Source organism: Arvicanthis niloticus, chromosome 2 (genome assembly GCF_011762505.2).
Source record: "Arvicanthis niloticus isolate mArvNil1 chromosome 2, mArvNil1.pat.X, whole genome shotgun sequence".
Lineage (NCBI taxonomy): Eukaryota > Metazoa > Chordata > Mammalia > Rodentia > Muridae > Arvicanthis > Arvicanthis niloticus.
The window spans coordinates 55671014-55731961 of NC_047659.1; the positions used below are offsets into that span (position 1 = coordinate 55671014).

Here is a 60948-nt window from a genome sequence, read left to right on the forward strand (position 1 = left end):
AGTTGACCAATTTAAGTTTGTCAAGTTGACCAAAAAGACAAAGCATACGAAAGAAAACTACCAGGACAGAACAGCATGTAGGCAGCACGAGACAGCTCCCTCTGTGAGTGCTAAGAAAACAGATATTTCCCTCTCTGCAGAGGAAGATCACTGTAATGAATGATGCCCTATGCTCCCAACAGAGGATGAGCTTTCAGCTCCAGTGATGCCTTACCTTAAAGACTGATGCTCTCCAATGTTCCCTTGCTAAAGTCCACTCAAGAAACCTCAGATAGTCAGCACAGTACCTATGGTGACTCTTGATACACAGATAAAGATGCTAATTGCTTTCCCAATAACAGGGCTTTGTTCTCTACCTTAATAACTCAGAACCTCTTACTAAGCGGACTTGTGTTGTAATCAGCATTGATGGGAATGCCAAAAGCCAAGGAATTATGGTCAGCCTCAGCTTTTGGAGTTGCCCTATGCATGGCCTAGTAACATCTGGAGTGTATGCCCAACAGCTGAGAATAATCCTGGACCTATATTCTCCAGCTAAAATATGCAACATGTGAATATCTAGGACAGGCATTAGTTATAACATCTAAAGTAATGCTGGTGAATGAGTTGTTTAAAGGACATACTTTGCTGTTCCTTCTCAGGATGACCTCAAAGCTAAACTCTAATATAGACCTTGACCCTTCTGAGTTCCTGAAGCCTTGAAAATTTGAAGCCTTAATGGGTTAGAGAGTTGGCTCCAAGTTTAAGAGCAATTGTTGCTCTTCCAGAGAATTCAAGTTCTGTTCCCAGCACTCACCTATATGATAACTCAGAACCATCCATCTGTATCTTCAGTCCCAGGGGATTTGACACCATCTTCTAGCCTCTGTGGGTAGCAAGCATGTTTGTGGTGCATATACATAGCTGTAAACCTTCATACAAATAAACTAATATTTTTAAAAGGCCATTGCAAATATGCCATTTATTCATTAAAGACTGTTAATAGGCAAAAATAACAACAACAACAAAATCCTTCAAACTTCTCTTCAAAGAAGAAAAATGTAGAAAACATCTTAAATACAGGAATAAGCCCTATCCTAAATCTATGAGTAGTTGTAACCTTACTCTGTTAGTACTTAATGATTACAACCTCATATTATTTTTTAAATCTATTCTATTATTTGATTCCTACCTAAAACTTTATTTCTGCATTTTGTCACATTCTCAATATGTATGTAATCATCAGTCTGCTTTGGGATTTTGTTTTGTTGTTGCTAGGCTTGTTTGTTTGTTTTTCACTATCGAATAGATCAAACCCCTGCGAACAGCTTTACATAGGATGATTCTGCTGGGAAAAGCATGGCCACGACTCTCCTGTCTCCTGGCATTTCTGATCCATTGGTTCCATAATTATGTTAATCTCATTTAGACCTTATATTTTGAATATCTAAAATTTGTATCTTCTAGAATATATGAGTACTTCAAGCTAAACTCTTTATGATCTAGGGATTCCAGCCAATTACTTATACAGGGAATTCAAAGTCTCCTCTTCAACCTACAGCTAACATAGGAGAGAGTTTTGTGGTCTCTTTTAGGCCAGGTCTGTACCCTTCATCAGCATGGAAGACATTATAGAAGACTGATCATTGTCCTTCCACTCACCAGGCATAGTTGTGGCAGAAGAATAAGGCAGAAGGTACCAAAATCACCTCATGAAGGCAACCAATAACAGAAAAAGACTAGAGACACCCATGCAGTGACTGTGTGGAAGGGAGAGTGATTGATTACATGAGGAGAGCCTGTGATATCCACATGTGAAGAAGCCAGGTACTGTGAAAAGATGCATAAACGGCCAGGACTCTCGTGATCCAGAGCCATCCAGCTTTCAACCTTCCTCAGCTCTCAGACCCATTCCCATTCTCAGCCGTGCTCACTTACCAAACTCGGTGTGTATCATTACCCATGTGGCCCTGGTCCAACTCTTTGTCTCAGTAGCAGAAGAACCCAGAGACGTGTTCCAGACTTTGATTCATGCCTGTGATATTTTGTGCTCACAAAAAGATCACTTTTAAAACATTCTTTACCTATTATATTCAAAAATTAAAATTCACAGGTTACAGGAGACATTAGAAAAACACAAAGTATAGGAGGAGAATGAGGGCTCGGTGTGCAAAAGGTGAGGAGCCCAGTGGCCTGAGATAGGAATCAGGGAACCCACATAGTTGAAAAAGAGAAGTAATGCCTGTAAGTTGTCTCTGACCTTTGCACATATGTGTCTTAGCATGCATATAAAACTACATATGTATAATATTACATAATATGCAATCATACATTACATAATAATAATAACACCAATAATGAAAAAATTTAAACACAAAGTATAGACATTGTAGAAGATAAAAATGGGTGACTATTGAGTTTTCAGTCATTGACAAATGGGGTGTTCTGTGTTTTCTAAGCCTTACCTTGGTTGCTTGTGTAATAGTTCCTCTCAAAAGGTCATTACTCCTACTTTGTAGATAAGGAAGTTGAAAGCAGCAGATTTATGGCGGGCTCCTGAGTTTAGCCTCCAGACCACGCAGTGATTATACAGCCTTGTCTTAATTGCCCTCACCAGAGATAACACAGATGTTCAACATCCCCAGGAATGCTTTTCAGACGTGCACCGAGGGAATTACTTTCTTGGCACAAACTGTGAAAATGAAGGTGTGGGGTCTCAGGCCCCTCTTTTTGTGGGCACTTTATTTACCTTTTATTCTGGTTTTAATACATTTTAATACACTTCCTCCCTATGACTTTCCCATATCATATTCAGATGGCTAAATGCAATTCTTGAACCAACATGTGGATTAACAGAAGTGTATGTGTGTGTGTGTGCATATGTTCTATAGGACTTTAAAGCTGGAATCATTGTACATCCAGGTTTGAACCATGTTTTGTTCCTTTCTATTCTATCAAAAACTTTTCTTATTCTATTAAAAACTCTTCACACATATATTTTCATAAAAATTTAAAAGTTGATACTTTTCTGTCAAGTGGCTAAATCACAGGTCTTTTTTACCAAGCGTCTGTGATGTAGGATAAAGCAAAATTTTAAATATGTGGGTCAATCCTGCCTTCGAAATCTATAAACTAATCAGTAGATGTACTCTGAGCTGGTACCTAAGGGCCATTGCAATCAGTAAATTATATAGCGTGTCACACTTCATCAATTTTTACCATATTAACGGTGATTACATGAGTCTTAAGTTTCATGGGGAAATCAAATAATTGACCACAGCTGGCAATATTTTATTTTACATGGAATGCCACTGCTGGGGAATTTCAGCCTAACCTTTAACAGGGCTTTAATTGATGACAAACATCCAGAGGCAATGCCTTGGGCTGGCTGATTCTCTCTCCTCTGCTAACTTCATTTTTTTCTCTGAATTTTTTTCAGACGTACTTGCAAGTATTACACAGCCTTCACTGAGGTCTAAGGGGAACCCAGGAACACAAATACTTTGCTCTGACATGAAAAGCAAACCTTTGACCATGTACGGTATAACCCGGGCATTTTCCATGCCAGGGATGCTTTGAAATGAATTTGATCTTTCAGCTTTTATGGCTACTCCAAATCATGAAGTGGAGACAGTAACATCAAAGAGTAAGTTTTGAATGCCATGTGATCTTCCCACAATGTTTTTATAAGGAAGGATGAAATCCAAATGATTTGTGTAAAAGAGAAGTAAAAATGTTTTTTACTAGTTAAGCTTATAATCTCCTACTGAGTCACTGCGTTTTCCCCGAGATCAAATAACTACATACACAAGTGCTCCGCTGAGTGTAAGTCGTGGTGCAGTTTTGGTTACTATGTTTATCCATTCTGCGGGAATAAAAAGATGTGGTTGCAATCATTTTGGGGTTGGAAAGAAAACTCCAATCCATTTTGCTGGCACAGTCTCCCAATTCAAATCAACATCTTGTATGATATAGACTTTAATAAGGCTAAAAAAATAATTCCTTTTCACTGAACATTGTAAGAAGAAGAAAATAGATAGCCAGATATATTCATGATTTGCCTAAAACAGAGACTCGGAAGCTCTCATTAGCGCTGCATTTTCCTTGGCAGAACAAAGACTGTTGCTGTCTACGGCAAAGGCACTGAAGGTCGAGGTCTTCAAACCTTAGATAACTATACCACGTCATTCCACGTTCTGAAAATACAATTGAGCTAAAGTCAAATGAATAAAAATATTTTCACTTCTAAGAAATAACATATATACATGTGCATATATATATACACTCTCCACAAATTCTAGCTTCTATAAAATAATGTTATTTTTAAAACTCTGATCAAACAAGGCTACAGTTTGTGCTTATCTCCATATATGTGATATGATAAAAATCATAGCAAATTATTTTCAAGGTTACAATGTCCATTTTTGTGAGGAATAACTTTTTAAATTACTGTTCTATTTTTAGCAGCCTTCTAGTTTTTACTTTAAGTATTTCCCATATCTTGTTTTCAAGAAAATATTGACTGGCAACTTTAAATAAACTTTTCTTTTTTTTTTTTTTTTTTTTTTTTTTTTTTTTTTTTTGTAGGCAATTTTTCACGATCTGTCCTGAGTTAACCCAGACTCTGTGACACACACGAAATCACCAGTGATCAATGTTAAGAGTGTAAGAAATCTCATAGGTAAGTTATCCTCTGAATTATTTCAATGACACTTAAAAGTGAGCCTAGAATAGCCTATAATTTTGTAAAGTAATAAAGTACAGGTCAAAATTATAAGCTATTATGAACAACAGAATCATTTCATCTTCAGAACCAGTAACTTAAGTTTCTGTAGTGACGGCACATGCAATTGTGAGCCAGTGTAGATTTTACTTTATTATTTTTTTTTTAACCTAGTTTAAATGTAGGCAGTCTGGCAGTCCTTCCCATCATCGGGTGTCCCACAGGAGCTGTAACATTAGCAAAGTATCTTTTGTGCCCTCACATGTGGGAACTTAGTAACCTTTCCGCCACCACAATCAGAACAAAGACCTATGTATCCATTCAGTATAGCTCTTCATTAACAGTTGGCCCAGGACTGGAGGAGTCATTAGGCTTGTTCCTATCTGGTTCATTGTGTTTCTGCCTCGGTAAATAAGCCTGCAGCCAGAGCTCTCAAGCTTAAGGCTAGACACCAGTTTATAGAGCAAAAGGCAACAGGGACATTTAACTTTTGGCTAAGTGCTTTTCTATTAGCTGGGTCACACATTCTTAATAAGCACCACTACACAGAGTTTGGTCCTGAGAAGATCTGCGAGCCTTTTGTGTGTCTTTTGTGAGTTCCAACATACAGCTTACCATTGATTTAGCTTACCATTGATTTTCTTTCTCCTTTCTTTCTCCTTTCTACGAGACCTCTCTTAATTGCTTTTCATGCTTAGTTGGGAGAAACAGCAGGCGGCCTTGAAGGGAAAGTTTGGGGGCCCCAAAAGGTAGCTTTAAGTGCCTCTTTTCCTGTGTTTACTGTTGACAATTCAATTAGCAGACCAAAGCAAATATGCACTGCAGGGCAGGTCAACAAGACTTCACATGCAATTAATTTCATTAACAGACAAGCAGAAATTAGCTGTGATGCATTTATCTTTATACACTCACTAAAGAACACAAAGGACAGAGAAATCTGAATCGGTTTTTCCCAAATTTCAGTTCATCTTGTGGCAAGTCACAAGCTAATGAAAATTTGTTAATTTTCTCACTCTTACAAGCTTTAACAATAGCTGAAATGGCAACAATGAGTTTAAAGACCTTGGGCTGGTTAGATGGCTCAGTGAGTAGAGATACCGCCAAGCCTGGGAAGTTTGAGCTGGATCCCTGGTAGCCAGGCACAGGATAGAAGGAGAAAATGGATTTCAAGTTGGAGTTCTTAGCATTTTTGATTTCCAAGGTACAAATATGTACTTTTAATTGACTTAGAAATTTGGACAATATAGAAGATGCATACAGGTTGGAGGCAGAGACAATATAGAATGTAACAATATAGTAGTTGACAGAGATGCGGCTATCTATCTGCCTGCCCTGTGTAGCTCACACATCTAAGAGTCTAAATTCTAAGACATCTAAATTCAGGCCCAACTTCAAAGCTGTGTTGCTGTTCTTTCCAATGCTGTTAATGTCTCCTGGACCACTTTATGTTAATGTTATCACAGTGATAACTTTCCTTTGTCTTTCCCTACATTTCTTTCTTACCATTAACACGTAGTTCTAATATTAAACAATGTTAAAGTGGGTTTGCTTCTGTAGCTGACATCAATTTCCCTGCTCTGCTTGTATGTTTTATCTCCTTTTTTTCTCCATTTCTCATTCTTATCTTTTTTTTTCCTGGACTAGACATCAAGTCAAATACTGCTAGGTTTCAAAATAAACATGTCAGGAGTTTCAGGGAGTGGGGGAGGGAGGGGCAGGGATTGTACAAAGACAAGATAGAAAAAGATGGAACCGGAGAGATGGCTCAATGGGCGAAGGAGCTTGCTGGTGACTCAAGTTCAATACCTATGGGAAAAGGAAAGAGGGAACCAACACAGACACTGTCCTCAGATCTCTAAAACTGTGCCATGGCATGCATGCATTACACACACACACACACACCACATATCATGCACACACGATAGCTTTTTTTTTTTTAATTCATAGATGACTACATCATCAAAGAATAGAAAAGAATCAGAAGAAAGGAGTTTTAAACTATAACATAATATAATCTGGGGGTAGAAATTTTGTAATATCGAATGTCAAGCTGAACCCAGCACCTCTTGTTGCAGTTACAGGTGGCATCCCCAGATCCTTGAACACTGCAACCTCAATTTCCTTCGCTATCCTAATTCTTCAATAAAAGTCCAGCATAGACATTGTTTTCAAATATACACTGTTTTATTACATTTGCAAATAGAGGCTGTGTACATTGATCTGTGTTTCCCAGGGGAAACCTACACAAAGCTTTTGTTTTTAGATTCTGGAGTACAGCATAGTAAACTTCTCTTTCCTGATCTATAACGTTTTTATTTTCTGGCACATTGGAGCCATCGCTAACACTCTATTCACTTCCCCAAGAGTGTCAGAGTTCTTTACCCCCAGATGTTGCTTGATCACACATGATTCTTAACTTTCAGTCGGACTTGAAAGAAATTAGACTGATAGCTTAGTCAATATATCTCTTACTTGTTTATCTACAATAACAATAATAAGACTTTAACTCCAGGGAAACATTTCCCAGCTGGAACCTTGGAAAGTTAAAGCATTAACCTGGACACACAGGTTAGTCACATCTCATGTGTGCTTGACAAACCAATCCCTTTGTTGACTGGAATGATTCAGTGTTAGCTACATATTTGTTTCTTCAGGCCACCCAGCTCATAAAGGTGAAGTCTGTTGGTTAAGATAGCTATGCATCCACATGTCTCATACCTAACTCATTCCTACACACTCAAGTGGGATTAAATGATGCAGAATCGTGTCTAAACTCTTAATCCTCTTGTGTATCACTTTCAAAGAGATGTCACGGATACATGTACATATAAATCCACATCAATATAATATTAGTGAATGCCCTCCTAGATGTTCCCAGATCAACTTCATCCTGTGTGATTGGCCCTGATGATGCCCAACCCCTATCATCTTTCAAGAATCCCATAGTTCCACTGAAAGTCCTTTCCAGTTCAGTTTTGCTCTCTCCAGTTTGTAGGCATTGTTCCGACTCAGACTATCAGGTGAGACTCTGAGAGTAAGATAAGCAAAACCTGTACATGTTTTACAAATGCCGACTGCTTGGCTTCTGAAGTTTTGCAGTTTCCAAGTTGTAGATTTGTGTATCTGATTGCCTACACCTATCCCTGCAGAATAACTACATCTTTCAAAGTTATCACAACCACATCAGAATTTTTCAGTTAAACGTGAAGGAAAATAGGAAGGCAAAGGTTTCCCCTCCCCAGCTCAGGGCTCAAGTTTTTTCTTTCTCTAGGTCTTTCTTCCTACTGTCAGCCCAATGCCTCACAGCTGATCACTCGAAACTTCTTTGACTTCTCACTTCCCAACAGGTTACACAGCCCATCAGCTAGTCTTCCTATCCCAGTCTACTCCCTGACTTACATTTGTCCATCTCCCTCCACACCACCGCTGCTAGGCAAGCCAGCCACCAGCACCTCTCCCTTAAAATACCACAACAGACTCTTTTATCTAACCATGCCTTCACCCCACAGTGAGGCTCCCTGTAAAAGTCTAGATAAGCTTGTAAAAGCATAAACCTGAACATATCTTTCTGCAGCTGAGATCACTGTACCTCATTTTGACATAAAAAGCAACATCCTACCTAACACAGCTAGTATGGCCCTTTATGCATGTCACTGCATCTCTCCCCCATGTCCCATCTACTCTATAGCTCTAGAGCCTGACATTTTTTTGAGGAGACAAGAATAAATGTCTTTTCAACCCAGACAGGGCAACAGTGACAGACCAAAGGAACAGTTTCACTAAAGTCAAGTTTGATGAACCATTGAGATTCGTGGAGTTACTGACGCGGGCATGGATCTGAGGGTTAGCCTCATGGTTGTCTTTGCTGGGTTTAGAGTCCTCATGGAGACACACCTCTTACCATGTCTTTGAGGGTATTTTCAGAAAGGTATAACTGAGGAGAGAAAGTCTACCTTAGACATCTCTACCTGCTTTCGCACAAACTGTTACTAGGCTAATCTAACCTACCGCTTCTCCCTGTAAACTTCTCACATTTACCACAACCAAATCAGAATTTTCTGTTAGCTGTGAAAGAAATTTGAGGCAGAATACACTTGTACTAGCACCAGCCCATTGGCTAAGGTCTTAGACAAAACAAAAAGAGAGAAGAGGAGGAAGAGAACAGAACACCAGAATTCACCTCCTCTGATTCTTGAATGAGATACCCTGTAACCAGTCACCTCACATTCCTTCCTCATGCCTTCCGCACGTGAGAGATTGCAGCCTCTTAAAACTGTGAAGCAAGGGAAATCTTCTTCCTTAAATTTTATCTTGTCTGGTATCTGTCACAGGATTTAAAAAGTAACTAATACAATTGGAGATGGGTCCTTGTGGAGCCTACAGCTCAAATGCAGCTGCATGGTCAAAGCCATACCAGCATCCAGGACAACTCCTGAAAGGGGCTGGACTGGGATCACCTGAATTGCATACAGTTTTCCCCAGGAGAGCCCTCATCCTAGTAATTATTCTCAAGTTGTAACACCTTGGGAACGGGCCTCATGGGCCATAAGTCGGAGCTCCTCAAGTCTCATGAGCCTCATACTCCAACTAAGAGGAAACATTTCAATCAAGAGGAAACAGCTCCATAGAACATCCCCTACTCTACTTCTAGCATTTTCTCTGTCCTCTCTCTCATATTTTCTGAGCATTGGAAGAAGAAATACAAATATCTAATTATTTTCCATTTGTGGTTGATCTTGGGCCACAGCAAGAATCACTCACTCTCAGCTGTTTGGACAGTTTAAATCTCCACAGTAACTGGCACCCAATTTAATAAGTTTCCCGCTAAGACCATAGCATCTATGGGTGTTTAGAAGGCAACGTGTCAACATTTTAAGATGTTACAATGTAAGCATGTGACATGCTACAATGTAAGCTTGTGACATGTTACAATGTAAACAACTCTTTAGCAAAATGAAGATAATTGCTTCTCCACTAAGGCCTGAGATGGTCCCAGTCATAGGTCTCTGCCTTGACTTACAGCACAAGACACAATAATTTCCTCCTGTGGAGCAAGTCTTAAAGTCAATCAGAAAGCAACCCATCACACTCATAATAATTATGACGATACTGTGTCAACAGGCACATCTTGTCAGACATGTCAGTAGTGTGCGGCAGGTAGGGTAAAAAATGATGATGTAAAGTTCTCATCAGTTGCATCCGTTGTACCATCACCAAAGCAATGTTGGGCTCAGTGGCAGCAGCAGGATGTACCCACCTTACTGTAATCCATAGTCATTCCCACGAGTCACCCTGCTCCCTCCATCCTTGTAGGATGTGGCACTGGGCTCTCTTATCTTATCCCCACCCCTGACAGGCTTGGTGGGCCCAGCTCATCGTGCTCAGAGCGTTTCAGGGATGGCAGAGTGTGGGGCTGTTCTCTACTTTTATTCTCACTGTTCAAATTGGTTCCTCGGTTCTGACAGGTTCTGGGGCAGACCACACCTTCTGCAAGTAATCTCAACTTCCAACACCTCCATGTAACTAATACAATAATAAACCTCTGTGCCCCACCACCGTACTCAGCAAATCCATGAAAGGCCCATACCAGTCCTGAGGCCCCTGCTAAATTAACCTCTTTCTTAATCCAGTCTAGCTGACGAGCTGGTTTGAAACATGCCTGTTTATGTAGGAATTCTTAGTAGAAGAGTAGAAGTTCAATGTCGGTCTCAAGTTTGAGGCCAGCACAAGCTGCATGAGCCCCTATCTCAAAAAGAAGAAGAAGAAGAAGAAGAAGAAGAAGAAGAAGAAGAAGAAGAAGAAGAAGAAGAAGAAGAAGAAGAAGAGGAGGAGGAGGAGGAGGAGGAGGAGGAGGAGGAGGAGGAGGAGGAGGAAGAGGAGGAGGAGGAGGAGGGGGAGGAGGGGGAAGAGCAAGAGGAAGAGGAAGAGGAAGAGGAAGAGGAAACAGATAGACAAAAGGAAACTCAAATAGGAACAATAATTTTTTTTTTCTCCCAGCACTTACGAAGTTGAGACAGAGGGATCACAAGTTTGAGCTCAACTTGAGCTACACAGTGAGCATCTGTCTCAAAAACAACAAAAGCAACAACAAAAAATTTAACTTAAAACTTCAGTATTCTTTCATGTAATTTCATATTTTCTTGTGCTAAAAACTGCTATATTGCTCATAGCAGGGATTGTTATTACATTCTAGAATTAGCTACAAGTGATAATCATTATTTCCATCATGTCCTTTCCAAGTGGGACGGATAGTTCTAGTTCGGTATTCTGTGTATTTGGTTAACTTGAAAGAGAAGAGTTAGTAGTGTTTCAGACCAAGTATGCTACAAAAATGTTTGTTTCCCACTGACTGTTAAAATCCTTAACAAAAACAATTATAAACTCAGGTTCCTTTGTATTTGTCTGCACAGAACATTTCATTATAGAGTGGTTCAGGATTTCTACCATTTATTTATTTGTGACAAGGTAAACATTCCACCCAAGTGTGTATTTTATGGTTAAGTTAACCTGAGCTAGGTGAATTAGAGCAGCTATTGAACCTCAGTCCTACCCCTGACAGAATAAAGCTTAGAATGACCATATTTAACTCGGAGCTACAGTATATCAAACACAAACTTCTGATTGGAAGCTGTTTCAGGATCAATTTACATCCAAATAAAAGGGCACTCCAGCGAGAGCAAATTAAGATGTTTAAATTACAGGGCATGTGGGATCCATCAAGTAAGAAAGGCAGTTGTAAATCAAGCTCATGGTGAATGGGTTAAACATACAGAGGGGTGTAGAGCTCCCGGGACTTCCTAAGTTCTCTTTTAAACTTCAGCAACTTAAATAGGGGCGGAGAGGAAAAAGGTTTTAAAAACCGACAACTCCCAGAATGTCTAAGGACCTGGGTTTGATCCCAGCACTACAAAAACAAAACAAAATAATGAAAAAAAAAAAAAAAAACCTGACATAATCATTATCATTTTTTCACCATCCCTGACAAGTCAGCTTTAAGAATGAGTGGTGGGGGCTAGACAGATGGTTCTGTGGATAAGAGTGCAGGAGGACCAAACTCAGATAGTATGGCAGGATATCCTGGAAGATAGAGATAAGAGCTTGCAGACCAACAGCCTAGCTTCAGGCTGAGCGAGAGACCCTGTCTTATAGAAATAAAGCAGACAGTGACAACGCAGGTTAGCTAATGTCCTCCTCTGGCTTCTGTGAGCACCGATGTGCACACCGGTATATACACATGCATTCATACACAAACACCAATACATCAACATAAGACACTGGGTGAAACTAGAGCAAATGGGAGGGAGAACATGAATGAAAGGAGAGCGGGAACTTCAGGGATTTACAAAAACAGCTTTATCCACTGTTCCTGGCTCTTGTGTAGACTCCAGCATCTGCTACCCTATGTGGAACTTGGGACATGAGTCTTTATGCAACACAACTTTATCCCTAAAGAATGTGCTTTCTGTCTGGGTTGTGGCTTAATGGCTAGCTCTTGCCTAGCTTTGCAACTAGCCTAGATGGTTTCATCCCCAAGCACTGCAAACAAACAAAAGCAAAGAAATATTTTTTTTTTCTACAGGAACAAAATACAATTGGGTGGCAAATGGTTATTAGGAATAATTGCTTAAGCAGATGGAGGACTAAGCCTGTCCCATTTTCTTTCCTTCAGTCTCAGTTTTTTTCTCTTCCAGGAACTGTGTACTCTAGGAAAACCTCTATTCTTTCAGCTGCTTCCTTAATAAGACAATAGATACAAACGAAACAATGACTTGGTACATCCACAGGCCCTCCATCTGGAAGTGAACCCCAAACTGAATCTATAATGCTAAGACTTTAGGCAGACCCTCACTTAAGTCTAATCTAACTTTCTTTTCAGTAGCAATGGTTCTCTTTTCTTTTTTCTTTTTTTTTTTTTTTTATGTCATCCAAACCACTGATTTCATCAAATCCAGAGAACAATAAAATAATGCACAGAACATTTGACTAGACCCACAAAAAGAACAAATCAAAACTAATCTGCTAAATCCTGGCCCCTGACATTTTTTGAAAATAAGTTTTATTGGACCACAGTCTTGCTTGCTCATGCTTTAGTAACCAGTGTGTCTGGTTTTGAACATTGGTGGTAGAACTGAGTTCTTGCAACAGCAGACACAATGACCTACAAAAACTCTTTATAGAAAAATTTGCCACCTCCTGGATTAGATTGCTCCTTTTTCGGCTCACTGTTCAGTTGTCATCTGTTTTTCCAATATATACTAGTTCAACTTCTTTATGAGTTAGTTTTATTTTCCAATGCAGTAAAAGCTTCCTGTGTTTTGAGACCCTTCTTCAAGTGTGTAGCCCGGAATGCAGAGTCTGTGCTTTTTTGGGACATAAACACTTTGTCTCAACATACTTTTAGTACTTTTGCAACTGCCTAGAAAATGAAAAACATCTAGAAGCAACTCTAACAAAAGTTCAGCTCTTGTTAGAAATGTGTATCTTTCTTTCTAAATGATTTCTGCTGGTTGCCCCAGGGTATAAACCTGGACTCTCCAGGAAAGCCAAACTTTTACAATAACATTGAGAAAGTGGTTTTGCTGATTGTCTTATTAGGGTTTCTATTGTGGTGCAACACCATGACCAAAAGGAATTTGGAGAGGAAAAAGTTTAATTGACTTATATCTCTGAGTCATAGTCCATTCAGGGAAATGAAGGCAGGGACTCAAACCTAGAAGCAGGAGCTGACACAGATGCTATGGCTGAATGTTTCTCACTGACTTACTCTCTTGCTTTCTTATAGAACCCAGGACAACCTGCCGGAGGTGGTACTACTTTCCCTTTGGTAAGTGATGGGTTTGCTGCTCCATCACTGATTAAGAAAACGCCTTACAGGCTTGCCCAGAACCCAATTTTATGGAGGTAATTTATCAACTGAAGGTCCCTCTCCTCATGACTTGTGTTGACAATGCAAACTAGCTAGCACACTTGGTTTTTTTTCTTTTTGACATTTTTTAAAAAATGTATACAAATGTATGTGAGTCTTTATGAGTTTCTGTGCACCCTGTGCAAACAGGAATCTCCCAAGTCCAGAAGAGAATGTCAGACACACTGGGACTGGAGTTCTGGAGATTGTGAGCTGCCTTGTGGGTGCTAGGAACTGAACCTGGGTCCTCTGAAAGAGCAGTAAGGACCCTTACCCCACAGGACCATCTCTCCAGCTCCATGTATTCACACACTCCTCCTGTAGCTTTTTGGTTTGGTAGGGTTTTTTGTTGTTGTTGTTGGTTTTGTTTTGTTTTGTTTTGTTTTGTTGTTTTTGAGACAAAGTTTCTCCGTGGAGCCCAGGCTGCTGGATCTCCCTATGTAGACCAGAGTGGCCTCGAACTCAGAACTGGCCTCCACCTGCCTCTACCTCCTTGGATTAAAGCATGCACTACCATCATCAGACTTACTGTTCCTTTGTAATCTTCCTGGCAGAGAGAAAAGGAAAATACATTCGGTAATCAGCTAGAGAGTGAATTGAGAAGAATTTTGTTTTCAGTCTGGCATCTAAAGATGTAGCAGAGGATTTAGGGTAACTGGATAATCTCTCCCAGAGAATTTTATTCTCTTCCAGATGTAGTAAACATTTGCTAGAGCCCTGTTCAGGCATTGTGAACCTCTCAGAGTATTTGGGGACCACAGATAATGTAATCTCAATACTTACTAAGCATCTACAATGTTCTGCTCAGCCTCCTCCACTCCTGATTCACAAGCACTCGATGTGGCTTGACAGTAACAAACTAGGAACTTCCTCATTCCTTTTCAACTGTCCCCTCAAGAAGTCTGGTTACAGTGACACCTATCCACAGAGATGCAACCTCCAAGAAGCTATGATTTCCATAGAAACACCCAAATGATGTAGACATGGGCATTAGAATGAATCCAATCAGCTTTATTTCTGAGCTTTATCTACCATTCAGTGTGATGGACTGCTCTGCTCCCTGTCTCACAGACTAACATCACTGAGATATCCCATGCTTCCCACTCCACTCATCTTGCAGAAAAGTACAAAGCCCAGACCTAAGTGATAATATCCACCCCTCGTCTATACAAACTTCTGACTACACTGCCACTGTATAGTGGGTGATAATATCCACCCCTCGTCTATACAAACTTCTGACTACACTGCCACTGTATAGTGGGTGATGTCTCACCCTCCTGTCCCTGGGATTAGTGTAAAGTCCTTATCCTCACGCCCCTTCATTTCTGCATCAGCCTCCTCAACAGTCTCCTCCTGTCCCTGGGATTAGTGTAAAGTCCTTATCCTCACGCCCCTTCATTTCTGCATCAGCCTCCTCAACAGTCTACATTTCCTTCCCTTTTAGACAGCTTGGCCTGAAGTATCACACCCTTTCCTTTGTGGGCCAACAGTTCAAGCTTGTGGTGCCCACCAAGCAGAAATGTGATGTTTGCATTTTATCCAGAGGAAAACATCTTTGTTTTACAATGACATGGTTGCCTCTGTCATAATAAAAAATACTTCAGGAATGACAAGCTGGGAAAGCCGGCCATATGGAACAGCTTCTTTTTAGATTATGAGGGCCTGGCTGTTCAAGGGATAGAGGTAATGATCTCCCTAGGATATGACAGTCCCTCCCTTTTGGAAAACAGCCATTGAGTTTTCTATGTAGCAACCATTGTCCTTGATTTCAGCCTTCCTCCAAGCCTTGCCAAAGGCTTGGAACTTCAGACCTTTTCCAAATTCAAGAAAAGACAGAAAAATAACCATTTCCCAACTCAAAATCACATATCTTTAAGCTATCAATGTCAAAGGAATCACTTGACTTATTTACCTGACTAGAACAATTCTACTAAAATTTTGACTTCAGGTTGGGGTGTGGGGGACACCTAAATAGGCACAATAACAATATTTTGGGGCAACTTTGGGACGACATGGTATAGACTTTCTGACAGAGTCGGTGATCTTCCATTTGCTTTTCACTGTGCTTTTGGAAACAATATTAAGGTACATTTACATTTTTATTACCACAGAAAACGTCCAACTTGGGAAATAAGATGAAGAGATTCTAAAGCCCCTCTCTGCCACTTACAATGTCTGAAGTGCTGAATCTTCAATTCAACTATGAAGTGGGAATCACACCATAAACTTTTAAGGCACCAACAGGACATGTGTAAGTATTTTGTATAACTTCTAGCCACTGCTAGACAGGACCCCAAGGAGATTCCCATCAAAGGTATGAGTACATTATTTTTGTTATTTGGTAACGTGAATGCAGCTGGGAGCCATATACTTTAATTCTCTAGGCTGCATTTCAGTGACACACTACTAAACGTCTGGGCTTCGTTTTTTACCTTCTTCCTTAGTGCTTTTTTTTTTTTATTCTGTATTAAAACGTTAAAATCCATAGGGCTAAACAATTACCAGCCTTGAAATGCTTTTTAAGAAGTCATTTTACTGTTGAAATGTAATAGCAAATAATTTCTTGCAGAAGGCAATAAGCAGAGCTATTGACTCACAGTGATTGTAACTCTTGTATTTGACTTTGTAATAGGTTCCAGATGTGGAAGGACACGGGATTGTCCCACCCCACCCCCACGCTCAGTGGAACATATGGCACCGGGTCAGATTACACTACACACAACACAGTCACATACCCATGGACCCATGAAAAAGAGAATACATGTTTGCTGCTCTTTTGTTGTTGTTTGTTTGTTTTTGTTTTTGTTTTCTGGTTCATTCGGCATGCATATGACTGTTTTTGCTGTTGTGATGGGTGAGAAAACTAAAATCCCGAAGGTGAGCAAAATTTTAAGAAAATTTCAATCGACTTTAAAGACGTCAAGGTTTACTAACAAGCATGTATGCTCAATGTGTAGTGGCTTTCGTTTTGTTTGTTTGTTTGTTTGTTTGTTATTTTTCAACACGGGGTTTCTCAGTGCTGCCCTGGCTGTCTTGGAACTCATTCTGTAGAGCAGATTACCCTCAGACTCAGAGATCTGCCCGCCTCCCCTTCCCCAGTGCCGAGATTATAGGAGTGCGCCACTACCTCCCAGCTTTTAGTGGCTTTCAAGGTGAGCATAAAGGACCTGCAGAGAGGCACTAGTGAGACGCATATGACAATGGCGGAGTGGAATTGGTTTTGCACTCTGCATGGAAACCTTCCTGTCATGATAAAATCATGCATCCCTCCAAGATGTCTGCACAGTTTGTTAGTGAAGATGGTGCAGCTACCAAACTGAAAAACGGCCATGTACTTAGTTCACAGGTGTTGTCCCATTCAAAATGTTCAAATAAATGACGAGTCTCATACAGACAAACAAGACCAAACAAGATGATTGAAATGGAAGGTAGTAGAAACTGTGCTTGATCTCAGAGACCGGCCCCTTTATCTATGAGTGCAATTGTGCATAAATTACATCTATTGTATGGGAAATTCCTACACTGAAAACAAATGTTTTCCCATCTACTCACCTAAACAAAACACCTACATATAGGTTTTCATTTCTATAAAGATATTTTATCACTGGCTGAGGATTAATGTAGGTAGATATAGAAGGCAATGTAGACAGAACCTGTCTAGCATCCATAGGGTCTGCTTCTATCTTCAGGACCATAAAAAAGGAAATAAATAAACTGTAAAATTTTCATCACTTAAAATAGCTTCAAGTATGCCCTGGAAACACTGATGGCACGTTAGGGATTCCAGATGCCAGATCTCTTAAGTCTTCTGTTACCAAGTCCTGCCCTTTCTACAGGGTCGCTGTGGAAGCGCTGAGGAAACAGAATAGGATGGGAGTGTTCATTCTGGGAGCCCAAGACCAAGACAGATGCCCTGGGAGAGACTGAAGGCCTGCATTCTTAATGTTGCACTTCCCTCCCCCCACCCCTTACCTCAGCATCCCCAGTGCAGCACTCCTCAATACCCAGTAACACAAAACTCACCTTGAAGGGATAACAGCAACACCTAGGAAAAGACACCCCTCTCCCAGCATCAGAGGACACAGTACAAGGTACCTGAAAGCAACCACATAGTAGATCCAAGCCTGTGCTGTCCTCCTAGAAACAAACATGGGAGTCTGGTTCTAGAGTTGGAGGAAATATTGGTGTTTAGGTCTCATTGGAATGTGAGGGTGTTTTTTTTTTTTTTTTTTTGTTTATTTGTTTGTTTTTGTTTTTGGTTTGTGTATGTGTGTGTGCTTCTAAAAGAAAGAATGAAGATGAGTTATTAATTACCGACACAGGAAACCTCCGCTCAGGAATGAATTTCATCCTTGCGTGGTTGTTCTTACAGAAGGAAACACAGCATTGTTGCTTCATACATGTTTTATTTTCAGCACACTGTAGCTTAGGGATCTGGATCTACTACTACCACATGTGTGAAACTGCAGGAAATGAGACTTTCGGGTGACAGGCACATGCTCTAAAGATCCCTGCTACAGGAAGGAAGAAAAGGCATCATGGGTTCCCCATGGGCTGTTGAGGGTCTCACTGCAGCTTGAATAAGAAAATCATTTTTGTTGTTGTTGTTGTCTCTCCTGACAACCATGATTCCTTTTATTCATTAAACAGCCCAAATTCAAATCATAATGTCTAGACCAGTGAGCCTAGTCGACTCTGATCTAGTTCCACTCGGATGTGCAGTGGCTTAAACCCACTCCCCCAAAATACAGACATACACACAACAAAAACCAAAATCACAAGCCCAAAACAAAAAGAAAACAAATGTGCACATTTCACTGTCCTGTAAAGTACAGTCTTTTATAGAGTTACATACCTCTCTAAAATAATACCCTGGTGCACACACATGAATACTTTAATATACTTTCTTTTCTAGGTCAATACAGCGAGTCAAATTTATTTATGAATGGAGAGGGAGCGTCCAGCAATGGGTTTGATTCAGATGGAAGCAGAGCTATCGTGATAACAACGGAAGTCCAGCTATACGTTTTTCTCTAACGTCCATTAATACATTTATGAACAAATCAAAAACTTTGCCAGAAGAACACTGCTGTTAATGGCTCGAGGGCTACCGGTTCCAGGGTGCCCCTTGACCAGGCAAAATATTCTTTGCTTGGCTCCCAACACTATTTATTTTGCTGCCTGCCAATCTTGAAAATAATTCATGCTGTGTGGCATTTCCTCATAAATGCTTCCTGGTGTTGCGCTGCTCTGCTTGTGCAGTGTCTGATTTCAAACTGCCATTCTACCTTTATAAACATTTAGAACTTTCACAGCATGAGGGAAATGCCCAAAGGCATACAAACACAGGGCTGCAAGTAGAGCAGCAGAGTCTGGTTTACAGCAATATCTAGTTCTTGAGATATTACTAGGGATCTCCCTTTACATCAAATATTGCATTCTCAGTTGGGGCACAGAACACTAAATTAAAACTCGGGGAATCCAGTACAGAGACTTTAGCATCAACAAATTTAATTTATTATTCTGGTTGTGAAAGAACAGTTCCCACATGATTGGTGAAACAGAATATATAGCATATTTAAGGATCTAACCCCAGGCCATTAAGAAGCAGGAGAAAAGGAACCGGAAGTAACATCAGTCGCCACGCGGAATCTGTGGTAAACAACAGGTCGTGAGGGCAACCACGCAGTTTTCCTTTGCTAGTCCAGCAACGCCAGTCTTAGAAGGGAGTCCTTGGGTGTGGCCTTTTACATTTCAGGACTTAGCTGCGTGCTGGCCGGGGATTAGAGTTCCTGCCAGACTTCTGATTCTGCGTGGAATCGCTAGCATCAGCTTTACCCAGTCCAAGATGACGGAGTTTCATATCCCAGCGCTGTGAAATGTAAAAGAGAGAACAGTCACATGGATGGACACAGCACATAGGGAGTTATTTCTATGATGCTGTCAACCGAGGGAGAATCTAGAGTTAGAGCTCTAAAGTGTTGCTACTTTTCCAAAAGTACAAAATCTCTATCCAAGGATAACAATGATGCTGCATAAACACAATGCTCTGATTTCAAAAACCACAAGGGAGACCATCTCATCCATAAGATATTCAAGGATGCCATCGTACCAAAACATAGAACTAAAATTCCATGTCTGTAAAGGAAACAAAAGTCAACAGTATCTGTACATTCCGAATTTATATTCAAGTGGAAGATTTATGTTGACAGTTTGAAAGAAGGACTATGTCTCATCATTTTCTTAAGACTAAATCAACATAACCTTTTCAAAACTAGTTGAGTGGTTGGGGAGATGGCACATGTGCAAGAACCTAATGTTTGGTACTCAGCATCTGGGTGTACATCTACAGTCTCAGTGCTGAGAGAGCAGCAAGCCAGGGGGCAAAGACAGGCAGGTCCTGCAGTTCTGTAGTCAGTGAGTCTAGCTTATCAGTGAGTGTCAGTTTCAGGGAAAGACCTTGTCTGGAAAAGTGTGGTAGAGAGAAATTGAGGAAGCCCCCTACCAGTGACAGCCAGACACCATATGCACATTGACCAGCGTACACAAGTGCATATGTATGAATACATATGCACACATACACAACACCTACCAGTGACTTCTAGCCACCATGTGCACATTCACCAGCATGCACAAGCACATATGTATGAACATATATACACACATGAACAATATCTATCAGTGACGTCCAGCCACCCGTATGAACATTCACCAGCATGCACAAGCACGCATGTATGAACATGTACACGCACACACACACACACACACACAACACACACACAAATACACAAAGTTAGCTGATTTAAATAGTGAAAACATAAAGGAAAAAAAGATGTCTCTGAAATATTTTTCTAGTATTCACCAATTCCAGCAAAACCACAAGATCCTGCCCTGCTACAGGTTTTACAATGATGCATACATTGTGGGGTTTTTTTTTGATTGTTGTTGCATGCATTTTTTTTAAATAAGAGAAGTCACATTTACTTGTATTTCATATGAATGATGTCAATGGTGTTTATTTGTCATACAAGAAATCAAATGGATGTTACATGGTGAAAGTGTACGAGGTGATAAGAGCATCTGTACTCAACAAACTTCAGTGAACACAGAAGTCATCAGAGGACCTTGCTGAGAACAGCTTCCTATTCATCACCTCTGAATGGGGTCCATGATTCCCACAGGTCAGGAGCTCCCAGATGTTCCATGGCCTGCTGGTTCAATGACCTCACTTTAAGTAGCAAGAAGCTAATGTCATATGGCCCAAGTTCTGATTCCAACTCACTACTTAAGCATACAAAGCTTCTGAACTTAATCGGCGTTTTTATTGTTTCTATATTGAGATTAATAACTAATAATAGGATTATTATGAAGATTGAAGAATAACCAAGTGCACAGCACAAAGTAAGTTGGCTATTACTAGTTTTTCCATTAAAGTATATCCTCATCTTGGCTGACTTTATTGCACAATAATATTCATATTTTAAAAAATAATCTGATTCTTAACTCTCTCTGAGTTAACTCAAATACCTTGAACAACATGGTGTCATGGAATATAGACAAACAATCATTTACATAGGAGAATGGTTAAAAGGTTTTTCTAAATGGCCTTCTACTCAGAGGAAGATCAGCTGTGAAGAGCAACTTTGATTGACTTTAAATAGTAATGTCCTTCATAAGAGTCTTTTAAACATTCCTGAGTTAACTGAAAACTATAGTTAAGTATGCTAATAATTCCAACCAGAACAGATTGTCTTCCCAAATCTCTGGCTTAGAGCATAAACCTGAATTAAAGATTGGCTCACTGGGTCTGAAGCTTAGCAGTTATGAACACTTGCTGGAGCCAGGGGTTATGATGGCACCAGTGCCACACCTTTAGTCCCAGAACTTGTAGGCAGAGGCAGGCAGATCTGAGTTTGAGGACAGCTTGGACTACAGAGTGAGTTCTAAGACAGCCAGGGCTACACAGAACTGTCTAAAACCAACCAACCAACCAACCAACCAACCAACCAACCAACCAAAAAGAACACTTGCTGGTCTTGCAGAGAACCAGAGGTTACCAGCACCCAAGTGACAGCTCACAAATATCTATAACTTCAGTTCCTAGGGATCCCACACTCTCTTCTGGCCTTCTTGGGCAGGAGGCACTTATGCATAGACATACACACAGACAATACTCATAAATATGAAAGAAAAATGTAAGAATCTTTTAAAAAAGAGGAACCTAAGAAAAGAACTGGGAGCAGTAATACATTACTATAATAACAACACCAGTACAAGAAAACTACAGAGAGTTTGAGGCCAGCCTGTGCTACATTGCAAGTACAAGTTCAGCCTGTGCTACATCACAGGCACCAGTCCAGCCTGTGCTAAATTGTAAAAATCACTCCATCCAGAGCTGCATAGCAAGACAGTGTCTCAAAACAAAAAAGACAACTATTCAGGTCACTGGTTCATTGTTTTCCATTAGTGTGTTTAAATTCAATCTGGGAATATCAGTGATCTCAGAAAAACTATGATTTCCCTGAAGGAAATAAATTCACCATGCTACAAAACAGGACAAGCCATGCCTCCCAGTGGAAACAGAACCGCCAAGGCTTGTCACACAGCAGCAGAGGTGCTGAAGTTCTTCCAACTGGTACAGGAATTTAGGACAAATTCCTATTCTGCACTCAGAAGCAGGAAAACAGACTTGAAAGGCTGAAAGGACATCCCAGTATTCTGAAGAAGAGCCACTTCTCCACTAATAATTAAACACCAGGTTAATTGGAGAGAGATATGAACAAAAAACACTCACAGGCAGCATTTGAAATGCACCTCACTTCTGACAACAACAGTGGGGACAAAGGAACATAGCAGCGACAGTTTCTAGGAAATCATGCCCTCCACATTTCTGTAGGTCACTTCGACTCACATGTGTCTGCCACACTGGGTGCCAGACGTACAAGATTAACTGTCTCAGGGTGTTTAACTTACCCTAGAAATGCTGCCCAGGCCCTCCAGCTCTCAGAGAAGGATGCATTATGTTTGTTATAGTTCCCGCTTCCAACCCCCATCCCCAGCACACCTCTTGGAGATTCTTCTGCCTCTCATTCATTCCCACCTCTCACTCTCCTCTTTGAGAAAGATGTTCTAGCGTAATAATAAGAAATGCAAAAAAAAAACAAACAAAAAAAAAAAAAAAACAAAAACAAAAACAAAAAAAAAAAAAAAAAAAAAACCAAAAAAACCTTTTCTACTGAGTAATGTACTACTTGATAGACATACATGTGGTCTAGGATCTTAATATAAAATATTAAAGCCACATCACTGTTTTAAGCACCCAGTTTGGCGAGATCTCTTCTACACTTGTGACTGTGGCAGCATCTTCTTCATAGGAGTCCGTGTCTGTACAGTGGACACCATGGTATTTTTCTATTCATCACTAATAATTTCCCCTTCTCATAGAAGAGCACTTTGTTTAGATGCAATAAAAACCCCTATTCTCTGCTTTCCTGACTGGAGGTAGATACTGCTCCTGTTCTGATTGAAAGTTCCATGATAAAGTTTCTGGATAGAGTTCTTGAAAACCTATGTTGAACTCCTTGCTTCTTTCTGCCTGGAATGATGTATGATGTTGGTGGCAGAACAGCCCTGTGTGATTTCTACTGAACAAGAAGATGGAAGCCATACCCTACCGTGGCCTGAGCAATAAGCTGTCAGAGGCTGGCACTCAAATGCTAGCATGAAGCCAGCCTGTTGTGGTTGGCTAGCTATAGGCAGTTTCCCAAGTTAAGGCATCCATACTTAGAGCTTTGATACATGTAGAGAAAATTCATTCCATAAATGAATAGACATTAAAGATAATTTCAGTTCTCAGAATATTCATTATGTGTCTAGATATGTGTCTGTGTATGTGCATATGTGGGTGTATGTGTATGTCTATGTATATGTGTATATGTATAGCAGGTTTTAATATTCTCGCATAGTTGAGGGCAAATATTTAATTTACATGAGAGATGGTTTTCTTTGGATTATATATTACCAGACAGAATTTTTCTTCTGGTACCAGTTATGAACCTGGAATGTGCTAGCTACGTAAGCATTCTACCACAGAGCTAAGTCCCAGCCCTGGTACTACTTTGAACATAAAACCCATGCTTACCTTGACTTTCTTACCAAGCCGATCCTTCCACTTCTCAGCTATAGAGCCTTCTACCAAGAGTAACCTGCATTTTTAAAATCAAATGACCACTTTTGAAAAAACAGAGTATATAATCGAAAAATTCAAGGAATTGGTGGCAAGAAAAACTAAATATGTTCATCCTAGAATAGGAAAACCAGAGAGTTGAGAAGAGTCTTAACTATTTAGGAATCATGGACCCCTTTCAGAAATAAATAAATCTATGATCCCTCTTTCCAGAAAAATCTACACCCATAAGCGATGCTCATATCCTTTTTCTATCCAATATATGAAATTAAAATATATAGACATAGTTCCCAAGAAAGTAGAAAGAGTCTAAGACAAGAAAGGCCCAGCAAGATGTGTAAAAAGAAATGTACTGGCTAGGAAGGAAAACAAATTCCCCGATGTCCTGCAGAGGAAAATTACCTGGAGCGTTCCTCATCTTCATAACCCATAATGACATATTCCTCATTAACATTAAGTGGAGGGCAGAGGCAGCCAGAGGTGGTGTAAAGGTTGACGGTATCCCTTGGAATGTTTACCAGTGACGCCTTTAGAATTTCCTTCACCTCCACGATGGCGGTCACGTCATGACATTTCATCTTTACCTCTTTAACTTTAGCCCGGATGACTGGATAAAAGAAAGTAAGTTTGATTTATATGATGACAAACAACAGGTACACCATTCAAAAGAAAAAGGGAAAAAAAGGAAAACCAGCAGGCTTCTTTCTAGCCAATTCCTCTCAATTTCATACTCAATAATTAGAAAGGAAATGTCAGGCAGACATTTTTCTTTAGAGAAACTAAACACCATACTGGCCTTCTTCCTGCTCACTCCTGATTCCCTGCCAATTTGGGTGTATATCTGTGTGTGCGTACATTGGCGATTACATACACATGTGTGTATACCCGTGTTTGATTTTTTTTATGGACCCATTTAGGCAATCAGAGTTGATTGACTAATCTGTTACAATTTCCCTACGTGGCTTCACTTTGTATGTGTGGCTATGCAGGTGTGCGGCACCAATTGCTGCCAAAATGACCTAATTTTACCCCATGTAAAGGCATAGACTCAACTCTTTGTTTCTTCATCAGGATTATTCAGTTTTCTCAGGCAGGCTCTCTTCCCAGCTACAGCTCGGTCTTGTTTACTAATCTTTCCAAACCAACTCCTCAGTAGTCCACCTTCCTCACCTCATCTCGACATTCCCACATTGGCACTTTCCTTCCTCCACACCAGTGTTATGGTTTGTATCTCCTTTAGGTATACTGAACTTTCTTCTTGAACAAAAGTTATCCGTTGTCTGTTAGACCTTGTCTCCTCCATCTGCCTTGCTCTCAGCTACTCGGCTACCCCATGCCCCTGCTATGTCGTGGACAATGTTCTAGCATGCGGATTGCATCAGTCCCCCTCTCCTACTCCCAATGCAAGTAGTGACCCCTGCACTCTCTACAGGCATCAGCTTCACTTTCCAACACAAAGACAAATTATCCTCCAATGCAAAGTCAAAAGACATGACTCGGAACCTGGAAGGTCCATTTCTTCTCTGTCTCGTTTTGAAGAGACACATCGTGTACATATCTTCTGGTAAGTAAGCATTTTTACAGGAAAGTTTTACTTTATTAAAAAAGAAAGATACGAACATGTTATTTAATAAAAAAAAAAAAAAACCAACAGCAATAAGCTCTGTCATATTAATACAATGTCTACAGAGGAAACACAATATATCCAAGAGAAACCACTCTGGGAATGTACAAACCCCCACTAGCAGATCCTCCCAGGTATTTTAGGTGTTCAGAATTATACAGGATTGATAAAATCCTTCCACCAAAACATAAAACCAGCTGGTAATGTTCCAAGTTTATCATAGTAACTTAATGGTCTACAGGTATGACAACCTACAGGACAGAGATTTAGTTACCAAAATTTGTAAACTTTAGGATAAAGCCTTATTTTATTGATGGGTATTTCAGTCTTCAGAGAATTTGTTGCAAGTGTGAGAGTTTGTGGCAGACAAAGTCTAACTGCCCAGCTGGCTCTGCCTGGCTTGATTGGCAAGTGGAGTCCCTGTCCTTTCCTGTTCCCTCGGCCCTGTATTTTGACAAGAGATAACATTTTCCCTCCAGATGGCAAGTTCCCAAGGCCAGCTAGCAGACATATTTGTGTGAGTCCTGGCTTAAATGAATGTGCTTCCCAGTAACCACCAGCCATTAGTGATTGGGAGCTGTGCAAATATTCTCAAGCAAGTGATTTATTTACCCGGAGCATCCACTATTTTCATTAGGAATTTTTAGCACATGTACCTCCTCCAAAACAAATACCTCTCTACAACACCTACTTTATTATTCAAGTAATTTTGCTAAAACTCACAATTTTTTACCGAATCGGTCAAGAGTGAGGCAGAGGTTTCATATGAATTAGCAATTGTCCCTGCCTGCCTGTACCTTGTTTTCTCAATAGAAACATACAAATACATACAGTGAAAATCAATATATTTTGAAACAAAAATATTTTCCTTCCGTTAGTTTGCCTTCTAGCCAAGCACTGGAGGAGCTATTTTCTCCTATGTGCCACCCAAAAAACAATCTTTAAATTATAGTTGGCCTAGTTAGTGTCTGGCTATGACAAAGAGAATATTTCCTACCATCCCCCTCCTTTTTCTTTCTTTCTTTCTTTCTTTCTTTCTTTCTTTCTTTCTTTCTTTCTTTCCTTCCTTCCTTCCTTCCTTATTTCTTTTCTTTTCTCCTCTTTTTTTTTTCAATAGTGATTGGGGAAACCTAGGCTGACCTTGAACTTGCAATGCAGTCTCAGGGGGTCTTGAACTCTTGATCCTCTTGGCATTAGTCCCAAGTGATGGGAGGGACTACAGGTGGGGTACCACATACAAAGTTCCTCCTTTTTGTCAATTGTAATACTCAGTTACCTTCTCTAAAAGCTCTTTTTAATGATTTGTAATGATTAGTATTTTAACTTTTAATGGTAACCAGCTATTGTGTTAACAAGGAAGCCGGACAAAGTTAAAAGTAGTAACTAAAGATAAATAAAAAAGTAACTCTTTAAAATAACGTTTTATTGTGTTTTTAATGTGCGTGCATGCGTGTCTCTGTGTGTGTGTGTGTGTGTGTGTGTGTGTGTGTGTGTGTGTGTGTGTTGGCAGCTGCTGCTGTTTATTTGGAGATAGGCTCTCATCTATCCCAGGCTGCCCTTCAACTTGCTACATAGCAAAGGGTAGCATTGAGCTACACAACTGATTTTATGTGATGCCGATGTTTTAATGCAGAGTTCCGTGAGTGCCAGGAAAGCCCTCCACCAACACTCCCAGACCCCTGGTATGAAATTATGGTTTTACTTTTTATTATAACTATATTTTAAAAGTTCACATAACCTTTATAAATCTTAAAAAGCTAGCCTTCTGAGACCGAAGCCCTCCCTGTCCCTGCAGTCATGGCAGTTTGCATAAGGAGAAGTAGCTAAGTAGCCAGACATTTGATTCTTAGATAAACTAAACTCTTCAGTCTGGGAACATTTGTCCCTCCCTGGGATTGTCCCTCACTAACCAAGAGTGGCTAAAATCCTGTTTAAGATAAGCAGGAAGCTCATGCCCTTAACTCTAGTGCTAGAGAGGCTGAGGTTACAAGTTCAGGGGCAACCTGGGCTACAGAGCAAGTTCTAGGCTAGCCTTTGAACTTGCAGAGTCTCTGTCTAAAAGCAAATAAATTATAAGCAAAAAAATAAAGACTTATTCTACTGAAGGAAAATTTGGGAAAGAAGTTGTATTCAGACTCACCTACCCCCAAGAGCTTCTTTTATGCTCTTTAGTAAGTTACATATCCAAGCATTACTGTCATGGTCATGCCCACTTCTCTCTTTCTAAGTCCCTAAATTCTAGGACAGTGGTTCTCAACTTTCCTAATGTTGAAATCCTTGAATACAGTTCTTCATGCTGTGATGACCCCCTAGTACAAATTATTTTCATTGCTCCGTCATAACTAATTTTGCTACTGTTGTGAATTACAATGTAAATATCTGTGTTTTCCTGTGGTCTTAAGCAACCCCTGTGAATGGCTCGTTTGACCCCCAAGGGGTGGTGACCCACAGGTTAAGAACCCCTGTTCTAGAAGTTGATCACTAAAAATAAGGCACATAAAAACAAAATTCTCATTTTCATAAGATAGTTAACTTTAGAAGTCTCTAATCCATGTTTAGTCATTAACTCAGGATCAGAGACTGGCATGACCTTGTCGGTCTCACTGGCAGGCTGAGCACTCCAACTGCCAAATCCAACACAATGTAACAAATGGAAAATTCCACACCTGACTTCATGTGACAGGAACTGCCAGTGAAACACAAATTTCATGCTTGAACTTGAGTCCCATTCCCAAGAATACTTCCAAGAATAGCCTTGCAAATCTACAAATATTCCAAAATACAAAATGATAGTCTACAATCCTAAATACTTCTGGTTCCAAACATTTTAGATAAGGAATATTCAGCTTCTACTTGAAAAGTAACTATAGTAAAAAAAAAAAAAAATCTGTGGAAAGCAGTAACACTGAGCAGACCTATCTTAGCAGCAGAGGAATGCCAGTGACTGCCTCTCGTGTACATAACAGTGACTGACATTCACTGGAGCATAAAAGTACATTATACATAATGAAAGGCGAGGCAGCTTTGGATTAACAACCATCACCCATAAAGCCAGGATGAGAAGAATGTTCACAAGAGGATGGGAAAACGAGATGAGATAGGACAAGGAAAGCTCCTGAAACAGTCCCTGGGGAAGTGGCATCCTCCCAGGAAAGCAGTCAGCTCTGTTTTGTAGAGGAGGCTCTTCAGTTAGCATTTAGCTTATTAGAATGTTACATTTGGTCAAGTTAAATAGCAAAGCATCCCCTTAGATGAATATCAACAACTATTAAGTGTTGCTTCCAAGTGTCCTTTGGGTCATTCTTGTGGGACACAGCTGGAATCCAGGTACCAACCTGGAGACAAGAACTTCTACTTTGAAACTGATCTCTGGGTACTCAATGCTATGATTTTAATTAATTAATTAGTTAATTAAACTGATGATCTCACAATCACACCTTTGAGAAGAACTTTGGCACCATGATGCATTTTAATTGGCTGAAACTGGAAACAACCCTTGAAAGTGTCCTTTGACTTTAAGCCTTACCTTTAAACTACCCACTTACGCGCGTGTAAGCCTGTGCATGTAATATACACTCACAGGTTTCCCAGCACTCAGCAGTCTATGAGTGGGCTATAATGGTATCCTTACCATAGTTGTAGTTGTTCCGGAAATAGGTCTTCTGTGTAGCTCTGACAGGCTTACATTTGCAACGTTCTGAAAGAGATGAAATGGTTAAGTGACTTTTCTAGATGTGCAGTCTTTCATTCACCCTATGCTTTAGGAAGACTCCATATGAACTTGGTGGTGAGAAATCTCTGGGTTTCTGTGTCTGATCTTTTTCTCCTGGAACTATCTTGCTGTTCCTTCTATCTACCTAGCCTGTTCTTCTGCATCAGTAGGCTCTGAAGAAGAGTTCCCAATCTCTCCCACATGAATCCTGAGGTAACACTGCTCATCATCCTTCTTGAGCTAACCAGGACCCCAGACTCTGGAACAGGATGTATTTAGTTCTTTCAGAAGTAAAATGCAGGCTCACTGCAGGGCAGTTAGGTAGCTAGCATAGATAGTGGCCTTTTGGAAGACTACTTGTTGTATGTACACTTTTTATAGATTACATGGCATTTCTCCACATATTATTTCCTGGATCAGAAAGCCACTCAGGGAGATAAACTGGAAGTGCCATAAGCCAGTGAGACCCTTCCACTGGTAAAACAGCTGCCATCACATGAAATGGTACTGCTGTACTTGTTGGAGACAAACTACATCTTTGGTAAACATAAATCCCACATATTAAAAATATCTGCAAATAGTCAGCTCTAAAATAATATGCATATAAGAAACATTATACAGACTGAACATGCTGTTCTACACCTAGGAATATATGTATGTGTGTGTGATGTTATATATGTCATATGTATATATGTATGATAACAATTAAAGAATAAGAGCCCATGAATTTGAGAAAGAATAAGGGGTTTATATAAGTATACGAGAGGGGCTGGAGGGAGAAAAGGGAAGGGGGAAGTGATGTAATTAAATGCTAATTTTAAAAGTTAAAAATTATTAATAGTAAAAATAAATCATAAAAGATATTTGTGAGTAGTGACCTGAACACATTTTTACCTAGTAGAGATTCATGTCATAAAAATCTCTGATTATATGACATATAAAAATCTTTCATTTGTAAATAAGTTCACATCTTCAAGAGTATATTTTCAAACCTTCTATGGAAACACTATACTTCCAAAATTACTTAGTTGAGAAACTGGAGTTGGGGCTGTACCTCAGTTGTAATGCATATGCTTATTTGGTAGTTTGAATAGGAATGGCCCCCAAAGACTCATGTGTTTCAATGCTTGGCCATAGGGAGTGGCACCATTAGTAAGTATGGCCATATTGGAGTAGGTGTGGCTTTGTTGAAGAAATGTGTCACTGAGGAAGAGGGTTTTGAGACCTTGTATGCTCAAGCTATGCTCAGAGTGGCTCACAGTTTCCTTCTGGCTCCCTCCAGATCAAGATTAGAATTCTCAATTCCTTCTCCAGCACCACACCTCCCTGTATTCTGCCATACTTCCTGGATGACAATAGTGGACTAAACTTCTGAAAATAAGACACACACACACACATGCATGCACGCAACCACATACACGCACTCACATACTGTAAGCATAGTGAACTGTCAGCAAAGTCTATATAAAAAGAAATAACACAATTCCCTTAGGAGATATTTGATTAGTAAAGGTTTCTTCAAAATTAAATAAGTGTTTCCCATATGATGACACAAAGCACATGAATTAGAGAAAGCAAGCTAATTTCATGTTGTTGTTCTGTTTAAAAACTATCTTATGTTAATATGGAGACCCATAAAAAGCAGACTTCTGTGTTGGCCATTTGCTATGATATTTATTATTTTATGTGCATGGGTATTTTGCCTGCATGTCTGTCTGTCTGTGCACCATATCCGCACAGTGCTTTTGGAGGCACTGGACGCCTTAGAGCTGAAATTACAAATGGTTGTGAGCTGCTGTGGAGATATGTAGAATCAAACCTGGGTCCTCTGGAAAAACAGCCAGTGCTCTTAGTGTGGAGCCGTCTCTCCAGCCCCATTTCTTTACATTTTAAATTACACATTTATTTGTTTTGTGTACATGTATTTGTGTATAAGTGTATTGTGGGAGTGCACATATGCCGCAATTTGTGAATGTAGGTCATAGGAAAACTTGCAAGAGTCTCTTTTTACTAGGTAGGACCTGGGATCAAACTCAAGTCATAAGGCCTGGCAGCTGGAGCCTTTGCCTGATAAGCCATCTTGCCAGCCTTTAGATTTTCTAATCAAAATTAATTTTACTTTAATTGAACATGTACATGGGCATCAGCAGATTACTGTAGGAGCTCAGTCCAGTAAACAATGGAGATTACCAATGTCTCTGGACACTTTGAAGAGGATCACTCCACAGCCGACAAGATGACTCAGCAAGCAAAGAGGCCGAGTTCAATGCCTGGAACCCACAAAAAGGTGGAAGGAAAAAACCAACCCCCAAAGTTGAATTCTGACCTCACTCATACACATCACACACACACACACACACACACACACACACACAGAGAGAGAGAGAGAGAGAGAGAGAGAGAGAGAGAGACAGAGAGAGAGACAGAGAGAGAGACAGAGAGAGAGACAGAGAGAGAGACAGAGAGAGAGACAGAGAGAGAGACAGAGAGAGAGAGACAGAGAGAGAAACAGAGAGACAATAGGATTTTATAAAGACAACTACTTCAAAAATAATGTTCCTATTACTAAAATGTTTGTATTCCCTTTTAAAGAAAATGGAAAGTTACCTAGGTCTTGCCTTGTTAGGTATTAGCATTTTTTCTAATATATTGTAATCTTATACATTTTATAAAGGTCTCCTAATCTTGAGAATATTTCTGAAGAAAAAATTGCTATAGCTTGAATCTACAAATTCTCCTCATAAAGTTAAATATTTGTTATTTCTCTACTTAGAAGTACACATGTGTCACCATAACGCCTGCAAGGACTTAGATTTTAGCTGAGTACTAGGCTGCTTAACAAGCTGTAAAGGGTCTTGGATTTGGTCCCTGGCATTGCAAAAATAAGGTAAAAATAATACAAGTTCATAAATTAGCTATACATTTCTCATCTTCAGAAATTGCTTTTGCTTTAATTTTTAAAAGTGTAGTAAAAAACCATACACCAAGTGTCACTGAATTGAATCTAATTTGATATTGTTATCCATGCCACTTTGCCTGAAGCACAAACGAATGCATTGCATCAAACGTTTGAGGCAGAGATGCTTTTTAATTGCATTGTAAAATGATTTAGGAATGTCTCAAGAGGACATTTACGTAGTGATATGCACAATTACCTCTATATAGATTATTCCCTAAAATCTAATGAGCTGGGCAAATGTGTCCTTGGGGCCAGAAGCTGCTCCTCTGCAACACACTAATTACTCTTACTGGTCACCAAGGGAATTTTGTCACACTGCATAAAAATATGACCCTTTCTGCCCTAATTTTTAGCTTCTGCTATAAGCAAATACCAATATAATTTGACTATCAAGTAGTTCAATATATTATCAACAGTGTAAGTAGAATTTTATATCCCTCAAGTACAAATGTAGTTTCCTTCCACTTACTTGTGATCACTTAGTCCAAACATCATACCTTACACTAATAAACCCAACTCTATTCTAAGTCACACAAACACAAACACACACACACACACACTCATGCACACATACATGCATGCACGCACACACATATACGCGCACACACACGCATATGTGTATACTCACACTTAGGCCACAAAGCCTAAGAACTAGAAAAAAAAAAAGCCATGGAAAGAGAACCTACATGCATCTATTGCAATATTTTTTATGTCCACCACCATAAATGAAACTGTGACCATTTATTTCTTTCTATCAACAGCTTGATTTCTTTATACTTGGACTTCTTATTGAGCCAATAGGATTACCAGTGCCACCAGTGTAACTGTTAGTATTCTTCCCCTCCCAGCTTCCTCGTGAGTCAGGAAGTTAAAGTCTTGGGTTCTATGATGACAAAATGAAATATAATACCAGACTGGCATAAAAACATTACATATCGAAAATGAAATCTTATAAGAGAATTATAGGCTGCCTTGGTGGTTTATTTTAGGGAAACTTTTCATTATAGGGGCTGATTTTTATTTTTTAAAAATGAAGTGATAAGAAAGTCTTTGTAGTAGTTTGAATAGGTTTGGCCCTTATAGATTCATGTGCTTGAATGCTTGGTCATAGGAAGTAGCACTATTAGGAGGTGAGGCTTTATTAAAGTAGGTGTGGCCTTGTAGGAGGAAGTATGTTAGTGTAGAGACATGGCCTTAAAATTTCCTATGCTCAAGCTCTGCAAAATGTGGAATCAGAGTCTCCTCCTGCCTCTGCCAGTACCATGTCCGTCTGCATGCTGCCATGCTTCCTGCCAAGATGATAACGGACTAAACTTCTGAAACTGTAAGTCAGTGCCAATTAAAAGTTTGCTTTTATAAGAGTTGCCTTGGTCGTAGAGTCTCTTCACAGCAATAAAACCCAAATTAAGACAGTCTTCAATGTGGCCAGTTTTGATGTTAGAAGTTTGTTCCCTTCCTTGTTTAGAATTAAACCCAATACCCTGGATTGTGAGACAGGGCAGCACTCATCCGTGAGTGGCCATGACTAGAGCTCTCGGCCTGAGACTACTCTTCATGTTCTCAATTGTTCATCCATCTCTTTCAGCCTCACTGCTAGAAATATTGTTGATTATGCTAGTATGAACAAGAGTGTATCACCCTTATACAAACGAGAAAACCAAACATGTCCAACATCCCTCAGAAACAGACTGGCAGGGATGTACCGGCTCAGAGGCAGAGCTAGCGTACATAAGGCTGTGAATCCCATCCCCAGCACTGAGATGCCTCAAGTTCCTAGGCAGTATTTGAGCTAACACACTGCCTACTGTGTCTTCAGTGAGACTCCTGGTAAGCATAAGCCACTTTGATCATGACAGTAGCCTCACTTATTAGAAACACACACAATACTACTTTTATGTGGGTTTAAAAGATCTAAGTGATTCCAAAGGACTGATACAATTATAAAATTTGTTACTGGCTGGGTTTTTGCTTTTAATACAACCTTGTCTGAGACCAAGCTTAAGTGTGATGCAACTTTCTAACTCATCCTGACCTTTGTTTGAACTCATTTTGATCTCACGCACAGCTGTAAGACTATAATTAACTTCACTGGTTGTCAACAGCCCATAAACCAATTATGACTTGGGAAGAGTCTATCTTTGAGTAGATATTTATCTCATTTTTACTAAGAAAGTATCTTAAGTCTATACTTCTAACTTATGGTCAAAGGATGTAGAAAAAAGGAGAAAATAAAATTCCATGTGTTACATTTCCATTGCTCTCTCATAACTAACCATTCTGATGAGATCAGTGTGTGTTTTAGTTTGTGCCAAAAGTGCATATCCTTGCATCTGACCCAAGATCTGCTTGTGCCCTCCCTTCTACTCTAAGACACGTAGGAGAAAACCACAGCAAACATTTAAAGACTCACAAAATAAATTCATACAATGTAAAGACCTATACCCTCAACTCTGGCCTTCATATACTTTCAACTGCCTAAAAGTAGTGTTTGTGACTCTGTCTTTAAGTAGTTTTACACATCTGGAAATATCTACCACACCACCAGGGCCTGTGTCTTCCTACCGTAGAAAAGACAGTGTCCTCTACTTCATACCTCTGGGACAGCCATGCCTCCCTAGATATGAAGTAGAAAAAGGAAATGGAACATCTATTGAAGCCTTTCAGCCACTGCTGAATTCATTAAATTTGCTGTACTAATATTTACTTGGCGTGCGACATTCTATGCTCCGTCCCTGAACTATTGGACACCTGATGCACAACATGGCCAGGGCAGAAGGTACAAAACAACAACACGCAAGGCAATCTGCAACTCTGTGGACGTGTTGTGAAAAAGAATCACATCATGTGTATTCAGTGCATAACCCAGTGGTCTAAGCTGCTTTGGCTCTTATAGTGGAAGTGGTCTTCAAATATGAATCTAGAAAGGTGAATTATGGTCAGCCAGTAATACTTCTTGCTAACTTGAAGAGGGGAAGGGAGAGAGGAAAGGAAGAAGGAAGGGAAAGGGAAGAAAGAGAGAGAGAAAGAGAAAGAGAGAGAGAGAGAGAGAGAGAGAGAGAGAGCATCATCAAGAGATGTGGGAGGAAACACAGGGGGGGGTGGAATCACAAAAGCTGGAAAAACAGGAAATCCTGGGGGAGGGGGGAAGAGGACAATGTTTATGTCAAATGACCCTCAAAGCTGAAGTTAGTTAAGAAATAAAAAAGTCCATTGAATTTAATTGGCAAGGAGATGACAGGGCCCTGGGGGAAAAAATGGAGAACAGGGCTTTGAAAGCCAGACACTTGTCCACCATACAAGAGGTAAGGGCAGAAGGTATTGACAGTGGCCAGATGATGAGGGGTGAGGGGTGAGGGGTGAGAGAGACCTGTCCCTTCAACAGCTTTTACTCTCTCCTTGAAGGATGGAATGATGTTATCAGCTGTGGGGAAGGAAGATAAGGGACACAGCTGTGGGGTGCAAGGAGGAAGAACGGAGCTGAGGTTTTAAATGAAGGACAAACTGTGTAGCGGGTAAAACCGGCACACAAATTGATTCTTCAATAAAGTTTCTTTCCTGAAGTGTGTCACAAATCTGAATGATCGAACCGATTTGCCACAAAAAGGGGGGGGGGAGGAATTGAAGATTTTCAAGAAAACCATTTATTCTCATAAACGGTAAAGTCTTGTTTAAATAAAGAAGTCAGAGCCGGACGGATAGTAAGAGCAATTGACCGGCAGGCAGGCACAAAGGAGTAAAAAAAAGCCAGCAGCTACAGTTTCAGAATGAATCATCTGGAAGTGACCGAAGAGTGGGATGCTGGAGATTGAGACCACAAAGTCAGAACCACGGCTACGTGGCAGAATCAAGCCCGTCTGTGACAGAATGGCCATAGTGGAACGGAATGGAAGAGCAGTAGAAGTTATGATGTTGGCTCTTCAGCTCAGTCACAATCATCCAAACAGAACAGGGTGGATGTCAGACTTGTTGTTCGGGTAGCTTTCTGAAGGAGAATGGCCTCAAAACAATTTGCACTTCAGAAGGTTCATCCCACTACCCTTCTAGAAACAAGGAGACAGGAAGACATGCAGAGAGTCTATCCTCATGGCCAACTACACCCCCTCACCCTGATATAACTAGTCATCAAAAGGATGCTTTGATGGAAAAATCTCTAGAGTCTTATTGTTCCTAGGACATTAAAAACAAACCATTAGAATCCTAGTTGTCTGGTCTCAGTAATAAAACAGGAAGTGGAGGGAGGGAGTGTGTCTGGGCATCATAACGACAGTTCCTGCAGAATCAGAAACCAGTAACTCCATCAAGCTGGGCGCAATAGTTGAATGGCTGCAAGCGTCTAACTTCACTGGTACCATACCATTTGAAGGTGCATTATATACTGAAAACAATGAAATGCAACTGAGTAGATAAATCTCACGAGCATTATAGTAAGCAAACGCTGCCAAGGGCACAAGATACAGCTGTACTTCGACCTGTGTGCAGAGAGCTGAAGATGTAATGACTCTAATGTACAGTAATGAAAATTAGATCCCTGCTAGTCTAGAATGGGAAATCTCTAAAGATGACGACAGTGCTATTTATCCCAGGTTCAGGGATGGCTGTACGGGTGCAGACAATGTCAGAACTCAAGGCAGCACACACTAGACAACAGTTTATTTTACTCTAAGTAAACTAAACCTTAGAAAATACCATTAACCTACAATTCACAAGACATTCCTTTCATTTTTCCAGAAATGAAGTGCCTTAGCTGCAACTCATTGGATATTTAAAATAATATGAATTTTCTGAATATGTGCATAAGTTAAATGAAATATATATGTATATATGAAGTCAAGTCCATTATATATATATGTGTATATATATACATATACATATATATGTATGTGTATGTCACACACATAGGTATATCTAAAGTTTTGTTTTGAGTTAGGGAAAACACGATGACATTGACTGGTGAACCTAGATAACAAAAAAGTTTTGAAAAACAAAAGTAGCATGGGCTCAAACTCAGCTATAAAAACAAACCTGGAGTTTTGTAATAAAGGACTCAGTTCATAATGATTTGTGCTCTGTAAAAGGAAATTGCTTAAGATTGCAAGGACTAACATTGTGTCACCAAGAAAAATTCCATTTATTTCTTCAAGATTAGCTTTTCAGAAATATTTAAATAAATAGCTCTTCACAAGGTTTCTTGGCTCTAAGAGTCATTCAAATTCTCTGAAATATGAGTCAATGCAACTCTGTTTTCCCTTTAACTGTTTTATAATGTCCTTAAAGTTAAAGAATGGGAGGACAGAATGGGCCGCACTACCATGACAGGGTGTGTCTGCTCGGTGCCTAGTACAGACAAGACAGAGAAGAACGGGGAAGTGGCCGCCTGCTACTGACCACTCTGTCTCATCCCCCTGCTACGCAGTGGGTCTGGGAGAAACAAGTTTCCATTATGTTTTTGAAGAATGGGAGGATAGACGGACTAAAACCAACGCCGACACTCTCCTGCAGGGAGCCTAGGAAGGGGATGACACCACATCCTTCAAGGTGGACAGTTTTTATTAAAAAGGTTGTATTGGCCGGGCAGTGGTGGCGTATGCCTTTAATCCCAGCACTTGGGAGGCAGAGGCAGGCGGATTTCTGAGTTCGAGGCCAGCCTGGTCTACAGATTGAGTTCCAGTACAGCCAAGGCTATACAGAGAAACCCTGTCTCGAAAAACCAAAAAAAAAAAAAAAAAAAAAAGGGTTGTGTTGTTGTTGTTATTGTTGTTGTTGAATAAATTGTTTCAAATATAAATAGGATGGTGGATAGGAAATAGGAATATGCTATTCTTTCTGGGAGAGTGAACAGAACCATAGTCAGAGATGTGACTAAGAACCTCTGTGGGCAGATGAATTCTAACAGGAAGAAGCCTTCAAGAAAAGAGAGAAGAGGGCCCAAGCTGAGATCCTTGGGAAGTGCCTGTGCCTGAGGCACAGAAGCACTAAGACAATTTTGCTAACAGTTTAAGGAAGAGAATGGGAGAGAGATTTAATTGGTTGGAAGTGGCAGCTCCCATGTGTGAAGGGTAGGTTGGAGAAAGACCAGTGATTGTAAACTGCAGTAAGATCACAAAATACACCTTTTAGCCTTGCTAATTTCCCCTAGTTGTGACTGGCTAATTCAGCCTCTGAAATCAAGTCAGAAAGGAGAGCAGAGGCCAGTCAGTGCAAGCTGATATTCATATTGGGAAAGACCAGTGAAGCTGTTTGGTCATGCACACACAGTACATCAGAATTTGCCAGCTACTGCCTCCCTGGGGTGGGGGGTGGGGTGGGGGGAATGTGTGTTTTTTAATGTAAATGCTCATAAATTGGTTGTCATCACACATGCAAAACTAGAATTATTTTTGGTTTATTTCCAAAGACTAACACACTGGCCTGGAACTGTAGCTTAGTTGTTAGGGTGCTTGTTAGCATGCACAGAGCCCTGGCTTCCTCTCCAGCAATGCTTAAAACCAAGTGTGGTGGCACCAGCCTGTCATCCCAGAGCTTGGGAGGTGGAGGCAGCAGGATGAGGAGTTCATGCTCATCTTCAGAAGCAGAGAGAGTTCGAGGCCAGCCTGGGGCGCACAGACCCTACCTCAAAAAACAACCAACATTAAACTAAAAAATAAATGAACAAAACCCATACCCTTTCCTTAAATGAATTAAACGTCCCTCTTAATTTTCTATGTTGATTTGATGTGATTCACATCCCATGCTGTAAAACACAGAACATCTATTTCTTTTATGACAGTAGATTTACGACAGGAAAACGCACTCACAAATTGGAAGCTGTTCAGAGTCATTATCTCTGAAACAGAAGAGAAAAAAAACCTGTTAAGTGTTAAGGCAACAAATAACTAATTGGAGGGAAAGAATGTCTACCCCAAATTCCAGACACAAACAGTTTGACATTTTGGAAAGGGGTCAGGATGGCGGCTATAATGGTTTTGGGCCTTCCTCATTTCCTGTTTTCTTGTGAGCCTTTTCAGCTGTGACCTTTCTCCAAAGGATAAAATTCTGAGTGTGAGCAAACTACGTCTACTTCTGAAACATGTGACTGTGTCAATGTGTTTCCCCCCCGCCCCCCATAAGCATTTCTCTCTTGTTTTTCCTTGCCCCCATTATACCAGCAAACAGAAAAAAACGTGTTTGGAAAAGAGAACAGAAAACTCTGATTCCAGAAACACTCCACTCACTCTGAGGTTTACCAAGTGGAGCTAGTTTTGTGTTGTTGTCGTTGTTGTTGTTGTTGGGGGTGTTTATATGTTTGGGTTTTTGTTTTTGAGACAGGGTTTCTTTGTATAGCCCTGGCTCTCCTAGAACCCACTATGCCAACCAGGCTGGCCTCGAACTCAGAGATTTCATTTGGTTCTTCCTCCAGAGCTCTGTCTCTGTCTCTAGACAACTGAAATTGAAGGTGGGCACTGCCATGCCCTGCTCCAAATGGATCCATTTTTGTATATTATTTGTCTTATTGATGTCTTTGCTCATTGACACACTGAAACGCTAACCATAACTCTGAGACAAATTGGCAACTCACACACACACCTGATAAGAAATTCTGACTGATCAATTGCATTACCAAACAAGTGAACTTTTTAGTTTGTTTTACACAAATACAACAGAAGGAGTGGTCCTCAGAGTAGCAGACACCAAGAATATCTGCTTTTGTGTGGCAGAAGATGTTCCTCATTGTATCACCAGAACTTAAGATATTCTAAATAAGCATCTGGGATGAGCACCCTCTGGGGAACAGGATGTGGGTGGCCATGGGTCCTTGAGGGGCATCTGCAGCCCAGCTGCTTTAGTGGGATGAAACCCGGCTTTGTCATGGAGTCTGCTGTGGGTATGGGTGGGGTACTTTTCAGTACCTTTTCCTGTCTCAGGATCAGAGTGAGGGGTTGCGACATGATGTGAGACATTGGGAAATCATGATGCAGTGGTGGTGGCACCTTTGGCTCAGCCATGGCCCTTGAAAGGAGCATCCAATGCTAATCAGGGCGATGGTTGCCAGCTCCACCTACACTCTCCCATCCCACGCTCTGCCTTATATATAATTTGCATTTAGATAATAAAATAAAGGTTTCATCTTCAAAAATTCTAATTAATTTTTAAATCAGTTACTTTTACATAAGGCGAATGGTTTTTAGGGCTACTTTTGATGGGCAGTACCTAAAGTCAGATACTTGCCACTAATGATAACACTCAATGGATGTGGCCAGTTCAGTGAAAATCTTTATTCCTAACTTATTCATAAATCAACAAGTATGTTTTCCGTTCACTCATGAGGTTCCTGACAAACTGTAGCATACTGATCAAAATCAACGAAAATTACCAGAAGAAAAAAACAAAAAACAAAAAACCAACTATGTAGAAACTGAGCAACATTTAGACACAGTAATAGAAATAGGAAAAACCCTAATAGCTAGTGACAGCAGGAAGAATTGTGTCTGGTACCTTTAATGATGGACAGCATTATAGCATTATCAATGAAAACTTAAACTGTCGTGTGTATAAAGAAGAGCAAAGAAAGCCACTGTGCACACAGAGGAAAAGCTGAGGATTTATTTATTCACGCAAAATTCAAGACCAGGCAAAATTAACCTGCAATTGTTAGAGCCCTGACTAGAAGTTATGTTGTAAAGAAATGTAAAAGTGACTCAGAGGCTTCTAGAACACTTGAACATCAAATATCCTGCTGTGTGGTCTTTACAAGGCAGTGCTAAAAAAAAAAAAAATGCACCAGCTTATTTGGTTTTGTTCTTTTTTGCACTTTATTAAAAAGTTTACTGTGTGGTAGATGGAATAATTAGACCCATTCTTTCTCTCTCAGTGAACATGGCCGGAGCAGAAGGCATGAAGCAGTTACTCAGGAATGCTCACACATAAACAACAGCAAGATTAGGAAAGGAAGCCTTGTCTTGAGGCAAAACAAAAGCACATATGTGGCTTTTCAGTTCTGCACTACCAACACACAACGATTGTGGGCTTTTCTGTACTCTCAGCAGTGTTTAACTTCAATCCAGGCATGTCATCTAGGTGATGCATAATCCATAGTTAATTCTTCAGTAAGTAGAACATTGTTTAGTCGAATTAACACATAGCCAGGGGTGAGTCTAGCAGTTTGCAATCATGAATGCAAGATAATTTCCCACCCCACCCCCAATCTCTCTCATGGGAGAGAGAGAGAGAGAGAGAGAGAGAGAGAGAGAGAGAGAGAGAGAACTTACTATTCAATTTCTTGGAGCACCCCACTTTGATCCTTGATAGAAAACCAAGATATTATTTCTTCTATTCTGCAGTTCATTTCTGGTGATGGCTACTGCATCTGGGGCCAAGAAGTGGCTGGCTATGAACCAAACAACAGGATCTGCCTGGTTTCTTAGCACCCCTAGCTCCCTAATCAGAGAGGAAGGGTCTGGTCTCCTTTGTCAGGGTTTTAGGCTCACTTGACATAGTTATCACTGTTAGCATTGCTTTAGGATGGCTTAAGAGATGGGTTGCAAGACACAGGAGTAGTTGGAAACTCTCCACTTTTGGAGCCAAATCTACAGTACCCACTTCCAGGTTGCAGGTTGTATGGAAAGAGATTGGCAGATCAAAAGCTACATCCCTAGATTCCATCTATGTGACAATCCCAAAGGACATTATAGTGCCAGAGAGCAGCTGGTGCTTAAAAGCAGATGAAACTTGTAATTATAAAAGATTATACATGAAAGGGTATGGGAAGAGATGATAGAATTATTCTGTATCCTGAAAAACCAGCGTTACATGAATCTATATATTCATTAGCATTTTTGTAAACCAAATTGTAAACCAAGAGGTCCATTTCAATACACTAACACAAAAATAAAGTCAGCATGCATACAAAATTTATTTTATGTTTATTTTTTAAAACAGGACACAAGTATCTGCAAGTAAAACTTGGGCATTAAGACCATATCAAAAATTAACTGCGCCACAAACAAGAGCCAGAAACAGCCATGTACTCACCACTGCTTGCCCCTCTGCAGTGTCCAGTACTCGAGTCCATAGGAAAATCTGGAAGGCGACAGAATAAAGAAAGAATGATAACAGAGTGATTACCTCAGGACATCACCTATAAAGTGTAATTTTGTAACAGCTTGACTTGGTTAAGAATCAGTTGTCTCCAGGAAATGGTCCCTTATTAGGGCTGCAAGTCTGCCCCACTATTGGGACTTGAGTAAGGAGGAGGTCCCTTCTCAGATGTGATTGACAGTTACTGCTCATGAATCGGCATCACCCATGAGTAAAATGTTGGCACTTAATAAATAACGTGTTCTTGAATTTCATAAATGCTGTAAATGAATGTTGTATCCCAGCAAAGGTTATACAAATATTAGGCACTGACCCAACGTGTGTAACTTTATGACAAATAGAACCAAGCACACCTTGTCAATGAATGCCTGTGTCATACTCTCCTGGCACAGGGTCTATGGGAAATCCAGAAAGAACTCCAGGCCCTTTGTTAAATGCAGACTAAATAGTTCAGCACAAAGGAAGCCTCGGGCCTGTAGATCTCTCAAACCAGTACAATTAATAGATGCAGCAATAATTAGGATTCACCATTGGTTCTTCTTCCGATGCTGTAATCCCAGTAAATGGTAATGATAATGGCTTTCTGTGTTCTAATTAGGAGAGCAGCCTCTAATGAATTGCACTGTGCACCCCTGCTGAGAGACACAGTAACTAACCAAGGTTCTTGCTGGTACTCAACTCACACTTTCATCCAAGAGTTGTATACTCTATTAACACTTAATGCTAAATGCGCTCAATGCCTCACGTAACCTAACAAACCTTAACCAGCATTCTTTCCCTCTCCTTATTCTTCATATAAAACATAAATGGGGAAGGGTTTGAGGTGTTGAGTATTGAACCCAGGGCTTCGTGCATACTAAACATGGGCTCTACCACTGAGCTACAATATGTGGCTGTCAGCTAACGTGCAAAAAAAAAGCTGTATAAAAAAAATAAAGGTCTCCAAATAGATGAAAAACAACAAAAACTAGTTAACAAGCACTTGACTCAAATTAAACATAAACCATTAACCTGATGACTTTTATTCTATTCCGACTTTGTTCATGATAAATGTATGCAATGTTTCCATTCCTCAAGAGTGATGAGATAAAATTCCAGGTTTTAAGGCAAAATGCAATGTTCCCATTCCTCAAGAGTGGTGAGATAAAATGCACAGGGTTGCCATTAAATAATCTCCTGCAAGATTAATTAATTATATTAGTCCACACTTAAAACATCAAGCATTTAAGTTTTATATGTGATGAAAAATAAAACTTTTTGGGAAAAAAAAAAAGAACTCCTTTGAAACAGTGTAGCCAAGGAGAAGGTTTTGTTCATTTCATACTCTTACTGCCAAAGATGTTTCTATACCTTTTTAAAAACTAAGTATTCAGTTGTTAAAATTGTCTGAGAGAAATGCAAAGGTTTCCTTTTTTTTTTTTTTTACATAGTTAAAATCTGAAATTCTACCATCAAAACTTTCTTGGATGGAAATGGTAAATACTGTGTGATTGCTAGATTCTGCATCTCAAGTGTTTGTAGTGACGTCACAGAGATTTCAGGAAGAGCCTGTGTGAGAATAGTGCTGCAAAGGGACCTGTGTGTCCTCCTGCTTGGCTAGAATAGAGATGGGACAAGCAAAGAGTGAATCGACAGAGAGAGGGAGAGGAGACTGGGTCTGAAGGAGGCAGAGCCAAAGGATGCAAGCAATAGATACACTGTTTCTAAACAACCAGCATGACAGAAGAGGAAAGAGCAACACTGAGGACAAAGAACCAGCCACAGGTGCACTGTCATAAACCTTGTGGGGTGCAGTGAGCCCAAAGAGAATAACAGAGAGAGAGGGAAGGAAATCTGATTCCAAATAGAGCAGTAGCACTTGATATGCCTACTGACCACCAGAGATGAGAAAAGAGACAGAATCAAAGCAGGCTTCTAAACCTGGATAACTGTAGTACTGAAGCCTTGTAACCACTGAAAGCATGCTAGAGAAGCGCCAGGAGCTCTGGAGCATGCTGAGCCTGAGGGACCTTCGTTAGATGAATCTGGAAGAGGCATTCTCTCCTATCTCAATAGTGCAACCAAACAGCCATTCCTTATCTCTTGGAACCCACTGTCCTGGGTGCCCTTTTATTTTTTTAAGCCATGAGTCAACACAATGAAAACACTTTGAGCCTTTAACTTTAACCTAATGAACAAAAGACACAGATTCTCCAAAAAGATCAAAATCCCTTTTCTTAGCAAAGGAAGACGGGTAGTGTAGACCAGACTCTGGTCTGAACCCTTGTCTTCTTATGCACTGAGTTGACTTGATGAGTCACTTCTCTGGTGTCTCTCCATTCTTTCCTGTAAAATGGGAGTAACAACACGTACCATGTACCTATAATGAGAACTCATGTACACCTCATCTGGTGATGCCTGGAGCACAAGATGTGTTGTCAGCTTGTATTCTGTCAACACTAAGGACCCTGGTCCTACGACTGCAGGTCCTCTCTCCCCAGTGTGGCTGCTGTTGAGCATGTGCTTCACCCGTTACCAATCCAATGCTGGCCAACGCCGATGCCAAGTGTCTAAAAATACAAAGTGATTGACAAAACCGACTAAGGCTTGCAGCAGTTTACATGCTGAAGTTAGTGTACCATTATTCAAAATTACATGTCTATGTAGTGGCTCTTGTGTCCTTTTAAACACCTAGCAGAAAGACAAAGGCTGGAGAGAGCGTGGTTAAATTTGCTCTTCAAATAATTACCTCAAAGTTCGGTAAAAAAGAAGACAAAAGGTGACTGATTAAAATAATAGTTTATGGACACTCTGAGATTCTGCTAGCATTGACAATTGGGTTATCACTAAATAAAATTAATAACACGGATTCTCTCCCCAAGCCAGCCAGACTGCCTTTTGGTATGGACATGATGAAAGATCCTTAGAATCGTGTTTTTCTCTCTAGTCTTAACTTCAAATTTTCGCTTCTCCTTTCCATCGCATGTTCTTGTTCGGATCCTTCCTTCTTGGTATTTGGCCACTCAAATATTTGTAGACGAGGGCTAACGCTGAAGAAAAGGCTGCCTGTTCCTTGGGTAGTGGAGAGATGATTAAATAGCCATTTCTGCATGTGAAAGGTAGCAGGACTCTGCCAGGCCAGAGCCTGAAGAATACATTGTGCAAGAGCCTGGTGGGGGCGGGGGATATTAGTACTAACGGGAAGCCCGCAATAACAGGGTGATTATACAGCCCTTGGCACTGCAAGCTGTAGGAGTCCTAGAAACAGCTGTGAAACACCCTATCATTTGTCTTACACCGCTAACATTTTTTAAAAAAACTTAAAAATACTGATTTTTTTTCTTTTTGATGAACCAGTGAGATTAATTAAGATTAGTTACAGGAGCATAGGTGAGGAGTTATTTATAGCAAGATGGGGCCACTACTGAAGAAAATGTGTCTCCCTTTCCTGCAACCACAACCTGAGATAATAAAGGAGGGTGGAACCCTCAGATCCATGTCCATCCTTCACTCCTACCCTTGCCCGCCCCCAAGTCCTCAGAGAGGGGCAGAGGCTTGTGAGTCTCTTTCCCTAATAAACTATTTCTAGTCAACAGACATCAAACTCACTTTTTCCCTTCTATTATTCACGTAGGAGTAAGCTTCTTAACCTGAGTTCTAGCTTGATTTGTATGAGATGAAATACTAACTTTCTGTATTCAGGAGAAATAAAAGTTGCTTCAGCCGTGAGATCTGAGTGTAAATCTTGCTCTCCAGGGGGGAAGTAATAAGAGTGTGAGGCTGTGTCTGCAGCAATTAGCAAGTTAAAGAGGGAAAGGGGAAGTCAGTCAAGCTGATAAAGCAGCATTAAAAATAGGAAAATAATATCAGCGATCTCTTTGCCCCAGGTTCGACTCAGCCAGTCCACACACCGTCTAGTCTTCACTGTCTAGTCTTCGCCGTGCCCTTAGGATGCAAACACTTTTGTCTTTACTTACAGGTAAGAGCTGAAGAGGTTGTAGCATTCCCCTAGAGCCAGAGTAGACATGGACTCGTGTAGAGATTCAGCACCCGGTTGGTTCAGCACCACAAATTTGCCCAAGTGTCTCAACTAACTGGCAGAATGGCCAAATTGAGCTGAGTTCACAAACAATAGTGCTCAAAATCACACTTTACGGTAAACACAAAATACGCAATAAACTTAATAGGAAATTATTAGTGATCGCCAACGTGTCACCTGTTCTTTATGAAACTATGGTCATTCTCAGTGTTTTGGAAGTTAAAAAAAAATGGTTTGGAGCATCAGTGTGTTTCATTGAGACTTGGCTCTGTTAAGTGTCCTAAGTTTACTTGCTGGGTCACAATATATTAGGTGCAGACAGATCACCATGAATGGTATGAATGAACTAAAACCCTCTTGATACAGGAATATAAAAGGTTGTACCACTCTTTCAAGAGAGATCTCATTTTCACATCTTAGGTTTGACAGGATCTAGTCCTAAGACAGAGCAATTCTGCTTATGGCTGAAGGAGAAACAAACAGACAAACAATTGTAAACTATTATATCCCAATAAACCAATGAGTAAATTAATTTAAATGGTGATATGTGGTGTGTATATGAGTGTTTTGTCTGCCTGTATGTCTGTGCACCACATCTATGCAGCGCCCACAGATTTTGAGTAGAGATTCAGCATCTGGTTCTGCACTCTAAACTTGCCTGTGTTTATCTGTGCACCATATGTGTGCAGTACTCATGGAGGCCAGAAGAGGGCATCAAATTTTCCAGAAGGAGAGTTTCAGACTGTTATTAATCTCCCATATGTGTACTAGGAATCAAACCAAGGTTCTCTAGAAGGGCAGTCGATGCTCTTAACCCCCGAACCATTTCTCCAGCCCCATGTCGCCATCTTAAGTAGTTCTGGGTATCTGGCAGCTTCACTAAACATAGGTAATGTGTAATTTTCAACAGACTAGAAACCAGGGGACCTCTCAGGCCAACCCCATCCTTAGCTCACAGTTTCTGTTTCCTATGGAAATCAAGGTGTGGTAGCATACTGATTACCTCCTGTCCACAGGTGCTTTGCTTCCAGGGCTGCTGTCAGTAAAACAAGAACTTCAGAGATACTCAGCAATCATATCCCTGGGAATGTTGAATTGTCTCTATGCATGTCTATTTGAGGGTAACTCAGGGACTTTTTTTTTTTTTTTTAAATATTATTTATTTAATGTATATGAGTACACTGTAGCTATCTTCAGACATACCAGAAGAGGGCATCAGATCCCATTACAGATGGTTGTGAGCTACCATGTGGTTGCTGGGAATTGAACTCAGGACCTCTAGAAGAGCAGTCAGTCTTAACAGCTGAGCCATCTCTCCAGTCCAACTCAGGGACTCTTAATGAAACTGCTTTCTATCCACACAGACTGTGGCCTTGAGAGCCCTTAGCCTTGCGAAATCTCAGTCCTTCCAGGCCCTCCTCTAGACTTAGGCTTAGGAGCAATTTGTCTTCTAAGGGAAGTATGCATTTCAGTGTGAAATGCATTCCTCCTAGTGCTTGTCCAGAGAGAAGGGGTAGCATTTGATTGACTTTAACAGTGTCTGTCAAGGCAGGATAGTAACTGCATTGAACTCTAACAACAATGTCTGGAGGGCCTGGGACGTTAAGTCAGTGCAAGGGCTCAGAGTTCCCTTTTACCCAAAGAATGCATTTCTTTCAGATTGCCATATAAAACTAGACTTTGATTCATTATTGGTATTAAGAAGACAGTACCTATGTCCGTGGTGATACACTAAGTGGATTGACTATGAGAAAGATGTGAGATCTTTCTGTTCAGTCTTGGTTTTCAACTATTCCTGCCTTTCCTTTCCCCTCCCTCTCTTAGTTAATGAAGGCCATTTTTCTAAATCAGCCCTGTTGATTGGTTAACTATGGGCTGAGGACATGAGCCTAGTTTGAGCAAGCTGAGAACCAGAAGGAAATGAACAGAGATGGAACAACCAAGTGAGACACACTTAAGAACAGCTGATCCTGGGAGGTACTGAAAGAGGATCACTAGTTTGTTTGTTTAAGCTTTCTCTTTAAAGAACATGAAGGATAAAATCTGAGTCTTGGGTTACCTAAGTAGAGAAATGTTGAGTTTACTGAAAATATTCCACTTTGAACTGGACTGAGTTGGGGGGCATGGGACAGGGTGGTCTTGAAGTTATGAATGACACAATTAGACCAAACATCTGTGAGAAAACAAATTGTGGTTAAACCCATTAAATGTAACGCTATAATACAGTCTTTATAGTGGGAAAGGTGAACGTGTGGTTGGTGTATACACACATAGCATGGGTGGTGTAATGGATGAGATTGAAAGCAAAGTCACATAAGGCTATGAAGATGACATGCCCCAAATATAACTCCACTCACCCATATGCCATATACAAAATTACTTGAAGGCACGTGGGCATGTGAAAAGGGCCTGCTATTTCAGTTCCCCAGCTAGCTATCTGACTGAAGTGAGCAACAGAAGTTAATTAGCAGGGCAGAGCAATACTATTTCATAGCTGTTTCAGACTGGAATAGAATTAACCATCTATTTTGTCGAAAGGAGGAGGAAATTTGTTGAAAGGTGATGATAACCAACCGACGATATTGGGTTCTGGGCAAACACAGGTCACTAATAGATCTCTGTGTTAGAAGTTTACTGGAATTATCTTAGCACTTTTACTTAGAAGAAAAAAATGAGGGTTTTCGTGTTTCTGATGTCTCCATACAATTGCAAGCCATGAAAACACTAAAGATAGAGCAACCCTACGGTCGAGATCGCAAAAAAAATCAACCAAGAAACAGAAGAAAGTTAAGTGTCTGTCGTTAAGTGTAATGTAGCTAATTCCCACATGCAAAGAGTGGGAAGGGAAGGAGAGCTTTGGAGGTTCAAACGAACAGATGGATCAGATCACCTGTTGAGAGAGACTGATAGAATGATAAAAATATTTTTTTTGTTGTTTTGTTTTTAAGTAAAAAGAATAGGATTCAATAGAGGAGTGCTTAAGGGGAAAGTTAAGTGCTGGGGGAGCAAAGATCGAGCTAGAGGATAAAGGCAAATAACTAACTTCTCAGAGGTTGGGCAAAGTTCAGGACTCACCAGCTCCGTCCGCGGTGACGATGGCCTCGGGAGAGATGCACACGCCACGGTCGTACACTGGCAGCTCCTCGCAGGCCAAGCTTTCTGGCCACGAGTGGCGGTATTTGATGAGGATGGGCTCGCAGCCCTGTCGGGCGCGCTCACACACAGACTTGCAGGGCTTGATGGGTTCGTGCTGGAAGTCGATGGTGCAAATGGGTGCATACATGGCACAGAGGAAGAAGAGAAGATCCGGGCTGCAGTGGGTGCCCAGCAGCCCTTCGAATTGTTCGATGGCCAGGATGGCGTTAGCCTGGGTGCTGTGGTGCAAGTGGTTAGGCATCTTGGTCATGTTCCAGGGTAAGGACTTGCACAGGGGGATGCGGACAGGCTCACAGGCTGCTGCCTGCGCTCCGGGCACCTGGAGCAGGCAGAGAACAGCCAGGACTAGCAGCCCGGCCCATCCCAGCAGCATCCGTCCCGGGCCGCGGCAGACCATGGTCCCAGCAGGATGGGGTAAGGCGCAGCCGGGTGACGGACGCGAGAGGCGAGTTCCAAAGTCTCCTCCTGCGGTTCCGAGGGGTGAGCACAACGACCTGAGGAGTCCCCCCGGGGACAATCACAGTTCTCTTGAATCCAAGTCCTCCCAGGTCCGATCCACGAGCTTGGCGGAGCCCGGTGCCTTGCTGCGCTGGCTGCTGTTCCCAAACGTCTAAGCCTCCAGGCGAGGCAGCATCTATTTATTCCTCTCGCTCTGGCAGAGACATCAGCCTTCGCACATCAATCAGATGAGGGGGCAGAAGAGGAAGCCAGAGAGAAATAAAAAGCAAAAGTCAAATTCAGTTAAGGAACTCGAAGTTCTGGGGTGTTACAAAAAGGTGTTAGAAGAAGCGTTAAATTCTCAAAAGTGAGATGGATGGGGGACCCTGAGGGAGGAGACTTGGTGGGGGTTGGGGAACTAATGGGAGCGGAGGTAGGAGTTTGCCAAGTCCTGCAGGGTCGGGAAGATCCTGCGAGCGGCCGGAGGAGCTCAGAGGAGGTCAGAGCCTTGGCTCGCAGCTGTGCCTTCCCACCTCGGCTGACAAGAGCTCCGCCCCGCGGTCCCCTGCCCTCCGGCTCCTCCTCCGGAGAAGGCTATTGAGTTTTCAGGGGACTGGAGATTCTGTCTAGCTGTGATGCTGTAGCCCCAGGCAGCTCCCGACAGGAGCTGCGCACCTTTCCCCACTTCACTCCCTGCTCCATAGACGAACCCTTGGTTCCCACGGGAGAACCGGTCTCAATGCACCACAGAGATGCGCACCCCTGAATCCGGCTCCGCGAGCCCACACCGTCCCTCGCTCCCTGCAGCTATCTCCTCAGAGCAAACTCGAGCGCACCTCCCGCCTGCAGAAAGTCATCTAAAGTAATCTAGGGATGTGTGATTGGAATAACTGTGGAGAAACTGACCTTCGCAAAGGGAAAAAAAATTGCAAGAGAAAGACCCCCAGGAACATGAAAAGGAGTTTGTTTCCTTCCTTCTTTCCTTCCCTTCCTCCCTCCCTCCTTCCCTGCCTGCTTCCTTCCGAGTTTTTCTTTGCCCTGTAGAATTGGAACTTTTGTGTTTTTCTTTTTTAAAGCCGAAGAGTGGAGCCAACTTTAAAGCACTTGAATTCCGCCCCACCCCCACTCCCCACCCCCAGAGTTTTCTCACTGAAACTTGCATTTATTATCTAACTCTTCCCACGGGCGGTTTCATCTAACAGGGGAAATAAACGTGCAAGCAAAATACCCCACACAGGTAATGATAATAGTAAACAGGAAAACCGTTCTCATCCAGATGAGTTCAATACAGAGGAGAAAATAGAAAACAGATCCCTCCCAGGCTATGCCTTCCTGAAGTCTCTAGTTTCCACCCTGGCCGCCCCCTGGCTTTCAGAGCATTGTACGTGGGAAGTCCTGTGGAGGCCCAACCACTGTGCCCCTTCATTGAGCAGAGGGATTGCAGTGTCAGAAGACAGCGGGAGCACAGAAGCAAAACCTACAACAAAGCCGGACGTCACTAGAATAGTCCTGATTTACCCAGCCTTCCCCAACCCCCACCCCCTGCGGTCAATATTAGGCAGATAAAGTCTGTCTCTACTTCCGAGAGCACACAGTAGGATACGGCTTTAATCCCCTGCCCTGGCTCAATGGCACTTAGGGAATGTCAGAGGCTGACTTGAGTTTATGGAATTTTTATCTCTAAAATGATCATTACCAGCGCTTTGTGACTTCAGTGTTTTCGGGAGGAAGTATGTCTACTTCATAGGAAATCAACAACAGATGGCGGCTAGAGAGGCATCTAATTAATAAATAAACTATGCCTGATTTACAATTATTTGGTGTCATATAAGAAAACAAAGCCAAACGTTATATAAACTAATTCAATGAAAAATGGCAAAGCACACACACACACACACACACACACACACAAACAAATACTGAAGGGGAGATTTGTAAACAGTCAATAGAAGACTATTTGGAAGCTTTATTGGGCAAAAGAAATATGAGGGATTTGTGATAAATTCGAAGGTGACCGATGACCACGAAAGGTTGTTAAACATATTTTGTGTTCATCTCACATTTTTTAGGAAGAAAGGAGGAGAGTGTTTGACAGTCCCACTGACAGAAGGTATGAACGCTTCTTTGCTTCAGAGATAGCTACCCATTTACCCACCAAATCCTTTCACAATCTCTCTCTCTCTCTCTCTCTCTCTCTCTCTCTCTCTCTCTCTCTCTCTCTCTCTGTGTGTGTGTGTGTGTGTGTGTGTGTTGTGTTGTTCTTGTTTTTGTTTTTGTTTTTGAGACTCCATCTCACTATGTAGCCATGGCTGTCCTGGAATTCAGTTTATAGACCAAGGTAGCCTGAAACTCTGCCTGCCTGTTTCTCCTCCCAAGTGCTAGGATCTAATGTATGCACCATCACAACTGGGACTTGCCACTTTCTTTTAATCCAAGTTAGTCTTTACTAAAACCAGAGGTGAATTCCCTTGCCTTCCAGAAAAGGATGCACTTGTCTGTTTCTGTGCCTTCTTGCTATTGTTTCTCATAAACATCTGTCATGTGTGCAAACTATTCTTCTGCATCTGCCAGTATATTCCTTTATATTTTTGTTCTTTCTGCTCTCCTAAATGGCTTATACAACTTTCAAAAAAAAAAAAAAAAAAAGACAATCTATCTCCTGCTCCTTTTGAAGTAGCAGTGGAGAAAATGGCTGCTGGAATATGGAAGTACAAGTATCTTAAAGAGATAAACAACTTGAGAGGACAGTTAATTGTAAAAAAAAAAAAAATGGAGACTGTGTGATGACAAAGAAAACACAAGTTCAAAAATATGCATGTTATACTAATAGGGGAGCTGTATCCCCAAAATAAGTACCTTCAACAAACCCAAAATTTGGAAAAATTCAAGAAAACTGAAACCTGGTTGATATTTCAGAGAAATCAGGGTATATATAATCTGCTTTGCTTGCATTCTATTTTATAGAGTGTTTTTAAATGTGGTCTAACTGACAGGAATCTTTCTATAAACCTGGGGGCCGGGGGGGGGGGTGCTGGAGAAATGTTTCAACTGTTAAGAACACTTGCTGCTCTTTCAGAGAACCAGAGTTTGGTTCACAGCACCCATCTCAACAGCTTTTAACTCCAGTTCCAAGGGATCTGATTATTCTTTGGAACTCTGAAGGCCCTGCATACACACGTGCACACACACAAACACATGCACGCAGACATTTAAAATTAAAACTGTGTCAGGACTACAAACAAGACAGCTGCTTGCTATAGACATTTCCTCACAGCTTCTGAGATATTTTTATATTTTTAATTTAGTGTGTGTACTCAACCATGCCCTAGCATGTAAGTGGAAGTCAGAGGACAACTAACAGAAGTCACCAGTCACATATGGAACTGTAGAGTGAAAAATTATAAAGGCCATTTTATGAAATATGTGTAGATTTCTTTGCCCTTAGACCTGGGCAGAAAAATGCAAGTTCTAGAAAGCGGAACTGAATGTAAGATTTTCACTACCCCAGGACACATTCCGGGTGAAGGACATTGCCCCTGAATCAGAGGACACTTGCTGGATTACATTCCTCAAGCCTCAGGCAGCAGGCCCACCTGTGAGTGTGGGCGCCCCCCACCCCAAGCAGGAAGACACATTCCTGACCATAAAAAATACAAGCCATCTAGGTGGGGCTGTGACTGGAGGAAGTGAGAAATATTTTGTAATGACAGTATAGGGGACAGTGACTTGGTAAGACTACATTTTTGAGAAAAATGATTGTACTGAGTAATTTCCATGGCTATTAACCTTTCAGGGGGGGTTTCTCTGGAATGTACCACTATTTTTATGTTTTGTATCCTTGACAACCCCTTACCCCCTCCCCACTACCCTGGTTTGTGGTTTTTCCCTTTAAAACCCTCCTCTGACTGGCTGTAGTCGTCGAACTCCACTCCTGCGTGAGTGTATAGTGAGGCCGCTGGCTGCCAGGTTTCTTCCCTAATAAACCTCTGCTGATTGCATCCAGGTATGGTTTCTTGTGATCTTTGGGTGGTCGTGATTTCCTGAGACTTGAGGAAGGGTCTCCTCAGTATGGGGGTCTTCAGAACCTGGGGATCAAACTCTGGTCACCCAACTTTGCACCAAGTACCATCAAATGTATCTGAAATTAAATATAGCGACGCTCTGTACAATGTTTTAACATTATCTAACCTTTCAAATAGTTCCAAAGGGCTTGGGACTTTGGGCACACCCAAGACATGTTGGTGTGTCCCTATGCCCAATGTCAGCTGGAACCCGAACCATCCTACATTGTTTTTCTTGTTACTTCTCTTCCTTCCTTTCTCTGTCTTTGTTTTTCGGCTGCTGCTGCTGGTAGTGGTGGTGGTGGTGGTGGTGGTGGTGGTGGTAGTGGTGTGTGCGTGCGTGCGTGCATGTGTGTGTGTGTGTGTGTGTGTGTGTGTGTGTGTAGCCCAGGATAACCCATACCCCACTGTGTAGCTAAGGTTACACTAGAACACCTGATCCACTGGCCTCAGCTTCTTGAGAGCTGGAATTATGGGTATGCACTGTAATAATCTGCACCCTTTTGACAAAATAAAATTACAATCTCTGGCATGCTCTACATAGACCCACACACTTTGTAACTCTTTCTTCCCACTATCTCTTTAAAGGACTTATTGTAATTTTTTTTTTTAGCTCATCTTATAGAGACAGAGGAGAAAGTCAGTAGCCTACAGCTCACTCTGGCATGGGCTTTGGGGCTGAAATCATACTGTAAACAGTTAACTGTGACTGCAGTCAAATTAGAAAATAGCCATAAAATCATCTCTATATACTTCGAAATCCACAAAAAAAAAAAAAAAAAAAATCACTAAGGAGTAATAACCTAGCTGGCCGTCAAGCCCCGTTGGGTTTATGACCCTGAAAGCGAATCATATCTGTGGACATATGAAAATGAGAGCATAAATGTGCCTATTTTGCGCTTAACTTCAATACTAAGTCCAAGAGAATATTTTCAGTCTAGAAAAGAAATATTTATAAATTCCTAGAAAAAAATATATAAGCTCTCAGTTTTGAAGAGGAAACGCTAAACATAGTGTTAGAAATGGCTACCGAATGGTCTCTGAGGTCAAAACGAGAAACCTCAAGTAAATTAGCCAATGCCACCAAAGGCCAAAGTCTTAATCCCGATCCTCCCTATGCAAACAGAACCTTTCCTGGGAGCAGGTTTCATGCCTCTGCACCTCCGGCCAGCTAGTTCCACCATCTAGGAATCCTGAGGGCGGCTCTTGCTAAGCCCCACACTTCTGTCTCTCACCAATCTATGTCATTTTCCCAGCATCCCTTTCGTTGAGCCCCTGATTCTTAAGGTGGTCCTCAGCACCACAACTGTCCCATCACTGCTGTGACTCCAGCTCTGGCTAGCACTCCTTCAGGCAGCCTTTCCACCCTTCCATGACAGGAAACTGCATGTCCTGCAGCTCAAGACAGAAAGGCGCAAACACCTCCGTGCTAATGTGTCTGTTACGTATTCATTTCTCCATATTAAAATCTTTCCTCTTTTTCTTGTGTGGTTGGTTACTCATTGGTTTACTGACTTGGAGTTGGTGCTCAGTCCACACCAGAAAGTTATGTTTTGAATTTGCTAACGTACAGAACAACGTTTATGCTAACCATTTATGTGTTGCTTACTCTGCTTTATAACCAGGCCCTGTCAAAGTTTTAATCGCCGCATGAACCCTATTATCCGGCACCACAGTTGTCATCTGTTTATGAACAAGGAAACTGTGCCACAAAATAAGTTACCAAATCCCATAACTCCATAAGAGCTCAAGCCACAGCTCAAAACCAGGTACTTCAGCCGATAAGGGGAAACTGGGGTCCCCTGTTAGAATTCTCATTCTCATTAATAAAACTTTTAAGAATGGATTCAAATGAAAGCACAGGCTGGGCAGTGGTGGCGCTTGCCTTTAGTCCCAGCACTTGGAAGGCACAGGCAGGCAGATTTCTGAGTTCGAGGCCAGCCTGGTCTACAGAGTGAGTGAGTTCCAGGACAGCCAGGGCTACACAGAGAAACCCTGTCTCGAAAAACAAACAAACAAACAAAAACAAAACAAAAAAAATGGAAGCACAGGTCAACATTACTACAATTTAACAGAAAAACCATAGGCAGACAAGCTGTAAAACCTCAGGGCTGCTCTGAGATGGAGGATGCAGGAAAAAGAGGAAAAGCCCTGGTATATATCTAACATGGAGGCCAAACACAAGGCTAAGAAAGAGCCACGTGGGAGGGAGGGAGGCATCAAAGAAAGACTAAGGAATTCTAAAATGTTAAGGGAAAAGCCCAAAGTAGCATGCTTAGGAAAGAATTGGAAAAAGAGAGAAGTTATCCTTTTATGAATAACTTTGAACAAAACAGGCAGACATAAAGACCCTACAGGACTGTGCAAGCTTCTGCTCCTGGGCTGAGAATTCTGGGGAGAAAAGCACAGCATGCCGTTAAAGAACTAATTATCCCAACTGTCTCTTTAGCAATGGCTTAAGGTTGAGCCCACCTTTCCAGGCCTAGTGTCTTAGCCAAAATGACTGAACCAGCCCAGCTGCAGTTAGGTCTCCTCCCAGGCCAGAGATTCTGTTCTCTGGACCAGGAGTTTGCTTCTACTCTAACACAGTTGCCTCTGCTGGTCTCTTTATTCTAGCACAGCATGCTTCTGAAGGATAATAATGCACTCCTCTCACCAGTGCCTCTGAGGAAAGGGTTGATCTGCTTTAGCATAAGTAACCGCCTTTCTGTGCTGATTTTCTCTGATGTATTTGTTGTAATGGTGGCCTTACTGAGGTGTCAGTTTCACAATTTGAAGTCCACCCTTCAAAGTTCACAATTCAGTGGCTCAAAGCTTACTCACACGTGGGAAGTATCACTACAGTCATTTTTTAGGACATGCTCAGTTCCCTAAAACAAAGCCTTGCACCCTCGACAGCCAATAATGTTTTTCCATTCCTTTGTTCCCACTTTTAGCTCTTAAAGGTAAGGCTTCTATGAATAATTGCATGTTGTAACATCATGAATTATTTTGAAGAAGAGACAGCAAGTTACCCATCCTTCCTCATGGCCTGATAGAAAATTTGATAGAGACAACAATTTAAGCAAACAACACAGATAAAGACCACAAGGGGACATCCAGCTTCTCCTAATATAGAATTTCTATAATCAAAAAATTGTTTCAAGAGCTGGAGAATTGGCTTAGAAGTTAAAAACTCTTCCAGAGGTTCTGAGTTCAATTCCCAGTAACCACATGGTGGCTCATAACCATCTGTAATGGCATTCAATACCCTCTTCTTGTGTGTCTGAAGACAGCTACAGTGTACTCATACACACACACACACACACACACACACACACAAAAAAAATAATAATTCTTAAAATTTTTTTTGTATTTTTGTTGTTGTTTTCTTTTGTTTGTTTGTTTGTTTTGTTTTTTTCGAGACAGGGTTTCTCTGTGTAGCCCTGGCTGTCCTAGAACTCACTCTGTAGACCAGGCTGGCCTCGAACTCAGAAATCCACCTGCCTCTGCCTCCCTTGTGCTGGGATTAAAGGTGTGCGCCACCACTGCCCGGCTAAAAAATGTTTTAAAATTACATTTATTTACTGTATGTGTGTATCCTCATGGGCATGAGGAAGTCAGAGGACAATTTGTAGGAATAGAGTCTCTTCTTCTACATGAACTCTGATTGTCAGGCTTAGCAGTAGGCATCCTTACCTACTGAGCCACCTCACCAGCCCAATATTTTTATAAGGTCTTCATTTCATCTGACAAAGCTTCAAGTGTGGAAACATTTCACTAATAATCACCAATATAATATTAATTAAATATTCTGCAAGAATATTATTTCTCTGGTTGGGTTTCCCATTATTTCCACTTTTAAAAGTAAAAACTTTTAATTTGCATGTGAAAATGTAATATGCTTAGAATAGAAATATGTCTTGGTTCCTAAGAAGACCTTGGAGGGGAGCATCCATTAGAGACCATTTATCATAGTGTTCCTTGTAGGAGGAGCTAAGGTGGGAGAAGTAAGGAGAAGAAGAAGAAAAGGAAGAGGAGGAACTAGGTGAGGGAGAGACAAGGGAGAGAGAGAGAAAGAAAGAAAGAAAGAAAGAGAGAGAGAGAGAGAGAGAGAGAGAGAGAGAGAGAGAGAGACATGGAGTTGGATGTTCATGTGTCTCCAGCAGTCAAAGGTAGTTGGTATATCTAGGTTGGGTATTGGGTTACACTTCTGTAGAGTGGGCATCTTGTTATTGATTATTACCAAATATATAAGCCTTTGGATAATCTAAGCATTAGAGTCTCATTTGTTGTTGATTGGCAGAGCCATCTCCCATGCTAGCATCTAGTGGATGACAGGGCTGGTGTTTCTGGCTGGCCGTTTCTAGCTGCGGCGTGCATGGCCATGGAACATGGCAGCTGAGCTAGGCAGAGCCCCCGAAGCTTAGATAGTTGGACTGACCAGTGGCTGTTTTAAATAATTACTTCAATAGTTCCTGATAAGGGTGATGATGCTGTTGATCAATGCAAGTGAACCACATAGCTACTCAGATCTGCCATGCTGTGTCTAATAGGGTCAAAGTGGACAGGACATAGAGTAAACAATGAAAGTTCTTTAGGAGACAAAATAGAATAAAGTCTCTGAAGAAGAAGATATCAAAAAATATTGCTGAGCCGGGCGGTGGTGGCACACGCCTTTAATCCCAGCACTTGGGAGGCAGAAGCAGGCGGATTTCTGAGTTTGAGGCCAGCCTGGTCTACAGAGTGAGTTCCAGGACAGCCAGGGCTACACAGAGAAACCCTGTCTCAAAAAACCAAATATATATATATATATATATATTGCTGCCCTAAGAAATATAATCTATTTTTTTCCCCTACTGAGTCCTGAGTACTCACTTTCTAAGTACCAGTCTGTGTTAGGTTGTGATCAATAATGCAATAAGCAAATCAGGGTCAGACCATCATAAAACCTAAATTCTAATAGGTTTTCTGTACAACATAAACAAACTGGTATAACGGCCAACCCTGTAGTTTTGCTGAGGGAAGATTAACTAAGCTATTTTTTATGTTACAGTGAGATTTCATTGGAGCTGAAGAAATCAGTCATGAGTGTCCAAATGGAGAGTGTGGTAAAGCATTGTACTGGCTAGTTTAGTGTGTTATAGCCATAATTATTTTGAAAGAGGGAAACTCAACTGAAAAAATGTCCAGAGATTAGCCTGTGGGCAAGCCTGTGGAACATTTGTTTGATTGAAGATTGATGTGGGAGGACCCAGCTCACTGTGTGTAGTACCACCTACCCTTGGGCTGGCTGGTGGTCCTGGGTGCTATAAGAAAGCAGACTGAGCAAGCCATGGGAGCAAGCCAGTTAAGAAGCAGTCATCCGTGGATTCTGCATCAGTTTCCACGTCCAGGTTCCCAAGCCTTGAGTTACTGCCCTGATTTTCCTGGATAATAAATGGTAAGTAAGATGAAATAAACCGTTTCCTCCCCAAGTTTGTTTTAGTCATGGTGTTTTATCATAACAGGAACCTTAACTAAGACAAGCATTGACCTGAGTCCTTAGCATTCATGAAGCCTTGGGTTTGATCCTTAGCACCACCTAAACCAGAAATTTAAGGATATCTTTAGTGACTTAGCGAGTCTGAGCCCAGCCTGGGCTACATGAGCTCTATCTCAAAAAATAAAACATAAAATAAATTTTAAAAATTAAATGTATAGAGAACATTTTTTTCTTCTTTTTCTTTTTTTTAAAGATTTATTTATCTTATGTATGTGAGTACACTGTTGCCGTCTTCAGATACACCAGAAGAGGGCATCAGATCTCCATTACAGATGGTTGTGAGCCACCATGTGGTTGCTGAGATTTGAACTCAGGGACCTCTGGAAGAGCAGTCAGTGCTCTTAGCAGCTGAGCCATCTCTCCAGCCCGAGAACATTTTTTCAAGTGACTTGGATGAGACCTCCGCAAACCAAGCTTGCATGCCTGTTTCCTCTGTGAGAGTAATTGAAAGGTGAGGTTTTAAAAGACTGGAGGACTGAAAATAATTAACAAGCCATTTTTTATTTAATTTACATGCCAATCAGAGCTTCCCCTCCCTCTTCTCCCAGTCCTTCCCTCTCCACGCCCACCCCCCCCATCCACCCCTTTTCCCCTTCTCCTTAGGAAAGGGGAGGCCTCCCATGGAGATCATCCTGCCTCAGCATGTTAAGTTGCAGTAAGACTAGGTGTATATCCTCTATTGAGGCCTGACAAAGCAGCTCACTAACAGGACATTTTTCACATGTGCAGAATCTGCTTTTTAAACCTTTATAATCCATGGCTGTTACAGTGATTGTGTTTATTTCTTCCCTTTCCATGTACCGAGAGCTTCAGTGTGTACCTTTGAAATAATTCTTTGCTTGCAAGTGAAATTTTGACATTTCATTTCACCAAATTACAGGTCCATATTTTCATCTTATCTTCCTTTTCTCATCCACAAACATGCTTTTTTTTTTTTTTTTTTTTTGCAGAACGTTGTATTTCTTCTTCTTGATCCAAAAGTTTTAGCTAGAAGTATCTTTGAGACCATAATTGTCAGGTTTGTGCAGGATGCAAGGAACTCTGTCGGTGTATGCCACATCACCAATTTAGTGAGCGTGAGGTGTGACTAAAAATGTCACTCATGACAAGAGCTAGACAGGATTGCCGTGATCTACATCTGATATGCATCTCACTTGCAAATGTCTTTTTCTCTGAAGCATGTGGTCAAGCCGGCAAGCATTAGGACACGACAGTCCCTGAAGTATTTAAGATCCAGGCAGAAATGCATAAGATTACAACAGTTCACACAGTAAGCTATGAGAATACAAGCAGCTGCACAGAAGAGTGAAGTTACAATTAGAGAGAAAAAAACTTACCTCAGTGGGCCTCTAACCAATGGCTTCTATTCTAGTATTGCTGCTGCTGATGCAATGGTTCTCAACCTGTGGGTCCCTGCCCCTTTAGGGTTTGAGTGACCCTTTGGTGGGGGAGGGTTGCCTATCAGATATCCTGCATATCAGATATTTACATTATGATTCATAACAGTAGCAAAATTACAGTTATGAAGTAGGAACAAAAATAATTTTAAGGTTGTAGGGTCACCAGAGCATGGAGGAACAGTATCAAAG

The 60948-nt window shown here is 41.0% G+C and overlaps 1 protein-coding gene across 1 annotated transcript; it reads right to left on the reverse strand.

The window, feature by feature from the left end:
* Window positions 1-19101: 19101 nt before the first annotated feature.
* Frzb (frizzled related protein) lies at window positions 19102-50220 on the reverse strand. The gene is made up of 6 exons (XM_034496815.2): window positions 49256-50220; window positions 42097-42144; window positions 29049-29114; window positions 24196-24400; window positions 23749-23812; window positions 19102-19479 (listed from the first exon to the last, which is right to left on the reverse strand). The coding sequence occupies exons 1-6, from the start codon at window positions 49731-49733 to the stop codon at window positions 19369-19371; spliced, it is 972 nt and encodes a 323-aa protein (XP_034352706.1). The 5' UTR covers window positions 49734-50220; the 3' UTR covers window positions 19102-19368.
* Between the last annotated feature and the right edge of the window lie 10728 nt (window positions 50221-60948).

Coding starts and splice junctions, on each gene's coding strand:
- Frzb (XM_034496815.2), bottom strand. CDS start 49,733: ATGGTCTGCCGCGGCCCGGGACGGATGCTGCTGGGATGGGCCGGGCTG. Junction 29,115..42,096: donor CTGCAGAGGGGCAAGCAGTG/GTGAGTACATGG, acceptor CATCTCTTTCAG/AACGTTGCAAATGTAAGCCT. Junction 24,401..29,048: donor CCGGAACAACTACAACTATG/GTAAGGATACCA, acceptor TCTTTTATCCAG/TCATCCGGGCTAAAGTTAAA.